General features: G+C 46.9%; 1 pseudogene; it reads left to right on the forward strand.

Annotated features, from left to right (window-relative positions):
* Positions 1-21,518: 21,518 nt before the first annotated feature.
* Positions 21,519-59,147, forward strand: LOC144103327 (neprilysin-1-like; annotated as a pseudogene).
* The last annotated feature ends 12,942 nt before the right edge of the window (positions 59,148-72,089 follow it).

Genomic DNA, 72,089 nt, shown 5'->3' on the forward strand with positions numbered 1-72,089 from the left:
GAGGAATTCTGTGCGCCGGTCCTAAATCTGGGGGGAGCTTCACTGCAGACAAAAGATGTACCTGACTATAGGTCCTTAGCCGCTATAGCTAAGTTAGATAGTATAACTATGGCTATGGCTAGATAGTAGATGGGGTTGTTTAATGGGGACACAAAGCAAATCTGTTTCATTGCTATCTTTGAATATCGAATAATGAACGCAGACGCATTAATTCAAGATGTCATTTACGCTTTCGCATGCTGGAACGTGTAAACACTACGGAAGAACAGTCCAGTAATCATTCTTAACATTAAAGGACATGATTAGAATCCGGAATAGCGCACGTGTTAAACAATATTTCTTCACGAGAAAACAGTAGCTGTCTTGTAATAATCCCAAAAGGCTCTTATTAAGTGATGAGAATGTGTTTTCTCAATAACAGGAAATGCAATCATATCAGAGGCAAAAAGTTCAGAAATCTAGCGCGAAGTGATCTAAAACTATGCCTTGAAAAAAGTAGCAAATAACGTAAAACCACGGTGACAGCTGACTGTATGAAGGTGCCATGTTGCTGCGTCAATGTCGGTGAATCTCGCTGAATGTTGCCCACGAACAAAACAATTGACGCTTTTGGATGCGTTCCCGGGTATTCAATTTATGTCGAACATTCTTTTCATTGCGAATATTCGAAATGCAGGAAAATTTGAGCTTTCGAATCGAACACGAATAATAAGTGTATCGTCGTCCTCAGTTATGGGTATCACTTAATTACGCCGCGAACCAGTGGTTCCTCACAGCATTACAATACACTCACTAACTCATGCTGTATATTTATGTGGTTTACAAGTTCATTTTCTGATCGCCAGAAATGCTACGAAAGATTCTAACCATCGCGAACCCTAAAGATCAGCTGTTCCCGTCTTCCATTAGCCCGGTACGAGTCTTTTATTCCCGGCTTGTGGGCCACGTGACAGAGATTGATAATGTAACGTGAAGATGTGCACACCAAAAGGGAAAAATATATTTACAAGGAAACAGCTTACAGCCACGCAGCCGAACAACCTGGCACGCGAAGCCCAGCCGCAGAAACGCACTTCGGCCTCTTCGCGTTCCAAGCGCGAGCGCACCAAGCACGAGCGTTCCAAGCACAAGCACAACCGTAGCATAACTCCCGGCGGCAAAAGCACCGTCCCGGTGCTAAGTGGATGATGTAGCAGGCGTGTGGTACGGTTTGAGACGGACTACATGAACGACGTCAGTCAAAGGGCTAGTGGACGACGTCGGAGCATGAAGAGGTGTAATCTCGTAGGTCACGTCGGTCACCTGACGGAGAACTCAATAAGGGCCACTGTACTGACGTAGAAGTTTCTCAGAGAGACCTACACGGCGAGAAGGAGACCAAAGGAGGACGAGTGAGCCCGGCGGATAGTGTACTGGGCGATGCCGGCGGTCGTAAACTGACTTCTGGTAGGTCTGAGATGCGGTGAGCCGGTCTCGGGCGATTTCACGGGCCATAATTGCTCGGGAGATGGCGTCACGTGCATACTCTGAGGTCGAGGCAGTAGAACTCGGTAGTAATGTATCCAATGGCAGCGCAGGATGCCGACCAAACAGAAGGTAGAAAGGAGAATAGCCGGTGGTATCATGCCGCGACGAATTATAAGCAAATGTTACATAAGGCAAGGCAACGTCCCAATCGCGGTGGTCGGGCGAGACATACATGGATAGCATATCGGTCAGAGTCCTGTTGAGGCGCTCGGTAAGCCCGTTCGTCTGGGGATGGTAAGCTGTAGTGAGCTTATGCTGCGTGCCACAGGACCGGAGGATATCGTCAACTACTCGGGACAAAAAGTAGCGGCCGCGGTCCGTCAGCAATTGGTGTGGAGCGCCGTGGTGAAGGATTACGTTCTGCAATAGGAAGTCGGCGACATCGGTTGCGCAACTTGTTGGTAACGCACGCGTGATAGCGTACCGGGTCGCATAGTCGGTCGCGACAGCAATCCAACGGTTGCCGGAGCAGGACGTCGGAAAAGGTCCGAGAAGGTCGAGTCCAACACGGTAGAATGGTTCGAGAGGTACGTCAATAGGCTGTAGAAGGCCAGCAGGCAACGTTGATGGTCTCTTCCTGCGTTGACAGAGGTCGCAGGAGGCAACGTAACGCCGAACAGAGCGGTACAGACCAGGCCAAAAGAAGCGGCGTCGGACCCGATCGTATGTGCGGGAGACGCCGAGGTGGCCTGCGGTCGGTAGGTCGTGTAGTTCCGCTAGGACTGATGAACGGAGACAGTGGGGAACGACTAGCAGGAGCGGAGGTCCGTCAGGACGAAGGTTGCGGCGGTATAGGACGCCATCCTGAATGACGAACAGTTGCAATGAAGGATCTCGGCTGGCACAGTTGAGGCGATCAATGAGAATACGCAAGGAAGAGTCTTGTCGCTGCTCGTCCGCGATGTTAACCAGATCGGAGATAGCGAAGAGGCACGGGCCGAGGTCGTTGTCTCCAGGATCAGGCGGCTCTACAGGGTGCCGAGACAGGCAGTCGGCGTCTTGATGGAGACGCCCTGACTTGTAATGAACAGTGTAAGAATACTCTTGGAGGCGCAACGTCCAACGTCCGAGCCGGCCTGTGGGGTCTTTCAGTGAAGACAGCCAACAAAGGGCGTGGTGATCGGTCGCTACGGAGAATGGACGGCCAAACAGGTACGGTCGGAACTTAGCTACAGCCCAAACAAGAGCTAGACACTCGCGCTCTGTAATTGAGTAATTTCGCTCAGCTGTAGAAAGGAGGCGGCTGGCATATGCAATAACGCAATCTTGCCTTTGGTGATGTTGGGCTAGCACGGCGCCAATCTCATAACCGCAGGCGTCTGTGCGAACTTCAGTCGGAGCCGACGGATCAAAATGGGCCAGAATAGGTGGGGAGGTGAGTAAGTCGACTAGCGAAGAAAAGGCCTCCTCTTGGGCAGGGCCCCAGGTAAAAGGGGTGTCTTTCTTTAGAAGGTCGGTCAGAGGGCGAGCGGTGCCGGCAAAATTTTTGATGAAACGGCGGAAGTACGAGCAGAGGCCGACGAAGCTGCGCACATCCGTAGACGACTGGGGAATAGGGAAGTCCTTGACGGCTTTAACTTTAAGAGGATCCGGGCGGACACCAGAAGCGTCGACTAGATGTCCGAGAATGGTGAGTTGGCGGCGACCGAATTGACATTTCGACGAATTGAGCTGTAGCCCGGCTCTACGGAAGACAGAAAGAATGCTCGCCAGTCTTTCGAGGTGCGTGGTAAACGTGGGCGAAAAAACCACAACATCGTCGAGGTAACATAGACATGTGGACCATTTAAAGCCGCGAAGCAAGGAGTCCATCATTCTTTCGAAGGTAGCTGGCGCATTACAGAGACCGAATGGCATAACGTTAAACTGATATAAGCCGTCCGGTGTGACGAATGCCGTCTTTTCGCGGTCATTGTCATCAACAGAGATTTGCCAATACCCGGACCGAAGGTCAATTGAAGAGAAAAATTTGGCTCCGTGAAGGCAGTCCAAAGCATCGTCTATTCTTGGGAGTGGATAGACGGCTTTTTTTGTTATGTTGTTTAGGTGCCGGTAATCAACACAAAAGCGCCAGCTGCCGTCCTTCTTTTTAACCAGCACAACTGGTGAGGCCCAAGGGCTCGACGAGGGCTCTATGATGTCTTTACTGAGCATCTTGTCCACCTCTTGCTGTATGATGGTGCGTTCTGTACTGGACACTCTGTAGGGTCGTCTGTGAATAGGAGCTGCGTCACCGGTGTTGATGCGATGCGTGACCACAGATGTTCGAGCCAAAGGGCGGTCATCGAAGTCAAAGATGTCGCGAAAAGACGACAGAAGATACCGAAGGTCGTGAGCTTGCCCTGGTAAGAGGTCAGCAGCAATCATTTTTGCATATTCATCAGGCGGTGGGACGTCAGAGTCGCGGCAGTTCGACGAGGGTGGGACGCTTCTCACCGCCGATACGACGCATTCGGCAGCAGGGCACAGCGTGGCGAGCGACATACCTTGTGGGAGCGGCTGAACGTAAGAGGCAAAGTTGAGAACCGGAAGGGACGCTTGATTTGCCGACATGGTGACAACTGTATGCGCAAGGGCAACACTGCGTGTAAAGGGCACATCAGGAACCGGAGTTGTGATGTAGTCACCATCGGGAACTGGCGGGACAGAGGAGAAACGGACATAAGTGGCGGCATCGGGGTCCAGGCGGACAAAGTCGGCGGTGCACAGTCGGTGAACAATTGGATCCGGTGGCTCTGAAGGAACAGGTAGAGCGAGTTGAACGATGCTTGTGGCGCAATCTATAAGGGCGGAATGGTCGGTGAGAAAGTCAAGGCCGAGAATGATGTCATGAGGGCAGTGTTCGAGGACAGTGAAGAGCACAGAAGTATGGCGGCCGGCTATTGAAACACGAGCAGTACACATTCCGACGACAATAGACATACCGCCATCTGCAACACGGACCACAGTTGAGGGGGCAGGAGTGAGCACTTTCCTTAGGCGACGGCGAAGACGAGCATTCATGACTGAGACGTGCGCTCCAGTGTCGATCAGAGCGGTAACAGGGACCCCGTCCACGTCGACGTTAAGGATGTTCCGATGAGCATGAAGAGTTAAAGGAGGGTTTTCTGGTCGGGTCGTCAGAGCAGCATCACCCCCAGACGCTGCAGCCATCAGTTTTCCGACCGGGAGCGGGCATATGGGGCCGGCGACGAAGGGCGGCGAGGTCGGGGCGATGGAGATCGACGGCGCTGAGGTGACGACGAACGGTTGGTAAGCGGGGTCTGAGCGTGGTGGCCAGAAGAGGTCGTTTCCGAGGGCGACGGAGAGCGGCGGGAATATGCAGAACCCGGCGGGTAGCGGCTGTAGGTCGAGGACGGACGGCTTCGGCAGTGTCGAGATATGTGGCCAACTCGGGAGCAGTTAAAGCAGATGGGCCTGTCATCAGGTGTTCTCCATTCATCTGGATTGCGGCTGCGTCGAGGGTAGTATGCACGTTCAGAACCGAGCTCCGGGGACATGCGGCGAGCATATGGGGCACTAACTGAGCAAACAGGTTGAATCCCAAGATTGGCAAATTCTTTGCGAACGACAGCCTGTATAAGGGATACTGCTGGAGTACTGTCTGTTGCGGGTGGATGAAACGCAACGGGGGACATTGCCTCTACTTCTTGGCGCACAAGTCGTGTCAGGCTCTCAGATGTCGGCAGACGGCTCGGTGGAGTCGAGTCTACACAGGACGACGTCGCAGTCGTATTCGGCAACCGCGTGAACTGCGGAGAAATTCGGCGGCTCTTCGCTTGTTCGAACCAGCGGCATTCCTTGATGATTGCGTCAACCGTTCCGCAGTCCTTGTATACAAGAAGGTTAAAGGCGTCATCTGCGATGCCTTTGAGCACGTGACCTACTTTGTCGCACTCTGACATAGTGTCGTCGACTTTCATGCAGAGAGCTAATATGTCCTGAATGTATGATACATAGGACTCTGTGGACGTTTGTGCACGGCATGCGAGTTCCTTCTTCGCAGCGAGCTGACGCCCGAATGGCTTACCAAACAGGTCACAAAGCTTGCGCTTGCAGAGATCCCAGCTGGTGAGTTCATCCTCGGGGGTCTCGAAACATACCCTGGCAGTGCCCGTCAGGTAGAAGATGACGTTGGCCAACTTTAGGGTCGGGTCCCACCTGTTGTGTGTGCTCACGCGCTCGTACATTGCGAGCCAGTCCTCCACGTCGACGCCGTCCGTTCCGTTGAAGGTCCCAGGATCTCTCGGATGGGCAATGATGAACGCCGGGTTGGCGGACGCTGACGGAGCGGCCCCTTCGCTGGTCATGGTTGAAGAGCCGGCGAGCTGACGACCGCTGCGGAGTTCCGTGCTTGCTGTGGCTGTACCCCGCACCTCACACCAATAATGTAACGTGAAGATGTGCACACCAAAAGGGAAAAATATATTTACAGGGAAACACTTACAGCCACGCAGCCGAACAACCGGGCACGCGAAGCCCAGCCGCAGAAACGCACTTCGTCCTCTTCGCGTTCCAAGCGCGAGCGCACCAAGCACGAGCGTTCCAAGCACAAGCACAACCGTAGCAATATTGTACTGTTTAGGATAGGGAGTCTTCTCTGAACACAAGAACTACTTTTTGGGATGTGTGATTCGCGACACCAACGCCACTAAAAGATTGTTTCATAATCCTACCAATGCTTTTGCGACCCGCACACAACGGCACCTTCAAACCTCAAAGTCAACGTAAACATTATTTTCAGCAACCAACGTCCTCTGGACAGGAGGGACGTTGAGGGGGGGAGGGAGGGGGGCAAGAAAAATGCCTTAAAAAAGTCTTGACAAGGCCCGCACCCCGTGCAGATGAGAGCGACGCAGTGCTGGCATAAAAAGGTCTATGCTAATTAAAAGAGAAAAAAATGAAAATGAAACAAAATACACAAGTCTGCAAAAATTACTCATGGCGAGTACAATTTCACTTCATGCACGAAAAAGAAACGATATATGAAGACAAGGGTTCACACTACAAAAACTTTGGACAACTTCGTCCTCGTTTTTAGCACACTGGCCTTAAAAAATGCTTGACGAGGCCCGCACCCCGTGTAAAGCGTAGGCTTTACCTGCCACCTTAACCAAGTTGCCGAAACGATCAATAGAGCGACGCTAGGCAATAACTGTACTTCGAAAGCCTCTAATGTGCGCAAACAGCCCGGTATGTACCAAACTAAAAGGACAACGTATTACACAGTTCGTTACCGATATTTATAGTTAGTGGGACATTGGTCAGCTCTAGTTACAGGGCCTCTCAATGGTAGTAAACTGTAAAGATTATTTTGGCTCTTTTACCATCCCTACAGTTGCGACTTGTGACGTCAAGACTGAAAGCTAAACAACCAACCTCACTGGACAGTTCCGGTATTGGAGGCGGATCTAGCCAATGGCGAAGAATTAAGCGAACGAATGAATAGCGAAAAAGGCCTTCTGCCGAATACAGTGCCAGCAATTATATAGTTCGCTGCAGGTTTCCGCTAAAGCTGTTACTGTTTGATGTTCGCGCCCGTGCAGAACAAGAAATTCGAGCGACTTTTTTTAATTAATATTTTAAGCAGGAAACGCTTTCAGGTCCTGTTGGCGGCATAATCAAGTGGCCATAGTCTGCAGACTATGCCGAACTTGAAACCAGTCAGGCAGTCCATCAGCGCTGCCTCTATCGAAGAACACAAGCAAGCAAATAACTGCCAAAGTATCTAACCAATTTAGATGAGTGCGGCAACGGCCATCTATGAGCTCCTTCTTCAATGCGCTACACCTTTTATTTCCTCCTTACATCTCTCTGCGACAAGACCGGCTAGAGCAAGCGAGAAGTAACTATGCATTAGACGCCAGAAACCGGCATGGTCTGCTATGATGATCAGAAATGTGAATACAGAAATATTAAAAAGACACTGAAGACAATTTGATCGAATTTTCGTTGTTAGTAAAAATCTATTCTGTACGTCTTTCTGACAACGTTGATGTTTGCCTGGCAGCGAAACAGGCGTTTTTTCCCAGAAAATTGCATTTATAATTTTCTCGCCATTTGATTCATATTTGTAACGTTTACGCCGCAAAATGCTCCGTGATCGCCGTATTGACAAGGACGTCGGTACAGGCTAGCCTCTGCGATCCGACATTTTCTTTCGTGGCAGCGAAGTTAAGCAGCGAAATCGGTCGGGGATAGCGACACCCGTCCTAAACTTTTTGTCGCCTCTTCAAGGTTATTAAGCCTTCGTTTTCAGTTAAAATAAAGTATTAATCGTTAGATTCCGGCAATCAGCCAACACAGGCAAAGATCAGTTTACCATTAGTGGCCATTTTAATTCTCATTACATTGTCACGTATCGGAAACTTTATTATATGTACCATGTATTCCAGCAATAACTGGTTTGGTTTACGGGATTTAACCCCCCGGAGTTATACCACGGGTTACAAGGAAAGCCATAGTGGAGGGCTCGAACGTATTTCGGGCGTATGGGGTTCGTTGGCGTGCTACACTGACATCCCACTGCACACGGGCGTATTTACATTTCGTCTCCGCCGAAATATGGCCCCCGCGGCTTGGATTCTATCCGCCGACCTTGGACGCAGCAGCAGTGTACCAAAAGCACTGAGCCACCGCGGCTGATATCACGGAGAACTTTTAGTCGTGCTTAAAAATATAGCATGTGAGATAAAAGGGCATGTTTCTTCTGAATAGTAATGACATTGGAAGAGAAAGCTGAGCGATTTGAAGTTCCCGAATTGAATGTTTTGTTATTGGAGTTTCTGAGAGACAAACGACACATGATAAGTGCATAGGGCAAGTGCTATTGTAACTACTGGCGTCCGCCTAGCAAAAAGTGTTCGATTATTATCGTTACATCCACATGCGGTGGACAGCCTCAGACAGAGACAAATCGACGTACCGCCGGCATACCATATCTGAGATATATCTCTTTTATTGTTCCAAAGATTCTCTGTTTACGTATTGATCAGCCCTTTCTCGATAGAGAACGCTTCTCGAATGTCTTTGAAATTGCGTGCGCGGCTTTAAAAGAGCTGTCGTGTTTTCTGGGGGCTGGAAAAGAACCACAGCATTTGGAGCAATTAACCAAATGGCCTAGGGTTGATAAACTGTAATTGCAGTCGTTCGGGTACCGCGTAACATACAAACTGAGCCTCTTGATGAAGGTAGAGGATCCTTGAGTCTCTTCATCTCGCCATGTCGAGGTCGCCGCGTCAGGATCCTCTCTTCGAATGATGCGAATTCGTTTGGTTTCACAGACGTACAACTCCGGATCTTGACGAAGTCGCCGTAGAATCTTGTGTTCGCTGCCATGTTCACTGCGATGTTCACTGCGGTGTTCTCGAAGTACTTTTAAGCTTCTACCCTAAAGGAACAGCACGAAATGAACGAGGAGACAATAAATACGACCAACACTGCGTCATTTTTGTCCTTCTTGCTTTACCACTGTTTCGCCATGGGTAGTAACCGGTACCAACTCACGCACTGATCAGCCCTACCGCTTCCGAGTACTGCATCGTGTAGCCCATCTTTTCTATCATTCATGATAATGAGCAACTGAGTGGCAGATGGTATACGCCCTGACGCGGTGGGATCAGAGTAGATCCAACGTCGAACGTCGCGAAAGCGGCCCACCTTCTCTACAGTCGAATGCAACTCATGACCAGAAAGGTAGCTTCACCTCAAAGATTGCCCTCCAGTGAAAGGCGTCGATCGATTATCATAACATTGTGATTACTATGTTATCCCGTGGTTGATGACCTGGCAACATCCAGCTTCTGCGATCTCTTGCTCGCAGGTTCAAGGCGATTAACAGCGACATCATGAGAACCGGTCGATGTTATCGGCTGGAGGGTCTCCTTTAAAAGGCATACCTCACTTCGTTCTTGAGTTGTATCTGACTATAGTATAGCCAGCGAGTTGGAAAGCAAAATTGAACGCAACTTTACTGAACAGTATCACACAGATTAGATGGAAGCACAAGGAAATAAAACTAGAAAGAATGCACATCATCAGTCCCGCTCATACCTAGCAATTCTGGACAAAAGCATTTTTGGCAGGAAGCTGTTTATGAACGCAATATTTTGTATAATGGAAGATTTCGCTATAACAATTAATATATTCGCATATCACCCAATGGAAGTCTTGTATTTTCTCTTTTATTAATGTTTTCCGGCCGTCAAAAGCGTTCCTCTTTGGTTTTCTATAGCATCCTTAACTGTTCAATGCGACCTACGGAAACAACTTAAAAGAAATATTTCACAACATGTCTAAAGAATGGGAAACTACTTTCAATTTTACACAACAGTGTCTTACAATTTTCCAATTTACAAAGTTTTTGTCCGAAAATTTCGGACATGGTTCTTCACCCGTTGCTCCATTTAACGCACTCCCACCACAGATAGTTCACTTATAACTAATGGAAACATCGTAACTACAGCACGAGGTTCTGTATGAAATATAATTCGAAGAGATTCCTGGGTAGCTCATTCGTGAGGGCTTTTTTTCATCATGTTGTGGTCGCCCGCCCGGACACTGATGTGCGAGAAAGGTAGCTTGTTCGTATTAATGCGATGGCGTTAAGACTAGTGTTATGCAGAAAATATGATGTCATCGTCGTTGTGAGCGAAAAATCCCCGAAGCCACCTAGGTCACGTGACCTTATGGCCTCATCGCAACCTGTCCACTAGATTGTCAGCAAACTGACCTCCTTGCCGGGTGACAGTTAAATTATAATGATTGTTCGCGAGAAATTGCTCGGGAAGTGCAACCTTGGTCGCACAAGCCCCACTGGTGGCAGCACCTGCCATCGCAGGTCAGTGGCGCATCGCTTCACCGCTGCACCACTGCGCCATAAGTGGAATGAGGACTATCAGAAATGTATGAATGTACAGTCTAGAATGATCATTTCTACATATATTAACCAATTAACGCAACTGCGTCATACCTTTCAGGTGGATCTTTTGTGTCCCCTACATTTTATTAAAGCGAAAGTTTTACTATTCCCGTCCGTATCTGGTTCGGCTTGGGTTTTATATGGCCTTGAACCGAGGAGAACCACGTGATGTTGCCGAGTCGCAGCTGTGCCGAAACCACTAGAGAATGGGAGCTTCGAAAGCAAAGGAAAGGCGCATAACTTGCCCCCTGGGACAGTGGACACCTGTCACACTTTAAATGGGCTTTTAAACACCTCCCGAGGAGAGCGCATCAACTCGCTCAATTACTGCACTGGGTTGTGATGAGCAATTTAGCCATATAAAAATTAGCTGTGGTTCAACTGCTGCTGAACCTGGTTAGAGAGCGAAAGGTCTCATGTATCGGGCAAGAAGACGCGACTTGGTGTCTGTAACATTGAGTGCGTTCCGCACACATCTATGCAACGCGCTCACCTTGTCACCCTGGCTGGCGGTGGTTAAATGGTTGATCGCGTGAGGTTAGCCTCCCAATTAACGATGCGGCCTATTGCTGCAGTGCCGCGTCTCTGCCACAATACTGTCAGTGTTAATGCACTAAGCCCACATCTCTCTCTCTCACCACCGCCACGTACTTAAAGCGCGATTGAGGCGTCAGCTGACCAAGGAAGCAAGTTTTGCGGCCTTCCTTTCTTCAAAATCATCAGAGTCTAGAACGCTGTAACGTATAAATACATTGCCCGCCGCGGTGGATCAATAGTTAGGGCGCTCGGCTACTGATCCGGAGCCCCCGGATTCGTACCCGACACTGGCAGCCGCGTTTCGATGGAGGCAAAACGCAAAAGGCGCCCGTGTGCTCTGCGATGTCAGTGCGCCTTAAAGATCACCAGGTGGTCGAAATTATCTTGCTCGGCTGTCATGACATATAGGCCCAACAAGCCTTAGTCGGCCGCGCCCGAGCGGCGGCCCCCGCCACTGGGTTCCCGAAATAAGGACCTCCACCTTGTGCTTGTAAGTATCGGTCCTTCCTTTATCCCTTGTCTTACGGCGTGCTTCAGGTGTCGGCCGATATGTGAGACAGACACTGCGCCATTTCCTTCACCCAAAAAACCATTTTTTTTCCTCCATAAAAACGCGGCGGCTGCGTTTTTATGGTGGCAGAACGCTAAGGCGTCCGTGTGCTGCGCGATGTCAGTGCACGTTAAAGATCCCCAGGTGGTCGAAATTATTCCGGAGCCCTCCACTACGGCACATCTTTCTTCGATTCTTCTTTCACTCCCTCCTTTATCCCTTCTCTTACGGCGCGGTTCAGGTGTCCAACGATATATGAGACAAATACAGCGCTATTTCCTTTCCCCCAAAACCAATATGCCGAGCCATGTACGCTCGCTGCCGCGTGCCGAAAGGAGGAGAGTTAAAGGAATGGAGAGGAAAGATAGAAAGAAAAGGCGCCGCGCGCTAATAGGCCCCGACCAGTCGAGCGGCTGGCGGTTTCCATAGATAGCCGTACTGACACACGCAGTAGTCGACAGTTTTTATTTCTTAAATCTATTGCTTTTTTCGAAACGAAATTAAAGGTTTCATTAAAGACAGTACATATTTAATATAGCTTCGCTGATACATACAACTGTTATATTGATCGTTGTATGCGAAGATATAGAATGAAATCCGGTTCTAAACGACGCGAAAACCCTGGAGATAATTTGGTAGGTGGTGGTAGTGGTTTTATTAAAAATAATAGTAAAAAGGAAGGAACAGATTTTTGCTAGCCCCGGCATCTGGGCATCTGCCATCGATACTGAAGCACCTGAGCTGGGGCAGCAGCGGAAATAAAGGGCAGCAGGCAGAATGGAGAAATGAAATGAAAGAGGTGAGGGGACGGGAATAGAGGACAGGGGGAGAAGTAATATGTACAAACTATTTACACAATAAGAAATGTGTCCAGGTTGTGCGCGTGATTAGTTCATTTTAGAAAAATAAAATCACACACGCGCACAGCACTGTGTTGGTTACAACTGGAGTGGGGCGTCCAGTTACTAATCGTTCAAGGTAGAACTCGCAGAGCGTTCGGTCACTGCGTGTAACTACCTGACGGAGAACAGACGGGACGTCAAGCCCGTGTGTTCGAGGAATGCACAGAGGCTCACCAAAGTTCGCTCACGAGTGCGCGCACTGCCCTGCGGCCACAATAGCGTCTTTAAGCGTATTTTAAGGCACCGATAGAGTAATGTGGCGCTAGCCATTTTCCGAAAATCAACCGATTCATGCGGTGGTTAAACGTACATACAAATATGAAATTTACAGCTTTCTTCAACCCGCCGCGGTGGCTCAGTGGTTAGGGTGCTCGACTACTGATCCGGAGTTCCCGGGTTCGAACCCGACCGCGGTGGCTGCGTTTTTATGGAGGAAAAACGGTAAGGCGCCCATGTGCTGTGCGATATCAGTGCACGCTAAAGATCCCCAGGTGGTCGAAATTATTCTGGAGCCCTCCACTACGGCACCTCATTCTTCCTTTCTTCTGTCACTCCCTCCTTTATCCCTTCCCTTACGGCGTGGTTTAGGTTTCCAACGATATATGAGACAGATACTGCGCCATTTCCTTTCCCCAAAAACCAATTATTATTATTATTAGCTTTCTTCAGAGCATATTCCTGGCAGAATGTAGCTGAAGCACCCCTGTAAGAGAAAAGATCTCCCGGCGTTCGCTACTGATCCACATCTCTACACTAGGCTCCCCTTCCCAATCTTGCAATACATCCGTCATACACCGGCCTCTAGAATTTCGCCTCCATCGAAATTTGACTTATCCCTGCCGCGGAGGTCGAAATTCGATGGAGGCGAAATTCTGGAGGCCCGTGTATTCTGCGATGTAGAGAGCGCACGCGAGAGAGAGAAAGACAAAAGAAAAGGCAGGGAGGTTAACTAGGCAGCGCCCGGTATGCTACCCTACACGTGGGAAGGGGAACGGAGAGAGAGATAGAAAAGGGAGAGAACAAAGGGATATGATCACTTTTCCACGTGTCCGTTGGCCGTTACTTGCAGGGTACATAGGGCACACACTGATTGTTCACAATCTTGCACTCAGTCTTGAGTCCTCCAAGAACTTCAAAAATGCATTCAAAGCTGTCCTCTGCGATGAAGGCTTACTCCAAGCACCCAGAATCTGCTTCAGTAAGGGGCTGAAGAGCTAAACGGCCGAGTGTTGCAGCCAGGAGTGCACGCCACGCTGAAACCGCGGGCAGTTACAAATAAGGTGTTCTATAGTTTCGCCGCAATCACACATCTCACATGTAAGTACACGTTAAAGAACCCAAGGTGGTCTTAATTTCTGGAGCCCTTCACTGCGGCGTCTCTCATAACCTGAGTCGCTTTGGACGTTAACACCCCCTCCCCTAAAACCTTCTCTAACAGCGCTGTTGAAGTATTCAACGAGAGTTTTCATTACCCGCGGTTGCGTGTTTCAGCACAAATGATTCTTTACATTGGAGGATAGGACATTAAACCCACAAACAATTCAGCTGGGCAGGTGCACCTTTTAATGCGAGAGTGGCTAAAACACAACATAATAAACATGCACCGATGATGTTCAAGATTAAAAATTTGAAAGAAACGCTCCAGAAAACAAACAGAGCAATCACACATTCACATTAGGAAGAAACGCTCGCACACACACGGTAGAACGCTGCACTCACGCCTGGTTCACTGCGTTCCTTATAAAAATGGTCTATAGACAGTGCATGGACTTCTTATAGACGCGTTGCTTTCCTAAAGACATTTCGTTTTGTCTATGCGTTGTCTATAGACTGTCTATAGACGCATGCCTACTAAAAGTGTGTGGCCATAAATCGATAGATTGTGTATGACTGTATATGAAAATTAAAACTGGATTTTGGAGGAAGGAATTGGCGCAGTATCTGTCTCACATATCGGCGGACACCTGAACCGCGCCGTAAGGGAAGGGATAAAGGAGGGAGTGAAAGAAGAAAGGAAGAAAGAGGCGCCACAGTAGTGGGCTCCGGAATAATATCGACCACCTGGGGATCTTTAACGTGCACTGACATAGCAAAGCACACGGGCACCTTAGCGTTTCGCCTTCTTCGAAAAGCGGCCGCCGCGGTAGGGTTCGAGCCAGGGAGATCAGGATCAGTAGCCAAGCGTCCTGACCACCTAGCCACTGCGGCGGGTTGATATAGACTGTCTACAGTATTTCTAAGGCCTATAGACAGTTCTGTGGGATTTGTCTATAGAGATTCTATATAATTTGTGGACAGAATTCTATAGCCAGTCTATAGTTTGCCTAAATGTTTTTGTAATGGCAACAGGACATGCTGCAGATAAACACTTCGTCGTGAATGCGCGCAGACAATACACTAATGAAGACACGTGCCAAAGGCGAACCTAGAGCTGGCATGCAGACTAAGATGTTGTGGTAAAGAAAAGGTCGAATTCCGTTCTGTACAACAAAATAAAGCTAGGCTTACACAATTATTGCAGCAGTTATTATGGAGAAATGACGGCGTAAGCGATGCTTCCATTTTCTTCTACACACTGGCATTCGACCTTTGCCACAAGTTGTCTCTCTTCTGGTGCATGTCGGCTCTAGGTTTGCCTTTGGCACGTGTCTTTCTCAGTGCATTCTGTGCGCGCATTCACGACGCAGGGTTTACATGAAGCCTGTCTTGTTGCAGTAAACCAGCCCTGAGTGCAGCGCTCATCCGTGCGCGTGAGTGTGTCTTCCTAAATTGGAATGTGCTTCATGAGTTGCTGTTAAGGGTGACTGCTTTGTTTAAAGAGTGTTCATTTCACGACTTTATGCTTGAACGTAGTCAGTGTTTAGATACTGTATTGCCTTTTTGCCACTCCCGCATTAAAAGTTGTCTGCCCGGCTGTATTATTTTTAGGGGTTAAACGCCGCAAATTAGCTCCAGGGCAATTAGGGACGCCATAGTGGCGAGGTTGCCGTATCAGTCCCGCAAGTCTGGGTATTTTTTAATCTAAGGAGCGGGCTCGGTAGGCTGGTGCATTTTGACGGAAGCCCACTGAACAGCGCTCATAGACAGAACGAAAGAGATGAACACAGGCACAAGCACATAATTGTGTTCCCTTCCGCCCTGTCCGCGGTGCTGTACAATGTTTCTTAAATCTGCAATGAAAGCGCACTGCATACGATGCGCGTGCGTGCGTGTGTACGTGCGTGCGCGTGCATGCGTGCGTGCGTGCATGTGTGTGTGTGTGCGTGTGTGTGCGTGTGTGTGCGTGTGTGTGCGTGTGTGTGTGTGTGTGTGTGCGTGCGTGCGTGCGTGCGTGCGTGCGTGTGTGTGTGTGTGTGTGCGTGCGTGCGTGCGTGCGCGCGCGCGCGCACGCTCGCGGCGTTGTTCCAGAGACTGCATATATATATTTGTGTTTTAAATTTGTTCTAAATTCGGTTGTTTCTTAAAATATTCCCCATATATTTAGCTCTAATCACGAAAAGCCGTGATCAAAAAACTATAGAAAGCAGCATTCCTCTTTGCCTTTCATGGCCTCAAAGACTTCCAGTTTCTTTCGCAACGAATCTTAACGAGCCTCTCAGTTCGCTTATTCGTTCTGCTCATTGTACAGCGAGGGACTCGGTTGTGGTGGTCTTGATGTCAAAGGCAGCATACCAGGGTTCTCGTGCACTTATCTGTACCTGCCCTCGATCAAGTTCCACGTGACACTTGCAATAATAAGAACGCCCCATGTTCGCCACTCTGGTCGTGTACGCTGTTGACGAACGCCTTGAAGATTAACTTACAGTTTAACGGTAACTAGGGGGCGCTCTTCGAACATTTTGAGTTTACACTGGCACCAAATTCCCTAGGACTCGTCTCACTACCACCCCAAATCATTTCAGAACAGCATAAACAGCAAACCGAAGCCGAAACGCAGTTGGCGGCCAGTGACGAAGCTTCGCATCACGCAGCAATCTGGTTACGAACGTTACTAGGAAAACACCGAATTTATATCCCATTCTGTATTTCTACCTAGTTCATATTACCGTCTACTCCTATGCTTTCTTACTATTGCTCAATTCCTTCTTTCCCTCTCCCTGTCCTTTTATTTCCGCTAGCCGCAGCTCAGGTGCTTCTGGTTTAGATTGCAGATGCCGCGGCTAGCAACATCTCTTCCTTCCATTGTTAATTTATTAATGGTGTCTTCGACTGGTCGCTCCCGCGATCCGGTTAGGATCTGGCAGAGTGGGAGCCGCTCTCGCTCCGAGCGCATAGCGAGACTAATCAAGCCGAATGGTCAGCGAGTTTTTAGAGCGGAAACGCAGGAGGCAGAAGGGGGACGTAACTTCCGGAACCACTACGCGGCACCGCTGCTGATGTCAACAGTAGGCGCACGTAAGGTCCCTTGATTACCTTTAGCCGCACGCGGCCGCATAGCCTGTATCGATCGCTACCCCGGCTTTCCGTCCCACAGGACGCTCATTTTTCGAACATCGCCTTGTGGAGAGCACTGTCGTCGTCGTCTGAGCTGCTGATGGAATCGCTGTTGTCATGCGACAGCAACACAGACCGCGTTCCTAGCGTAGTTATCCGGCCTCTCTTGGACATTTTGTCTGACACAGCGCGGCACCCGCAAAACACAACACAGCAAGGACGCTACAAATGCGTGAAAAGCCTACACTTGCTTCTGTCTACGCGCAGGGGACGCCGAGGACTCGCGCCGCTTTCGCGAAATGGCGGAAGTGGCTCTGTCACGTGGACTCATCTCGGAGCCGCTCCGACTTTTTTCTCGGAGCGCGTCAGAGCGCTCTGAGCTGGAGGCGAGCGCTCGGAAAGAACCAGCCGAATGTAGTCAGAGCGGCCGGTTTCGACCAGCCGAATGTGCGGTCGCCTCTCAGAGCGCTCTAGAGCGATCTAAAGCGACCAGTCGAAGACACCATAAGAAATAGCCACTAAGAACAACATCTATTAAAACCTCAAAATTTTGCCAGTGAGGCGGAAAGCGGGGTTATTGTGCGGATTACGGGCATTGTTCCCCTCAAATAATCTGAATTGAAGCCAGGAAGACGTCAATTTTTAAATTTGCTTGCGCTAGAATGAAATGTTACATGCCTGCTAAAAATGACGGATTCAATGAAGAATGAGAGAAAAACCTTAGTAAAGGTGTCATTATAATATATTTAACTCCAGCAACCTCCGGAGCTGCCATTTTTCAACGCGCTCCCGCGCTATCTTTCCACCCGCGCTATCTTTCCACCCTTCTCTTCCACGTATTCCTTTGTGCTCAGCTCGAGTATCTCTTTATCAAAGCTTTACAGGGCAACAGGTTAAACCCCTTCAGCGGCCATCCCGCCGTTTTTAACAAATCACATCCTCCTCTCCCAACGGGGAGGGGGTCGTGACATATATAACAGAAGCTGTCTGAGCTGCTTATTGGACCGGAATGAAATGGTCACAACTTGTGCGATTATTTTTTTGTCATCCAACGGTCTCTGACAGCAGACCGTCCTTTATCAGAGCAAGCAATCACTTTCTCAGCCTGATTAGGGACGGTCCATCGTCTGTCCTCGCCTCAGATTGTGTTGGCAACCACCCAGCGTCCGTATGCGACTTGTCGTTCCCCACTCCCTTGTCGCTGTTCGCTCTCACCCATGCGGCGTTTCCTTAGCTTCGTTGACGTGAAAAACTAAGTTCTGCCGTTCCGTAGGCACGAATTCCTTGGTCTTCGATCGATGAGCTCTAGGTGTCACCTTTCTCCTCACAGCGTCATGGAAGTCACTGTCAAGGGACCGCAGATGTACGCGGTTGTCGACACGGCTTCAGTTGTTTGCATGACTCGTGAAAAGCTATGCCGCTCACTGCGCGCAGTAACAGCGTCATTTCCGGTCTGTCGCTCCGCACTGCCAGTCAAGAGCGAACTGTGCCTCTGACTGAAGTCGCAGCGTGGGCCGTCATTTGACGATATTGTATACACAGTTCAGTTCTCGGTCGGGTCGTGCTCTCGTGGTGTACTTCTGCGGTAGAAATTCTCGTCGCAACGTAATCCGCGATTGATTGCACCTGCGCTGAGGTGGAATTTGCACTGCTTGGCGAACTTGCCGCTTAAAACCCATTCTGCCTAGATGCAGGAGCTAACCGTCGCTGAGCAAGCCTAAGTTGCGCTGGAATCTTGAACGCTTGTTTCTTCCTCGTGTCTTGCCACGTCTGCAGGCACCGTTTTATTTACGTCGTCTGCTTCTTTAGTGCTCCGCAAGAACGTACCGTTGTCGCATGCTATCCTACGAAGTGGCTGATTTACAGCCCGTCCTCATTTCCACTGACCCTTCGGCGTGGTGGATCACTGGACTCTATTCAAGATGCCTACTTGCTCTCCCACCTCCAAGTTCGCGAGGCTGCCTACAGTCCCACAGTGAACCCTCTGCATTCGGATACCGTGCCTGATACGTTGTCTGATGACAACGTTCTATCGACCCACTGTGATCAGCTGCCCCGATGCTTTTAGGCCACACGTCAGCTGTCCCTTGTCTCAATGAGGCCGCTTTTCATAACCCTTTTCGACAGCGGCCATATTTTGTCGCTGCGACCGAGTGTCACGTGATCAGGGAGCAAGTTGAGAACGTTATGAACCGTGACATCGCACGTCCGCCGCAGAGCACTTGGTATTCTCCGTTGACACCGGAAAGAAGAAAGGTGGTTTTATCAGATTATAGGTCCATTAGCGCCGCCTCAACAACGTGACCCATAGGGACAATCACCCTCTTCCCCAAATCGACGAACTTTTGATTGTGTCCAATGCACAGAGTACTTTGTGTTCGCTGAGTTCCTGGCTGCGGGCATGTGCCGATTGTTGATGGTTCGTGGTTTATGGCTGTTAAACGTACCAAAGTGACTCCGACTATGAGGAAAGCCGTAGTGAGGGGCTCCGGAGATTCCGGCCACCTGGTGTTCTTTAACGTGCACAGTACACGTGCCTCTAGAATGTCGCCTCCATCGAAATTCGATCGCCACGTCCAGAATCAAACCCGCGTCTTTAGGGCCAGCAGCCGAGCGCAATAGCCACTGAGTCATGTACCGCGTCGGCGCATGTGTCGACTGGTACTTCTGACCGATAGAAGACATTCGTTACATCCGAAGATCTTTGCAGGTTTACTGTAATGTCATTCGGCCTGTGCGAAGCGTTAGACACTTTCCAATGAATGCTGGAAAACATATTTTGCAAGCCCAAGTGGCGCACGTTCTTCTGCTACCTAGATGGCATCGTTGTCGGCTTTTCCAACGACTTCCCCACCCAACTTGCTCGGCTACAGGTATTTTCGGCTTTCCTGACCGACGCCCGCCTGTAGCTCAATCCGAAAAGTGCCACTTCGGAGCCAGGCAGTTGACAATCTTGGGCCACATCGTCTCTAAGCAAGGCTATTCTCATGGACCTGCCAAGCTCCGTGCTGTTGCGCAGTTTCCAAAACAGACTACGGTCGAGCTACATCGAAACTTATCAACTTAGTATTCACAATTTAAGTCTTCTTCCGCAATTCTGCGTGTATCACTGCGCCCGTGACGAAGGTGCCTGGCAGAACCACGTGACCTGTCCGCCGAATGCGAGGAAGCGTTGGATGAGTGCACCAACTTTTGACTTCGCTGCCAGTACTCCGGCGCTACGACCTAGCAGCGCCTAGGGCGTGGTATAAACGGACGTCAATGGCGTCGGCATCGAAGTTGCATTTGCTCAGCTTAAACGTGGTTCTGAAGAATACGTCGTTCCATACGCCTGTCGTGCGCTAACCAAAGCTTAATGTAACGACTCCTCTGCGGTGGAGTGTTTAGCTGTCGTTTGGACACTAATGATAATTCGGCCATATATGACGTCGTCACGGGCCATAACGGGCTTTGCTGGCTGTCGTCTCTTAAAGAGCCGTCCGGTCGCCACGCCCGACGGGCTCTCTGCATTAAAGAGTTGGACATCCGTGTGATCTACCAACCTGGTCGCAAGCACACGAGCATCGGTACTCTGTCTCGCGCTATGCTTCCCAGCGACGCTGCAAGATCCTCGGCCGCAAATTTCGTTCTCTAACCTCTTACCGTCACTGGTACGCCTATGCAGCAGCGGAAATACCGATGCCTTGCGTCCGTCATCAATTTTGTGTCCCCATCACAAGCAGTTGAACAGTCTCGCGCACTTCGCCGTCAAGCTCCGAAATTTCGCCCACCAGGACAGTCATCTCTAAGGTCAACCTGCATTCCCGATGCACGACGGTGGCTCCTAGAGATTGCTTGCCATTTACAGTTTGACATTCGTGCTTCATTCCATGCCGATCCTCAGTCTGCACATGCTACAGTTCTGAAAACAAACAAAAGGATATCTCAGCTTTACTGCTGACGCGCTATGTACGAGTATTCTCACAAATACGTCCCATCCTGTCTCGCCTGTCAACTCTAACTCTCCCGCGCGACGTCTGACCGACCCCTTGTAGCCACTCCCGTGCTCTGCATGCCCCTTCGGTCTTTTTGGCGCTAACCTCTACAAGCCACACACCTGCATGGTCTCCAGGAGCCGCTCGATGATCGCTGGCATCGACCATCTGAGGCGGTGTGCCGAAACAGGCGCCCTTTTCTGTTGGTACTTCCCGCGAAGTTGCGAACTTCCTGCTGCATCGTTTTGTGCATCGACACGGCGCGCCCACTGAGTCGCTTACTGACAGTGAACGTGTCTTTCTTTCCCACATCGTAGAAGCACTCCTCGTCGGATGTCGCATTGTTCATCGTACCAAGGTAAGGTACCATCGTAGGTTACCTGTCGCGACGTTCGCGTAGGCCACTGTCCCGCAGTCAAACGATAGATTTTACTCTTTCTTAATACTGTATAGCAATAAGCCACCCTGCAATACGGACACTATCTAACCAGAAGTGGTAAAGCAAGCTAAAAATGTCGTAAGCTGTCCCATTCTTTTACCTCCGAATCCCGAGGCCACCCAAAGCATCCATACTACCAACCTGACGCTAAAGTGGTCCTCTACTTAATGACTACCCTGGCTCTGAATCCCATCCTAAACGGCGGGATTGCCGTCGAAATTCCGCACAGATTATCATGGTCCTTATCCCACCATCCAGCAGGCGCCCCCTCAAGGTTTACTATGACCCGCTTTATTTGCCGTCGCCAGATGTCGCCGAGGTGGCTCCTCTTCATTTCCTAGCCATTGTATACCGAACAATGATGGACGCGCCTAATGTTGTTCTTGTTGATGTTGTCCTCAAGAAGGCAATGGCGCGTAACCGCATCGGGGGTCAGCCCAAGATACAGTCAGTGACTTTCAAATGGTCGAAAATGTTTTTCAGATAAAATAAAAGGTGTGAAAATCCGGTTACTTAAGAAAAGAGCAAATCGGTGGCTGTGAGATTGGTGACTGAAAATGGGAACGTGGCTATACTTGCACTGTTTAGGATGTCTTGATTTCAGTATAATTTTGAACATGAGTAGCCAGAACATGAAATTCCGAAGAATTTTATGGTGGTAGAAGTTTTGTGCCTAAAAGAAAACTTCGAATGGCGGAGAGCATATCCCTGTTGCTGTGCCTAAGAGTAGAAGCACCAATAGAGAGAACAACCCCAGCCAAACAAACTTAGACCGAGCTGTTGTAACAGGTGTTTTGGCAGGCGCCTCCGTAAAGAAAAGAAGCGGCAAGACAACAAAAATGATCGATCATTTCGGGTTCAACGCAGAGCAGGCACAGAATAGAGACCGCAACACCAGATGTATGGAGGCGGAACTTTGTGTTGCCACTGAAAATGAAGATAAGAAAAATGAAGTGCCGCCATTATGCCATGTTCGGTCTTACATTACTATCTGCTTCCTCTCACTTGTCTTTGAGTGTATTACATCTGCATCTAACCCTTGTGTACGAATATCCTTTCAAAATATAGGCATATATACAAATAGCCATTTCAGTAGCCCGCGAATTCCGAAAAGGCGTCGTTAATCTTTTATAAATGGCAACCTCTGTGCATCTCTCACTTTGATGCAAAAGGAAAACTGCACTCCGAGTGAATCTAGTTATTGAGTGGCATCACTTTCAAGCCGTTTACAGCATTTGTTTTTTAGAAAAAAGAAGTACACAGTAGTTCCAATGGTCTCCTATCAAACTTTTTTGGACGTATAAGGCGATTTTCATTAGAACTGAGAATTACTTCAAGAAGTATTATGAGGCAGTTTACTGGTGAAAAAAGCACAAAAGCTCAACAATTTCTCGAAAAGTTCTTTTTTTTCTGCCAAGATGCACCTTTCTTAATAGAAACATGCACCTTTCTTTAATAACACCTAGGGGGCCTATTAGCGAAAGATAAAAACGCATTGAATGGCTTTTTTATAAGTCTGTTGTGTTTAGCGTACAAAGATAGGGTAAATAGGGCGCGTAGGTGCACCGCTCTCCATTTTTTGGCATTTGAGTTAAGTGGGACACATGTGTCCCGCTGCCCTACAAATGGTTACCTCATGGAAGCACAACAGTGCTGTGACACTCTAACCAGTAAAATGACGACCTACGTGTAGCCGCACTTCTGCAGTTCCTCTCCGCCTTCCAGTTATTCTTTCGTTTATTTTTCGTCCATATTATTCTTAGAAGTTATGCCGGCCACAAATCTCGCTATAATAGCGTTCCTATCAACTTGGGCAACCTTGGCAACTTCGGCGCCAACGAAGATCAAGGAAACAAAAGGCAAGCTACTGTATATATTTTTTTCACTTCACCAAATTTTCAGACCAAGTTATGCTGATGATGACTTTTCTCCTTGCCTATGCTGTGGCTGGAAGATCAGCATCGCAGTTGCATGCTTCCCTTGAGAAAGACGATTCCTATTGCACACCTACCTCAATGCGTTTAAGCAAAGCTGAGATAGCGACAGTTTTCAGCAGCTTACATTATCAGATTTCATCAACATATGTGCTCTAGCAACTGAACATGTAGAGCTATATCTGACGTCAACTCCAGCTGTGAGTGTTTTAGTAAGAGGCCGAAATCTTGTGCTGTGCAACTTGTATGGGAACCTTTCTCTTGGGTTTATGGCACCCGTTGACTACGTCATCAGTTCTTCGTCGTCCGTTTCAGCTCCATTTGACAGCTCTTGCTTTATCGCAATGGATCATATGGAGTCACGTGGGGCTAGGAATGAGTGCATTATAGATGCAAAGGAGGCGTTGGGGGGGAGGGGGGTGAATTGCAGGCCGGCACGGCTGTTGCTATTTTTCTTTGTGGAGAAGACAGTGAACTTTTTGGGACCTTTATACAAAGACAAGCGTGTATACTAGCACCAGACGCTCCCCGCAAGCCACGAAACTGCTGCCGAGGAGAGAAGGATGGCGGCTCCCGTTTTTGCGGATGCCCGCAGACGCCGCACCGAACGATGTGTGCCTCAAAATCATTGTGACAGAATGCTGTTTGGGGAAAGCCAAGCCAGACCTATTGGGTACCGGTCTTGTATAGAGGAAAATATGCAGAAGTGGCATAGGTATGCCTGAGGCACAGTTAGCGATGTTCTACCGTGACATAGTCTGCTTTAGGAAAGCACACTTTTTCATCACCGGTGCTCGAACTCATCCCCGGGCTTTCTAACGGCGAAGAACGTAATTTGGGACTCAGTGGCATAGGTCAGGGTACTAACGCAGTGGCGGCTCATCGTGCGTATAGGCTTATATTTTGTTGAACGCATTGCAAAAGCGCAGCTTCCTTTTCACCGATATCGATTTTTGTGAAAATTCGGGTGCATGAAATGACTGACAGTAATGGATCAGGTGACACTATTATCACTTTAGGGAGCGGGAAAAAGTTGCAAGGCTGCATTTAAAAAAATCGTCGGGCCGCCCTTGCACTTGGACGCAAATATTGATATTCTTATAGAGCCCTCACCCCACCCCTATTTATTATTAAAGTGAAATATTTACGGGCCTTATTTTTAAAAGCGTTGGTAAAGACTGACAGTTCCATCTAATTTATTATATCTGATCGGAAGTTTTCTTTCTTACACCTTTTTCTAGGAGACTACAAAGTATGCAACACTGAGGTTTGCAAGCAGCGAGGTAAAGTATTCGGGGCTATTTTTTATTTCACGCTTTACTACTTTATTTAAATGTTCATTGCACTTAATAAGGCAGTGAATAACACTCGATTCAATATTTTTTTCGTAGTAAAAGGTGTCTCTACATAAGCCTATTTCTGCTCATGTTGACGTTTACCGCAAAATTAGCCTTTACCGCTGAAAAAAAAAATTCGTTTGATTTCAAATTGTGTTCCTCGCTCGAAACAAACTCGCGGCGTCGAGATCCAAACGGGCCCCGTAATCACCGTTTCAAAATGAATGGGCGGGTAACCAAGCCTCACGGATCAGCGAACTAAAAAAAAACTGTTCTGCGGCACCGCAATTCGCTTGAGAAAACTATAGATGGTGGTTACACCCGTGTTATACTTTGTCACCTTTTCTAGATTGTAAACATTCCGTTTTGATTCAAATGAACCCTTTTTCTTGGAACATGCTAATCTACCGATGCCAGGCGCGAGTTCAGTTTGCCTTCAGTGCCTCTTTAAGCTCTGGCTTTGTAGCTCATAGTTAACATTCTGCGATTATTACTCAGAACTGCGCTCATTGATATCTGTTGATGATGATGGATTGTCGAACACCGCACTTCCCGCACGCGAAGCCGATGCTCAAACTACTAGGCCACCACTTGGGTATTGATACCTGTGAAAACCGCTCCAAATGCTTAGAATTCATGGGCGTGTTAAAATTGCATGGACACAGTACGCATGACACGAGAGGGAACTCTTGTTAACTCTTTTTCATTTATTATTTTCGAATTATTCGGGCTATAATGACCTGGTGCTGTCAAAATTAAATGCATTAAGAAGGCTCCGTTTAATTCGAACACCGCCTAATCCTTTTCGCAGCCCTTAGAGTTACAATGAGCTGTCAGTCTTGCTCCTACCTCACCTTAGCGCAGAATGAAGAAACTCAGTCCCCACAATTTCTTCACATGCTATTCTAGCGCTATTCTCGAAAATATAACCGGGGAAAAGAGAGCTGCAGAAAGTGAGGGATCAGGAGATGGAACCCAAGACGGCATAGTGTTACGTCCATTCACCTGATGCGTACTCCCTTCTCACGCTTGGTCATGCATCCACCAGCCCCACCCACTACCTTGTTGAAAGGCAGCTCTTCGGTTTCCCTTGGCTGAGTTCTGCTCGGAAACCTCAATCGAGCCAGCCGAATGACAACTTATATTCACGAGAAAAGTGCTAAATATGGGCTGTGTAAATGCACGGCTGCGTTTTTATGGAAGCAAAACGCTAAGGCGCCCGTGGGGTGTAGGATGTCAGTGCACGTTAAAGATCCCCAGGAGGTCGAAATTATTCCGGAGCCCTCCACTACGGCACCTCTCTCTTCCTGTCTTCTTTCACTCCCTCCTTTATCCCTTCCCTTAGGGCACGGTTCATGTGTCCAACATAATATGAGACAGATACTGCGCCATTTCCTTTCCCCAAAAACTAAATATTAATTATTATTATTAACATCTTACAGCACACTGCCGCCTTAGCGTTTTCCCTCCATAAAAACGCCGCCGCCGCGGTCGGGTTCGAAGCCGGGTACTCCGGAAAAGTAGTTAAAGCTCCCCAGGTCGTCGAAATTATTCTGGAACCCTCCACTGCGGCACCTCTTTCTTCCTTTCTTCTTTCACTCCCTCTTTATCGCTTGTCTTAAGGCGCTGTTCAGGTGTCCAAAGATATGTGAGACAGATACTGCGCCATTTCCTTTCCCCCAAGGTGAATTATTAGTGTGACTATTATTATTATTTCTTGATTGCAGCCCTCCGATGCATATCCATTTGATCTCTGCGACCAATACCTTCAATTAGGTGAAACATTGTCTCACAGAAAGACTGTCCTAAATCCGAATGCAGGACCAAGAGCATGGACCTTTAATGCTCGGCACGAGCGGGACACCACAAGGCGCGGTGCTGTCCCCTCTGCTATTCAACATACCCATGATGTGTCTACTGCCCTGCTGGGTGCAGTCGAAGGGGTCCAGCACGCGCTGTACGCTGATGACATCACCCTCTGGACTAAGTGAGGACGCCTAGGGGACATGAAGACCAGCCTGAAAACGGCCGCCAGCATAGTGGACCGCTATGCCCGAGACTGTAGTCTGCAATGCTCCCTGCAGAAATCGGAATTCATGCATCTGCACCCCTCGCGCACATGCTCGACACAAATACTTCTCTCCTTGCAAAGCGGTCCCATTCACAAAACCAAGGAAATCAGAGTCCTCTGAGTCTTCATACACAAACAGCGACGCTGCGGCACAACACTCGCCAAGCTCCGGTAGGTGGAGGACCAGGTGGGCCGCATGGGCCGTCGGGTTTCCAACAAGCGCGTTGGGTTACAATGCAAAGACGCCTTGCGCCTGGCGAACGCAATCGTGTCCAGTAGAATCATGTATTTGGCTCCCTACCTGCACCTGCGGAAACAGCAAGAGGATGCCCTTGAGATCACCCTCCGCAAAATTATGAAACGAGAGCTGGATCTCCTGGTATCTACCTCGACCAGCCACGTCTTGGCCCTAGGGATGGTAAACACTTTCAGGGAGCTTCAGGAGGCGGACCTCAACAACCAATACACTCGTCTCACAAAAACAGTGCCGGGTCGCCGCCTTCTAGCCTGTCTTCACATACAGCACACCAAATTCACAGAGGAGAGATGTCGCCTTCCCGTACACTGGAGATGCGTCCTCCACGTGCAGCCTCAGCCTCAGGACAATAATGGCTGGCGCCTGGTGCGGGCGGCAGCCTTGCACCGTCATTTTGGGTTCAAACCAGGAGTCTTCTACGTGCATGCCTCCGGCCTGTACCCCAGGTGATGGTACACGGCCGCGGTCGTCCACGAGGGCAAAACAGTAGACAGCCTTACTTTCAAGGCCCAGTCAGCCATTCAAGCAGAAAAGGTTACCATATCCGTGGCAGCCTCCGGCTCTTCCTCCAAATACATAATCACCGACTCGCGCCGGGCTTCTCGAATCGTCGAGAAAGGGTGGGCTACTCCCTTGGCTTATCGCATCTACGAAAGTTGTGGCCGAGACTCGGATCCTGTGCACCGATCTCTCGTTTGGGCCCCTGGTCACCAAGGCCTCCGCGGAAACGAGGCAGCCGATGCCGCCGCCCGCGTGCGCTCTCTCTCCTGGCTTTTCTCTACGGGACCCGACGCTGACCAGGACTCCGATTTAAATCCGTTTTACACTTTTAAGAAAATATGTGATTATTTCAGATCTACACAGCAAACTATGCCCACCCCGTGCAAAGGGCTGGGGAAGGCCAACGAGCGGGTACCCCTGCGCATGCTCACTAACACGAAGCATTTAGATCCTCTATTCGACGGGCGGTGCTAACACTGTGGGTAGGTGTCTGAAATCTACCACGTGGTGTGGGCCTGTACAGCAGCACCCATCCCTTCCCCCTATCCCAAACACGAACCCGAGAGGACTGGGAGGCGGCCCTGTCCGGCTGCTGCACCCTCGAGGCCCAAAGGGCCTTAACGTCGCGCGCCCGGGCTGCGGCAACTGCCAATGGAGTGCCTGATAGGCATCCCATCTAGTGGTTTTAAGGGCGCGACCCTTCAGGTCAAGACCCCAACACCTCTCTCTATGATGTTTTCACCATCACCACCACCAGCAAACAGATTGATGTGAGTAGACCGCAAATGCATTCCAACTGCACAAAATCTTACATACATGAACCTATATTTTGGGCACATCTCATAATGCGTACACCATTTACACATAATACGCACATACACCCAATGCATCTACATGAGCTATTCCGACACTACCACACGGTTCATAAATAAGGGTGAAATCGAATCTGACACTCTTGCATTGGGGTTGCACTGAACAAACCGTGACAACTGTATATATTCTGTTTATAGGCCTGAAACGAAACCAGAGCGAAGAGAAATATGTTTAGGAATGTGAAACAGACGCTTTAGATTTATTTATTTATTGGTTCGTTGATAGATTGACTTCTTCCTTAATCCAGCCGAACTGATCAACGAGTCCATAGAAGAAAGCATCAACCCGTGCGAGGATTTCTACTCTTACGCGTGCGGCGGGTGGAGAAAAAGGCACAACATATCAGAGAGCAAGTTCTCGACGGGCACTTTCGATCTCCTGACTGACCAACTGCAGGACACGCTTAAAAGTAAGGCATGTTTTATCCGTCCGCTTTGTTTTTCAAGAAAAACTAAAGATTGGTACACCTGCGACGATATTCTTAGGAAAATACGAAACAATATAGCGTTCTGAGGCTTTATTTACTCTTCTCGTTGCCCTCTTGCTGAAAACATGATAATCAGCGGTCCATATTCTCTACAAATGCGCACTTGTGCCTTGTGCGCTATAAAACTATACTGAACTATCCAGTGACCTAGTACAAACTGCACTGGGCACACGATCTCCACTGCTTTTCAGCACCAGCAAGAGCAGGGTCAATCTGCAGATGCACAGAGGTTTTGAAATTTGTCTCCACCCTGGGTGCCTCCCCTAAACATTTGATCTGCACTGTTCCCACTTCGAATTATTGGTCAGTTCGCTCTCGCCCTATTATAAGCTTGCAGTCTCGGTAAGCTCAGTTGGTAGAGCGACTGCTCCAGTGCTGTGGTCCCGGTTTGAACCCCGGGCCAGGATGAATTTTCTTTTCACTACGAAGTTTCTATGTAAACCGCATAGCTGTCCTTTGTGTCCGTGCTTGGCTAGATGCCAATGAGTAATTACTCCCCCATTAATTTCTCGTATGTGCTATTTGATCCATTATAATGGTGTCCTGTTCTCTGCGCGCTCAGTTGAGTTGTAGTGAGCGATTTCACTTGACTGAGCGCTTTTCGACGCCGTTAGGCTGCAACGATCAGAATCCAGGACTCTATTGATTCTTTAGAAATAAAACAGGACTTAATTAATTAAAGAGAAGCTCGTCGCGACCTTCCGCTCGTGACTGTTTTCTGAAACAAGTCCGGCTTTCTTGAGCACCAATTTTACTTGTGAAGAAACCGTGGAACATTGTAAGATATTGTTATGAACATATTTATCGGAATTGTCGAATCTTTCTGTGCGTAGACGCAGAATGCTACTTAAGTTTTTCTTGCGCTCGCACCGAATAGTGAAGATAGCCTTAAAAACCAATGGCAGTAAGTAACAGGAAAGTACAAGCGTCCCGCGGGGTGATCTACAGCTCATTTCACGGTTGTTACGCAATCTTACGATATTCGAAAAAACTGCGTTTGTAAACAGCTTCTCGTTGCAAATGAACCTCCTTGTTTTTAATATCTGGGTACGACGGAATATCTGGGTTTGGAATATCTGGGTGCGGAATACCTTGGTGTGAGATGCGGTGTCATCACCTTGCCCTATTTGCCCATGCTTATGTATGGGGTGTCATTGGAAGCTTCCTCAGCCTAAGCATGGGAACTTTATCACTTGTTCATTCGTCTGATAACGTCATCACTATTTGTTTTCCGCCACCCGCTTAGGTATACTGGAAAACATGAGCCTTATTTACGAGTGCCAGAACGTCACAGACAAAGCTGCTGTTGCTTACCACGCCTGCATGGGTATGTGAGCTTTCCGTCGTATCAAACACAAGCTAGCAAGACAATGTTTTCTACAAGTGTGCTGTTAAGCTAATTGGTCCATTACTTCCGGAAAAAAAGGAGAATGCCACTAAAAATGACGACATAAAAAATAGGCGGATGAACTGGACGGGCACTTTGTCCTATAGTCTCCTTATTGACCCTCTCGCTCTTCTCTTTTTCGAGTAATTTCCTGCTTTAAATTTCATTTTAACAGTTAGTTATGTACCCGCGGCGACTTTTCCCGTCAGCAAAAAAAAAAAGAATCGAATTGACATTGTTACGCAAAAGAGTTTTTAGTGGCCTTTGCCCTGCAGTAGACGTAGTCAGGCTGACGATGATGATGTGGATGATGATGGTGGTGTTGGTGATAGTGACAGTGGTGGTGACGGTGGTTGCGGGGGAATACTGCCGCGACATAGCAGCTATTGCAAAGAGGGTCCAGACACGTAATCATCGGCCGAGTCCATTATAAGGCTAAAGACTTTCACAACGATCTTCAGTTACTCATGTGCATCTCCTACAGTGGCCACGTTATTTAATTTCCTTATGGCCTCCCTCCATTCATTTTTCGACCGTTATCGGTTACGTTTTTAAATCTGTAATATGCAAATCTATAGAGTTCCCAGAATTACTGAAGGCAAGATTAAAAGACCAGTTGTTTTTCAGTCACAACACTGGCGCATCCACGAGATCACAAACTCAAGTATTCTTTATTTATTTAAATTATTTATTTTTGTTATTACGAAGAAGAGCATTAGCTCCAGCGGCACTCATTACCAGCAGTTCGGGACAAGCGTTTCTAGTTTCCTTGGCTTCCACCACGTGGCGCAAGGCTGCGAACATTCAAAAATACCGCACTCGCATCATCTGTGATTTGAGCGCGCTATTTGTAACGTTAGAATGTTTGAGTCACCTTCAGTTGAAGCCCTATAAGCCATTAGCCTTTGCAGCTCACAGATGGGGGCTGTCCCGAAATTCTGTTAAAGGCTATCGCCGTGCTTGTCTGTGCTGGCCACTTATTTTTTATTTATTTAATACCTAGACAAACACCGGCACGAAAGTCGAGCTTATTTCTTTCGACCAGACCACGTGGTGGAGGTGGGGGAGGGAGGCGGGAGAACTTTTTAACAGCCGAAGTAGGAGATGTGTACATTATGCGAGCTTATTCATTATTCGAGTAAATACGGTATACAACTAGACGCAACAAGGGAGCGCCCATAGGCTCAACCAATCCCCGCTATGCTCATTCAAGCGAGCTTTTCATCATTTGTGTGCCGCTAAACGGCGCCACCAGTACTTTCAGGTCATCGCTTGGTTGTTGCAAGTTAACTTGTCTGCCACTCTATGTGCATTGCGTACAACTAATAATGTACCTGTGTGCACGTGTGTGCATGCATGTTTTTTTTTTCTTTTTCAGCTGTTCCTGAGTTAGGAGACCAGCCCGATGTGATGAGGGAAATAATGAACTTGTCTGGCCTCGCCCACTGGCCAATAACCGACGACACCGAGGCGATGTTCGAAAATTGCACTGAAGTGCTGAACAACACTAGAATCTTCACTCTCCTTTCCGTTCGTGTTGACAGAGATATCAGGAATCTCAATTCTAACGTCATTGGGGTAAGCAGGTTACCGCAAAAATTGAGGGCAACGACCTATAACAGCTCTTTTTATTTATATGTTTTTTTCTGAAACAAACTGTCTATAAAAACGACAGGTTGTCGTCAAATGTTTGCGGGTCGAACTTAAAAAACGACAACTTATGAAAGGTCCCAGTTTTTCCAAATTTTATGTTACTAGAAGCCATCACTGACATGCGTCGAAGCTCTTACGGGGAGCCTAGCTGTCCTCATGTCTCATTATTGCCAGTTTAATCCGCAGTTAAAAGTACTTCGGAATCAATTCCACTTTCACTTATAGAATATCCGAGTTTTCCTGATGCAACATTGATATCTGCCGACAGCAAAGCCGTCTACCTAGCTGTGCATTAAGCTGCGCTTAATCTCCAGCTTTTGCCTCATAGTTCCAAAAGTTGTAACCCCGACAGTTCACGAAACAAAAAGTGTGCTGGGACACCAGATTACAGTCATCATCATCCTCATCATGACTACGCCCACTGCAGGGCAAAGGCCTTTCCCATGTCTCTCCAATTAACTCGGTCCTTTGCCAGCTGCGCCCACCGTATGTCCGCATACTTCTTAATCTCATCCGCCCACCTAACTTTCTGCCGCCCCCTGCTATGCTTACTTTCTCTTGGAATCCACTCCGTTACCCTTAAGGAGCAGCGGTTACCTTGCCTTTGCATTACATGCCCTGCCGAAGCCCATTTTTTCCTTTTTGTTTCGACTGGGATGTCATTAACACGCGGTTTTTCCCTCACCCCCGCTTCCGGTCTCTTAACGTTACAGCCATCATTTTTCTTTCCATTTTTTTTCCATTGCCCTTAACTTAAGCTGAACCATTTTCGTTAGCCTTCAATTTCTGCCCCATAGGTGAGTACAAGCAATATACAGCTCTTGTGCACTTTTATCTAGGGGAATATTAGTAAACTGCAATTCATGATCTGAGAGAACCCAATTAGATTAGGTGCTTGCAATGTGATCGCATTAGAAGTTGTTGATGCCTTTACATTCAGATTGGTGTCGTTCTTTCATGACTACGTCTGCGGTCCCCTATGCGTCTACCTGCCCACAACCAGACATCACTTCGGGTCATCTAGCTTGTTGTTAAATGTTTCCTCGAAAGTGTCTAGAGGTGGCCACACGGACGAAATGAAGATACATCGAAACGTATAGCTATCATTTCCGGTCTGGTGCAATCGCTGTCGTTGCTGTGACGTCACTTTCGGTCTGAGAACTATGCGACCAACGTCTCATTTTTTCCCCGATCAGGTTTCTAACGTTTTTGTATTGAAAAAAAGAAATCATTTTTTACTAACGTACGATTTCTCTCTTTTCAGATCGATCAGTTAGATTTCGATGCAGTGGGAAGAAACGAGCTCATACATCCAGATGAAGAATACAGCAAGTCAATAATCGATGCCTATAAGAAACTCATCGAAAGCGCACTGACTTTTATGAGACCCAACCTCACTGAAGAGGAACTAAAGAACATTTCTGACACGCTTGTGAACTTCGAAGGGCAGTTGGCCAATGTGAGAACCGAACGCCCCCACCCCCTCCCTATTTTTTTTGTTCACAATAACACGAGCACAGCTTCGTCCTGAAACGATTCCACGACTTTCCGATATAGCTGAGAGGTTGCGACTCAAAGCTAGTTAGACCAAATCCTTACATTTATACACTCCCGCGTCGGCTTTTGTTCTGATGAACGTCTTTGAAGCAAACGCTTTGGAACTCTGAAATTGCAGGCTCCAGAGGATGCGGGGATCTTTTTAGTGCCCGCCTTTATTTCCGCATCTCTATGATCAAGACAAGAACCACAGCCAACAGGTACGAGAAGTCAAAAATACCCATTCCATGAGTCCGAAACGAATGGGTGTGGCAAAACACACGGCAGGAATATCCGACGCTGGTAAAGTAATGCTAACATATGTGAACGCGTAAACGGTCACGTGACAATATGCGTATGCTCCTTTGTCAGCGCTAAAGCTATATGTTGCGCTGTGCGCATGTGCCCCAGCCTAGGGTAATTTAATTTTGTACGCACCAGATATGTTACAATACCTAAGAATTCTCTTGGGTAATAGTGTAGCCTCCTATAGCCACCGAGCAGACATGATTTCCTTACCTGATTTCACATCTATTGGTTCCAGCTGACGGCGCCTCCCGAAGAAAGACGAGACCTCATGAAAATTTACAACAGAACCACCATCGGGGAGCTGCAGAAGAATTTCACTCACGTGAGCAATTATGTGACACCTCAGTTGATGGATCATATATTTTTAGTGGAATACCTGAAGGTGGAGTATATTTGTAATCCGGGAGTAATTACTCACTCGCATCCACCCAAGCGCCGAAACACGGCTACAAAGGAAAGCTATACAGCTTTCTCAGAAAGTTCGTAGTTAAGGGAAAATTCGTTCTGGTCCGGGGCTAAAACCCGGGACCACCGCTTCACCGGAGCAGTCGCTTTACCAACTGAGCTAACCGGGTCGGCAAGTTTATGGTAGGGATCAATAACTCGAAGTGGGAACAGCGTTGGCCAAATGTTTAGGGGAATCCCCTAAGTTGGAGCACATTTGTAATAAGGGAGTAATTGCTCATTGGCATCCACTCAAGCGCAGCCATACGGCTACAAAGGAAAGCTGAGCTTCAAAGGAAAGCTCTTATCTGTAGCCATACGGCTGCGCTTGGGCGGATGCCAATGAGCAATTACTCCCTTATTACAGTTGATGGATATACTGAAACGTGCGAATGGCTGATCGGTGTTAGAGGTCGGTTTCTGCACTCTAAACAGGAATAAGTAAACATTGGAGTAAAAAAGGAGTGAGCAGTTTCACTAACGCGCTCTCTTTTCTAAGCAGGGCATGCTGCCCAAGTTCCGGAGTAGATTTGGATCATTAAACGTACGGAATGCTTACCCTCGGAAAAAGAAGAATGTTCCCACTGCAAAGCATAGTTGCTTGATGCAGTTCGCAATGGGAGGGGGAGGAGGCTTTTAAACGCGGCACCTTAGGCCTTGAGGTTAGCAAATAGAGGAGATTGAAACCTCTGTTCAAATCTTCGTAACTTCTAAAACTCTGATTGTCTAGCCAATTGTAAGTATTCCGTATTGTAGTCATGGAAATCTCTCCCGTGACGTGGGCAGCATATCATGCCCCTTGAAAGCAAGTGGGCTAGAGGACAGATTATTCCATTTTTACTCCTTTTATGTTTGGAGTGTACTGCGCCACCGAGCAAGCGAGTCGCAAGTCAGAGCATGTTTGGTAAGAAGGCTACACCTTTACTGCTGGCATACGTACGGCAGCGTAAGAGCGCACTGTCATGGTTTATTTTTTATATTTATACGCTTTCTTGAAATTGCGGACAACAGAAACCACGTAGGAGATACGTTGCTGGGAAAAACTGGATGAGTTGTTTTTTTAACCCCCCACCTTTCCTAAAACTTACCGAAACTCCCTTGACCCTAAAGTGAATATGAAACATTCTTTATAAATGATATCAGCTAATTGACTAATTAACCGGAATTATTAAAACAATTTGAGCAGTGCCTGGCGGTGGAAAACAATGTCATTGGCTTCACTCAGTTTGGTTCAAGTTACGTGCAACACCCTGAATGTTTGTTCGAGCGGCGGGGTGTTGCTAGGAATTTCACTGAATGAACGCACGCCAGCAAGCACCCAGCAACGTGCACAGTGCCACGATGAGCGTTCGTTCTGTAATCTTTTGTGCGTGTAAACTTGTGACCACAAAAGAGCGCGGTGGCTATGAATTGGACTCATACTTGGCTGTCATCGGCGATCCAAATTTCCGTCGCTATCAGCCGTTCTTCATCTGATAATGACTGAGGACATTCTATTGGTATATGCAGCATGCGTCTACTTGTTCAGCCCCCAAAGTCGTAGAACTGCGCGTTCAAGGTCACGACCTTTCCCGAGTAAGCAATTCATGCCTAGCAAGCCAGAGGAGTAACAATGACTGAGTCGTAAGGTTTATGGTTTATGGGGGTTTAACGTCCCAAAGCGACTCAGGTTATGAGGGACGCCGTAGTGAAGGGCTCCGGAAATTTCGACCAACTGGGGTTCTTTAACGTGCACTGAGATCTTACAGTACACGAGACTCTAGAATTTCGCCACGATCGAAATTTGACCACCACAGCCGGGATCGAACCCGCGTTTTTCGGGTCAGCAGCCGAGCGCCATATGCACTGGGCCACCGCGGCGGCCTGACTGAGTCGTAAAACCGACCAACTGACACATCTCTTGAGAACTGGGGATTCAGATTTCGCGCGCTCGTCATGTTTGTCCTAAGCTATGTAAGAAGTTTCGTGTTCACCTCATGTCATGGAAAGTGTAGCCTCCACTGCACTCTGTGCACTTAAATGCTGCAACCTACCTCGTATGTGCGCCTGTAACGAAAAATTATGCAGCATGCGAAGGCGCCTGTCGCGTCACGAGTGCAGTGCCAATGGCGGCTAAAACGTTACGAATTCTCTCCTTTTTTTTAAATATTATTTTGACAGGTGCCGCTTTTCAGTTTACTCAGGGAAGAATTTTTGGAAGCAAATATCACTCTGTATGAGAACGAGACAGTTGAATTGTACGCCTTGAAATACTATGACGAACTAAATCGTTTTCTTGAATCTGCCGACTCGTAAGTACAAAATAAAATTGCTTTTTTTCTTGGCGATAATAAGGATGGCGACGAGGGTGGTATTTTTCGTCCGCACATTGACTACAATTGGAATCTGCCCCTGATACAAAGTCCCAAGATTACAAAGTTGAAAATCTGTATAAATATTTTCTTATAACATTGAGAGACTATTCGAAACAATTTTTAAAACTGGAAAAGAAATAATGGTCAGAAAAACCTAATCCGCCTAATCCACCTCAATTTTACTCGCGCCCTGTCTCGAATTCAAAAGATATATTAGTGGCTACGACTCGCCGTGCAGGTAACATATTACATGGGGGCCTGCCGAGATAGTCAGCAACAAAAACCCCAGTTACCTACTCTGCACAATAACTGGGCCACATTGCACCAATGCCTTTTTATCAGATCGGTGTGGGCCTACTCGACCTGTCCCGATTGTTTACTTCTGCAAAAAAAAGGACAGTAGTGGCGACCGACAGCCTGCCTGGCCCATCACGCAGAAGCACAATCTTTGACGGACGGTACTGCAGCCAAAGTTCCAAAATGTTTCGTTGAACACGTCCGACTGCGCCGAGGACGGACAGGGTACAGAGTTTACGGCTGGATTGACCCACGACATTTTGCACTGCTGTCACATATACCGTCGAAGAACGACTGAGTACCATCCGCAGACCAGCAACCAAACGCAAAACTTAACACGACCGTAAGAAAGAAGACGTAAAAATCAAAGATTAAAAATATTGTACCAAATCGTGCATAGTAAAAATAACACTATTTAAGAAAGATATTCTGCAGCCTCGAAGTAGATTGAGCTCCCGTTTTAATCATCACAAAGCGATTAGGCCAAAGCATTAGAACCCTTTCTAACCTGAGTTAACGTCTATCGCCGCTCATTATTTCCAGGTGCTATTGAGCACTGGAATAAACTGCCCGCTGATTTTGACGAGTCTGACGGTGTAGCGGCATCCGCGAATGCACTTGGTGACTCTGTCTAGGAATGGGATTCCTGTGGATCTGCGCGTAAATCCCTGCCTAATATTTCTTGTCGCAGAGCAGGTGGCTGTACAGCGGTGTAAATTCTGTTGTGTTTTTACGCTCTCTTGTAATGTATGTGCTCAAAGAGGCTTGTGCACTCTCTTTTATATATGCGTTGTTCTTTTTCTTCATTTCTCCTTCATGAAATGACCCTCAAGCGAGGGTTTGCAGTATTCATAATTGAATTAATAAATGCAATATAATAAATAAAATTCCTGACATGCTTACCGTCTGCGTCGACGCTGACCATAAGACCTGGAACGTGGGTGCCGAAAATTTCGCCGCCCTTTTAAAAACGCATTATTGGTCGTGCTGAATAGCCACTCTCATGATGCAGAAGAGGGCAACCCAGTGTTGTACATATAAAGCTCGTTTTTTTAAAAAACCTCTGATATCACTCACAGGTCGTAAAATCTTCGCTCTTTATCTGGAGGCAAAGTTCATTGTTCGGTGAGTCATGTAGTCGCGCGCTGTTTTTTTTTTTTTGAAGAATTGGCCGTCCGTGGCATCTCAAGCCGTCGGCAAGCATTGCCGCTGCCTGGTACACAACTATAGTCGACAACAACGAAATCATAAAATGGTTGGTTGTCTGAACTGTCCTCTAGACTTCTAGCTCCATCTCAGTAACTCTCTTCCTAAGGAAAGAGAGTGAAAAACCAAATTTTCTCTCAAAACGCGACGTGCACTTGCTTTCGTCATCTGGCCTAAAAACTCCGTCCCAGCCAAATACTCTCCCACTCTCCCTTTTTTCCCCACAGCTCTAGCATTTACGAACATAAAACTACAATCTTAGCAGAGAGGCGTAAAAAGAGAGTAAACTCCCCTTTTAGCGAACATAATTTAATGAAAGGGAGTGCGCCAGAAGGCAGCTACTCCCTTTTTACTCCCATCTGTGAGTAGACACACACACTAACAAACGCACGCAATAGGTTTTTCTCGTAATGGGACTAGTAACGCGTTTGCATTAAAATAAAATTACCAATAAATCTCATAAAGTATTATGCCCCGACGCTTAAACACTACCGTAAATATAAAGCTTGAAAGGATTGAGCGCTACAAGGACGCTTCAAATATTCTCCGCCGTAAACACAGCGGCCCTTTTTAAATTGTCTTTCCAGAAAGACGCTGTACAACTACGCCAGCCTGAGAGTCATGATGACATGGGCAGCGCAAACATCTGAGCAATTTCGAAATGCTTCCTTCGAGCTTAAGAAGGTTATTGCGGGGGTCGTCACCGACAGTCCAAGGTGGGAAAAGTGCGTTGCATCGTGAACGACGCTATGCCCGAGATTGTCGGTCGTCTCTATGTACAGCACAAATTCAGCAGAGAAGCCAAACAAGAGGTAACTGGAAATACTCTTGAACGATAGTTCATCGCGCAATTCGTTGGTAAAACATTCAACTCAAAAGAGTCATAAAGAGCAGGGGGTCATTCAAGTATTTTCAGCTTCTAAAAGAGAGATAGGGAGGGGGAGGGATGTGTGTGTGTGGGGGGGGGGGGGGGGGGGTAATTGAGCCTACAAATGAGAATGCACATTGAGTATGGGAGCCTCAAATCCTCAAATTTTTATGTTGCATGTGCAAATGTACGGTCTTTGCCTAAACTAACAAAGCATAGGGGAGTCGTGTCTGTCATAGAGTGGAGCCCTTAAGACACGTTTAAAGACAGAAACGTCTAGGAAGGTCAGGATACCAGTCCTTCATACCTTACACACATTTTGAGCGTAAAGAATGCACAAGGGCTCCGCTACACGCCGAGGAAACAAATTTTTTAGCCGGCTTAATTTGCGCAAAGACGGTACATGCAAAATAAAATTTGAAGTGTGTATATATGCTTGCAAACAGCAACTTATATATTTGTATTACTTAGGCACAGAAAACTCTTATACAACGCCCATGACGAATAGCAGTCGTTTTTCCAGGTAACTGCTCAGTACGCCGTGTACTGCCATGCGAGCCACTTATACTTTCCCATTTCAGGTCGAAGACCTTGTCAGGCGCCTCACAGAAGTCTTTAACGAGACGCTGCAAACGGCTAACTGGATGGACAATCAAACGAGAAATGCAGCTGAGGATAAGGTGCTGTGCCAGTCTGTTTGCCAGATTCAGATAAAGCTATTTGTTCTGTTTTCCCTGGCCTATATCAATTACTGTACACAAAAATTTCTTCACACTGTCCACAGACTTTTGTCAATGAAGTCTGTAAAGGTTCTTAGACAAGCTCCATAGACTTGCCTATAGAAAATAAAAATTATATACACGGTCTGTAGACTGCCTGCAGATTTACGGCCTTACTCTTATAGTAGACTTGTCTATGGACAGTTTATAAACAAGGAAAAGACAAAATGAAAAATCTATATGAAGGCAATAGAGTCTGTAAGAAGTGTATAGAAAGTCATAAGACTATTTGCGTAATTGCAAAGTCAACAGAAGCCATATTTTATTGCGCTAAAACCACGACACATGTTACCGCTAAGGAACCTCTGAGCAAAATTTTACTAATATTTTACCTAAAATCTGGCTAGGGAAAAGCTCCATACTACAGCTTATATACTGCTTTAACGGCACGTTCTGCAACGAATTATAACAAACATGCAGCTGGTACTTTGGAGCTCATAATTGCATTGCCTTTTTCATTTTGCAGCTGATGAAAATGGGAACAAAAATTGGATACCCAGAATGGCTGTACAACAACAGTTATCTGGAGCATCTTTACCACTACGTGAGTATGCGGTCTATACACCCCATATCGCCGACTCTGACAGCATTTGGTAGCGTTTCAAGTCCGATACGTAGTTTTACAGCAGTTCGTTTTCATTTTAACGAATACCGGTCGCCATCTTTCCATCGCCTCGATCGTTCCTTGAGCCATTGCTTAACGGCCGCAGCTGGACCAGTAGGCTTTGTTCAAGCTTGTGACTTAAATCAAGCGCGATAAGCGATGGCTTAACCACAAAACTATTTGAAAGTTATGGTCGCACGAATACATAAATAAAAGCATGACGGCTAGAATGTTATTTAGGAGACTACAGAAGCAACCAAAGGCTGAAAAAAAATGAGTTTTAAAGCTGTTAAACCGAGTATGACGTGCCAAAGCACTAGTACTTCTAATTGGCTCTACTCTTTCCTAGCAATTGCCTTATATTGTCCTCCATGCAATTTATCTTTAACTTTCGTACAACGTGATCTTCCCCTGGTCACATCGCATCCAAGTAATTTCATCTGAAGGGTCAAGGACAAAGGATCAAAGATCAACGGTCGAGAATTCAGATGGCCATCGATTTTTCCAGCACTGCTTAGTGGAGTAACGTTTTCGCACTAAAAGAAATCCCAGCGTTTCGGGAGCAACCCAGATCTTGCATCAGGGATGAGTGAACTTGGAGATTTCTTTTGTTCTAAATCTCTGGTTGGTGCTAGTGTCCGTCTTCATTACAAACAAAACCAGAAAGTCTCATCCATGGAAGCCTTTTACGTTCAGGGTATAGCGGATTAGCTTCAGCCCGGAGATGTGAGACTCTGCGGTAGCAGAGTTATTACAATAGTCTTGCGAAAATTTCGCTTTGCGTTCAGCTCTGATTTTATAGATAAGGCTGCCGTCCCATGAAATACATTTGGAAACAGCGGCGACAGCCAGAGCTTGTTGCGACGTAGTAATGCAACTATGGGCTATTGGGATTGCTCACAGGGTTGCGGACCAGCATGCGATCACGAAGGCCTACCCTCGTATTCAAAAACCGACCTTTACCTTCCCTTTCGAGGTTCTTACCTTTAAGGCTCCTTTCAGGGTTTCAGAAACCACCCTCACCCTTAAACTGCACCTTTAGATGCCCTTTCGGCCTTGGAAAGGGCGCGTTAGCAAAGGTAGCCTCTGGCCTACCCTTAGCAGCTCCTTTCGTCAATTCAATATGGCAACCGAGTACGATCTACGACCACTTTTCCGATTTTTCTTGTTCACGGAGTTAATGGAAGAAATCAATCAGGTGCCCCATCGTGCGAAGCCGGCATGGCGAATGCTGAGGGATCGCCAGTGCCCGATGGAGCTTTTCGACGATGAGCTTCACGCGATGTACCGCTTTTCGAAGCCTGCCGTGCTGAACTCTTGTCTGGGCTGCCGCTGCACCGCTGCCCTAACGGAGAGGTTGCCCCGTGCCGCTGCTGCTGCGACTGCTTACCGCCCTTCGCTTTTACGGTGCGGGAACCTTCCAAGTTGTCGCCGGCTACCCTGTCGATGTATCCTTGACGGTGGTATCGGCTGTATCCGCCGTAATCGTAGCAACATTGTTTCCGGCACATGTCAAGTTTCCCTAAACCGAAGATATGCAAGAACTAAAGAAGGAGATAGATGTTTGAAAACTTTCAGTGCGCCGCGCTAGTCGCCGCTTGCGAACTGCCGCCCCACTGCAAGCAGGGAAACTCCAATCGGCAGCCATCGATGCGCGGCTCGGCTCAAGCGCTGGCCACGGCCGATGTCACGCTTTGAAGTTCGCACCAGAAAAGGCAAAACAGCTATGTTATCAAAAACACTGCCTACTATCATCGAGCAGTGACAAAGCATGCCTGAGCAAGTAGCGAGCTTTCGGCTACACCACCACCCGCGGGCACGCCGCGCTACGAACTGCGCCCGGCTGGCCTGGTCGTCGTTAGGCCTATAGCATATTTCGCATCGATGCAGCAGCGCAAAGCGCTTCGGAAACTGCCTGCGCTGTAATAATGGCGCACTATTGATATTACTGTGCTGCCAGCAGCATCATTTCAAAATAAACCAAAAATATGGTTGATTTGCTCTACGCCTTCGGCACCCGAGCTGGCAGACGGCAAGTGAGCCGGACCGCAACGGCGGGCCAGCGGAGGCTTCGAGGCAGTTTTTGCAAGAAATTTGCTCGTATCACAGTTGTCACTTTTACCGGCAACTCAGTATTGGCTAGTACTTCCCAAAAATGATATATTGTTGACATTTTTCTCTCCCATGTTTTATTACGTCAAGAACAACCTTCAGCTCAATTTTTGACGCCGGCGCACGGGATTCAGCTAACCAGCCGGCCAGCCGGCTGGGTGCACTTCTCGTTCGCACCAGAAAAACAAAACCGCCATGCTATCGGAAAATCTCTCTGGAATATTCGAGTAATGACAGCATGCCTGCAGAAGAGCCCATCTTCCAGCAGTGACGCCGCCTACGGGCGCGCCGGGCGACGGACTACACTGGTTCCTAGCTGCCCTGCTCGTCGCTAAGCCTAGCTAGTTTCGCATTGATGCCGCAGCTGAGGGCGCTTCGGAACACGCCAGCGCTATATTAACATCACTACTCTCGTAACCCCTTCACTGTAAACCCGTGCCATAATAAAATAAAGATATGCCGGATTTCCGCGACGCCTTCAGCAGTGGATCTTACAGAAGCCTAGAGCGAGGCGCACACGGGAGCAGCAGCAGCAGCAGCAGCAGCAGCAGCAGCAGCAGCAGCAGCAGCAGCAAAGCGGTTACGGGATAAAATTTCCTTCTATCGAAGCTTTCACTTCCACCTGCATCTCCCTATTGGCCTACAACCCTCTGAAAAGGCCATTTCTCACGCTCAGCGCAAAAAAAAAAAAACGCGAACAAGCACAGCACACCTCGATCGAGGCGCACGAAAATAAACAAAAACTGACGGCGACTCAACAAAATATTCTTGTAGTGACGGCTGCTTAACATTGTTGCTAGACAAAGAGGAAACATGCGTAAAAATTTGAGTCAGGCTAGTTAATTTCGTCTACTGAATGATTATGAAAGCTACAGTACATGTTTAACTGCTCTCTATAGTACACAAAACAAGTTATCAGTACATCCACTGATGCGGCAAGAAATAATACTGCTTTAGCCTCGTTACCATACCTCTTACTTTTGTGGGTAAGGGCGCTTTCTTAAGGCTGCCGAAAGGTGGATTTCTGAAACACAGCGTGGCCTTTCCCTTACCTTTCACTTTCAGTAACCTTTCTGAAAGTTGCCCTTCGAGATAAAGTAAGGTAAAAGTAAGGCCAGTTTGTGAATACGGGGGTTAGACAGTGTCAGAGGGGAAGAAAGAATATTAAAATAAAGAATAAATACGTTACGGTTTGAACGTTGTTAAACAGAGTAGACATGGGAAAGCGCGTGTTTAGCCTGACTGGCTCACGGTTTTCTTTGCTGGGTCGTCGGCATATCTGGCGATGACATTAGACCCAGGTTAAGCTGAGCTGATCTGTTCGCGCCGCAGATGGGAGCTGATGAAGACGACGATGTGCAATGCACAGCGCGGTAGAGTGTTTCAGCTTAACACCAGGTGTGGTCGGCTGCGGCCATGGCGTAGTGCTCTCGTGCAAAGAGGGGCCAGCGAAGCCGGTCTGTTCGCGCCACCGCGGGTTCGAATTCTAGTAGCGGTAATATCTATTTATTTATTCGAAATCAAGGTCAAAGGCTTCAGCGATGGCCCGGTTTTTGCAGCTTTGGTCGTGAATTGGAGCTTTCGCTATAAAAGTGATTACTGTTAGGCTACCGGCTAATTACTGAGGCGTGTAGCCCACCCTAAGTAATATCGACACCAGTTTTTAGAATTCCGAGAACGCGGTTACCATCGCAGCTGTGTACGAACAAAATTTAGCTACATCTATTTATTTTATTTATTTATACACAGTACCTACAGCGCCCTCATTGGGGCATTATTGTAGGGGGGAAACATCATAAATAAGAACAAACATCTAGTACATAATAAATTAGGCAAATGATGCGGTCTACACAGAAAATACAATAAACCCAAGCACACGGAAGCAAAAAGAAACAAACAAAATAAAAGCCATTGTAGAAAGGCAAAAATACCCTAAACACACACATACACACACAAAAAAAGATACATTTTAAAATACAGCACTGCTTAAAACATAATACACTCGGACAAGAATTATTGCACTTATATTGACAGGTGGCTTTGCAAATCGGTCAGAAACGATGTAGGAGGAGCGGTAGCGACCCGCGAAGGGAGACAGTTCCAATCATGCACTGTTCGTGGGAAAAAACTATATTTGAATACGTTTATACGGCAATTGTACTCGCGCACCTTAAGTGGGTGGTCAGTGCGGGCGGAAATGTAGCTGGGTTCACTAATGTATTTCTCTTTTGGAATTCCAGTTTTATTATTAAGCACATTATAAAAGAAAGAGAGTCTCAAATATTTGCGCCTGTTTTCAAGTAATGGCCATCCCAACTTCTCGCGCAAACCAGAAGAACTTTTTTGGAAATTGTAATCGGCGGACACAAACCTAGCAGCCCGTTTCTGGACGCGCTCCAGCTCCTCAATATTCAGTTTTGTATGCGGGTCCCAAACCGCGGAAGCATACTCAAGTATCGGACGTACAGTAGACATGTATAATGTCTCCTTCAGCGTAAGGGGAGCGTCCTTAAAGTTACGTCTGAGAAAGTTTAATGTGCGACTGGCTTTAGCAGATATGTAATTTACGTGTTTATTCCATGATAGGTCAGTAGAAAAAAAGACTCCCAAGTACTTATAAGTTGAAACTGCGGATAATTCAGTGCTAGCAAGGAAATAGTCTGTTTGGAGGAATTGTTTCTTTTTTGTAAACCGGACCAGATTACATTTGGAGATGTTTAGCGCCATATTCCAGTTGTTGCACCAAGAGAATACAGAGTTGAGGTCATGCTGTAGTGAAATTGCATCTGCTTCAGAAGAAATATTGCGGTAGATACAACAGTTATCAGCATAAAGTCTGATTATACTTGAAATGTTACTAGTGAGGTCATTTATAGAAATGAGAAATAGAACAGGGCCCAAAACCGACCCCTGCGGAACATCTGAAGTTACACCCACACTTTCCGAGCTGGCACCGTCGATAACCACGCACTGTCTCCTTTCCGCAAGATACGCCTCAATCCAGGATAAGAGTGAGGTAGGAATATTTAATTTTGAAAGCTTCTGTAACAATAGGTTGTGAGCAACTAAATCGAACGCTTTTCGAAAATCTAAAAATATACAATCTACCTGACCGGCGGAGTTTAAGGAAACAGAAATGTCATGTGTGAATTCCACGAGCTGTGTTTCACATGAGAAGCCAGACCTAAATCCATGTTGTGTCGAACAGAAAAAACTATTGTTTTGTAGATGGCTAATTAACTGAGTATAAATGACATGTTCCAGTGTTTTGCACGACACGCTCGTCAGAAATATGGGCCTATAGTTACATGTTTTAGTTTTATCACCACTTTTATGAATCGGAACGACATTGGCACTTCTCCAGTCAAGGGGCAAAGAATTCTCTAACGATTTCTGAAATAATGCAACGAGATACGGGGCAACTGAAGCTGCACAATTTTTCAAAACGTAATTGGAAATGTTGTCAGGCCCTGGTGCTGATGTAACTTTAATTTTCTGTAATAAAAGCATGATCCCCCGTTCAGAAATTTCTACGTCATTCATTCTGGTCAGGGTGCTGGAAGATTGAAAGTCAGTATGTGTATTAATGGGATCGGAAAACACCGATTGGAAATAAAGATTGAAACTTCTCGCTTTACCTTTTGAATTCCTTCCAAAATCAGTTGCGTCTAGTATATCAGGCGCAGAGACCCTGCTGTTTCTCTTATTTTTAACATATTTACAGACTGCCTTTGGGTTTGTATTTAGTTGTTGGCCTAGTGTGCTGAAGTATGCCCTTTTCGCTTTACGGATTTCTTTCGATAAGTTCTTAGTTTGCTTTTTCATCTCGGAGTACAAAGTTAGTGCGGGCGTATCACAATATCTGCGAAAGAGCCGTTTCTGCCGGTTGATCATTGCCCGCAACTGTCTATTCATCCAATGCATATCGTCACGACGCTTGGCTGAAATCAAGCGGGATGGGATGAAAGTCTGCGTCAGTGACAAAATTTTAGTTTTAAACAAGTTCCAGAAGGAATCAATATTCAGGGATGGCTGATGTGAAAGAAACTCAGGAAAAAATGCGTCGAGTTTCTGTGATAGCGAAGCATAATCCCCTTTTTCATAAAAAGACACTTTGCGTGGTTGGGTGTGGTGGGTCTTCATAGCATTACAGGATACTTTTGCTAAAACTACATCATGGTCGCTTATGCCTGGCAGCGTTATGACAGACGAGACTAGGCTAGGGTCATTGCAGAAAAACAAGTCTAGCACATTAGCACTGGTAAGGCCGAGTCTGGTAGGGGTTTGAACAAACTGAAATAATGAGTGAGCACCAATTACTTCACGGAAAGCGGTATACAAGAGGGATGCAGTGCGAATTACTGGGTTAAAACAAGACCATTCTACGCTGGGCATATTAAAATCACCGGCAAGGATAATATGTGTTGCGTCTAAGGCTAATAATGTGTTGCTAAGTTAAAAAAAATGGCTGTGCGCAGGTTGAACCGGGCGTCCTATAAAAAGAGCCAATTGCCAAAGAAGTACCATCGCCCAGCCGTACCCTGCACCAGACAGCTTCAGAGGAATCGTTGTCTAAGTTAACAGACACGCTTCTCAAACTGCTATGAACGAGGATGAACACACCACCACCGCGTACATTGCGATCCTTCCTATAAGTGGTATAGGATGGAGGAAATATTTCACCATCACTTATGTTGCTGTCCAGCCATGACTCGGTTCCAATTACCACATGTGCGCTCGTCATTTGTAAGAGTGAGAGGAATTGGTCAGTTTTGTTTTTTAGACTGCGGCAATTAACAACAATACAGACAAGTTCATTTTTAATAGCAGTTTGTGGGCTAGCTAAAAGCCTCGGTGATGGCTATTGGTTTACACAAGTGATATCGTCTGTTTCAACGTTGTACATATAGGTTTTGTTGTCCAGGTTTAGCTTATTAAACCGGAGTTTCAACTTTCCGCCGCGTGCCTTACCAAACTGCATGAGCTTTTTTCTTTGTTGCCGTACTTTGGCCGAATAGTCCTCGCTTATCGCCCAGTCAGTATCTTTTAGTTTGGCAGCATTTGAAAGAACACGATTCTTTTCTTTAAAGGACAAAAACGATCAGGGGTCTGTGCTTGTCGGGCGCATATCTTCCTAGTCTGTGCGCTCTTTCAATGGCAGCGGCGTCAACGGAAAGTTTTAACTTTTCAGCGCAAAAAGAGATAATTTTAGTCTCAGACTGTTCCCACGATTCGGTTTCTTTGTCATGGATGCCGTAGAATATTAAGTTGCGATGACTCGAGGGCCGTGCACGCGTCAGCAAGTTTCTGGGAATTTTGAGATAATCTTTCTACTTCAGGCTTTAGCGGGAGCACCAGTGACACATTATCTTCAACGCTCTTGACTTTTTCTGCGAGTTTTGTTAGTTTTTCTTCGAGATTCTTTTGCTCAAGCCGAATGGAACGTAGTTCGTCCAATATTTCGGTCTGTTGCTGTTGTATCACAGGTATTGTCATGATAGTATCGAACATCTGCTTTTCCTGCTCAGCAGACAGGCCCAGGGTTTTGCTCTACGTCTCCCGCAAGCAAAAGCTTTCTTTGAAACAAACCTATGTATCCTGAACAGCTCGCGCACACGTCGTACAGAAGGCGTAAAAACATGCACACAGCAAAGTTGGGGTCTGGCGTCGACTTCCTAAACGGTTTGCCATTAACAGAAAGGTAAGAGTAACAAACCTGAAGAAGAACAAGATGTAAGCGTCTGGCTGCCATGTCGGCGCCAGATCCCGGAGTGGCTGGGTACAACAGCTGCTTATGTAGGTCATGCTTGTGCGGAAGGTTCCAGGGTTGCCAGTCGATGAAGCGTTCGAGCGCCGGTAGCGCTGTGAAGTCCAACGGCGAAGCGTCACCCAAAAAAAGCCAGGTCAGCAGAACAGACTTGCTCGGTAGAAGCGGCTCCGTTCATTGGCAGGCACGTCGACATCGCGGCAGCATCGAAAATCGCCATCATTTGCAGCACGTGAAGAAGAACAAGATGTAAGCGTCTGGCTGCCATGTCGGCGCCAGATCCCGGAGTGGCTGGGTACAACAGCTGCTTATGTAGGTCATGCTTGTGCGGAAGGTTCCAGGGTTGCCAGTCGATGAAGCGTTCGAGCGCCGGTAGCGCTGTGAAGTCCAACGGCGAAGCGTCACCCAAAAAAGCCAGGTCAGCAGAACAGACTTGCTCGGTAGAAGCGGCTCCGTTCATTGGCAGGCACGTCGACATCGCGGCAGCATCGAAAATCGCCATCATTTGCAGCACGTGAAGAAGAACAAGATGTAAGCGTCTGGCTGCCATGTCGGCGCCAGATCCCGGAGTGGCTGGGTACAACAGCTGCTTATGTAGGTCATGCTTGTGCGGAAGGTTCCAGGGTTGCCAGTCGATGAAGCGTTCGAGCGCCGGTAGCGCTGTGAAGTCCAACGGCGAAGCGTCACCCAAAAAAGCCAGGTCAGCAGAACAGACTTGCTCGGTAGAAGCGGCTCCGTTCATTGGCAGGCACGTCGACATCGCGGCAGCATCGAAAATCGCCATCATTTGCAGCACGTGAAGAAGAACAAGATGTAAGCGTCTGGCTGCCATGTCGGCGCCAGATCCCGGAGTCGAAATGCATGCGCTTTTAAGAAGCTTGCAGGAAACGAAACCTCTCTAGTGCACGTAACTCTTCGAAATAGCCGAAATTTATTGGGCCACAGCGCCGAGGGTGACCGCGTTTTTGAAATCTTGATAACTGATGTGGATATTACGTATGGTGGGCTATATGCCTCTCAATAAAAAGAGAGGCTACCAATAATAGTTATAAAATTAACTATTCAGTATTATTTACCAGCCTGCTAGTCCGCCCATCTTTGCTGTATTCTGACGCGCTACACAGCTGACAATGCTATGCCAAAAAAAAGCGCTCTTCCAACTCAAAAAGCCAATTTTTAAAAATTGTGTAATGTCTTAATTAGGCGAAACATCCCGTATAGAACGATTACGTAATGGCCTAGGTGTTCAAGACCTATACACTTCTTTTTTCTGCAGGTACCACAGCTATGTCAAAACTGTTCCTTCGCGCAAATATTGCTTTGGCTACAGAATAACCAATGGACGCGGGAAATGCTCAAGCTGCGACAGCCGTACGACAAAGCCGCGTAAGTGGTTGCTCTCCTGGCGCAAGATTTCTTGGGCTGCCCACAGCGAAAACACTACCGGTTCACTCAAAAACAGCGAATCAAAAGAATAATCAAGCCTTTGTGCTTAATGTGACGCCTTTTCTATAAAAATGACTACATATCTAATCATTAATCGGCGCAGAGTAGAATGAAAGACGGGTTAACGGGCAGGTAATAAGGATAGCCCTAACTCAAATACTGTCGGAGAGAGAAGTATCCGGAACACGCAAGAGACAAGTAAACAGCATCCGGGCTCCGCATGGTGGCCCGGTATTCTGCGATAACAATTTTGTATAGCATTTCCATTTCGTGCGCCTGCACGTCTGGCAGCCTCTTTTCTGATTTCCTTGCCCCTGGAGCACAATGCGACCCACAGGACGAGTAGACCCATACAAAAAATGTCCTATGGCCGGATATAGAATTTTGGCCCAAATAGCTATAGACCTTTCCTATTTCTGTCTATATCTGTCTATACAGGCTGATATATTTTTCTATAGAGAGCTTAAGACAATTGAATGGTTCCAAAGCTATAGCTTTAGTGGCATAGATTTTTCAATAGCTGGCAATAAGCACCTCTATGGGTGCTTATAGACGTTCATAAAAGGCCATAGACGGACATAGCTTTTTCCATAGACGCCCATAGGATTTTTTGTATGGGGAAAAACTATTGTCTCTCAAGAAGTGAGCCGCTATTTTATAAAACGTCGCCGAGAACTTCTAATCAGACAAGGAACAGTTCTTCCTTTGAATTTCGCTACTGTAAACAGTTTTTTTCAGCGAAACAAAGAGGTGCCATTCGTAAGCTATCACGCATTGATAATCTGAGCGATGGCAATGCGGCTTCAGCGTGTGTCCGAGGTCGATAGCGATAACAGCGCCACAAGCGGAGATCATGACAACGAGCAGCGTACCGCCGTGAGCTGCCGAAGTATTGCTTCGCGTAAAGAATTCGGAGACGCACAGAGAAGCACGCCACGTGCAGCTTTGATAACAGAGTACAGAGCCACCAGATGACGCTGAGGAACACATCAATAGACACAGCACAGTGAATGACTAGATAGGATAGGATAGGAAAAACTTTATTGCTGCAGTTTCTATACACTTAAGTGTTCAGAGGTCGTCTTTATCTTGCGATATCTTCGCTCTCTTCAGCAGGTGGAGCCCCTATGCCAGGGCCCCATTGGATCTGGCGGCTTTAACATCTAGAATAAAAATGGGGCGGAGCGCATATAGCAGGTGCTCTCAGATCATGAGTGGCAGTTTGCCAATATCCCCCAATAGAAAAGTATACAACAGCAATATCTAACCAACACTCACCTACGGGGCAGAAACGTACGTGGATGCTAACGAAAAGGGTTCAGCTTAAGCTAAGGACAACGCAGCATGCCATAGAAGGAAAACTGATAAGTGAACGTTAAGAGATCGGAAGCGGACAGAGTGGGTGAGGGAACAAACGTGTGTTAATAACATCCTACTCAAATTCGAGAGGAAGAAATGGGCTTGGGCAGGGCATGTAATGCGAAGCCAAGATAACCGCTGGTCCTTTAGGGTAACGGAGTGGATTCCAAGTGAAGCAAGCGTAGCATGGGGCGGCAGAAAATTATGTGGATGGGTCCGATTAAGAAGTTTGCAGAAGTAAGGTGGGTGCAGCTGGCAAATGACAGGGTTAATTGGGAAGACATGGAAGAGGCCTTTGCCCAGCAGTGGGTGTAATCAGGCTGGTGGTGATAAATAACACTTGGAAAGTTACGCCTAACGGCTCCACTTTTTTTTACAATGCATCCCAGAAAGCTTTACTTTTTTTCTCATTGCAGTTGGCTTGTCGGTCCTGCTGTCGTGAACGCCTTTTACAACCCAGCCAACAACGAAATGGGTAAACACGTAACGTTTTGCAGCAATACCTGCTAGATAGCTGTTAGCGCTTCGATGAATTGCGATTAGGAATGCCCCCTTTGAAACGGGGGGGTGGGGGGTGGGGGGGGGGGCTACTGGTGCCACCATGCTCGGTATTTCTTTTTCTTTATATTTTTGTCACCAACCTGTCAGGTTTAACGGCATTACCTATAAAGTCGCCATTTTTCGTTACATGCAAATTTTATTATCTTCACGTTTGACCTGTTTTTAATACTGAACATGCATCCCTACTTCACCTGCCTGCTTTTGGGACAACAATCTTCCAATCGCTTTTATGCGAACGTCTGCTACAGATTCCGTCAGATTACATACATTGACTCTAAGGCCTAGGGTCTCAAGGAGGGTGACTGTGCCTGTATCGATGTCTGGATGGATATTGCCACATTCTAGTAAAATGCATATGTTCAATTGTTTCTAAGAATGTACCGCTCCCAGCATATGTGTCTTCTTGGTTAAATTTATTTTTCTAGCTTCATGTTCTAAGACACCCTCATCTCGCTTGAAAAGGTAGGGCGCTGCCTACTGAGTTGTCATTGAACGATCCCCTCCTAATTTGCCTTTTCCGTTTTCTATGAGGGTTTAGTGCCTGCTTTTTTTCCATTGGGTTCATCCATTTCTGAACATCTGCGTTTTATCCCTGTCGTTTAAAGCTCTCTATATCTCCATCCTGGTTCTCTTCATACTTTCTGCTGAGTTTCTTAGTTCTTTTCCGCCACTCTGAATGAACGCTTTTTCTACGCAAGTATTTAAATACCTCAGGTGCCCACCTGTTATCGTCTAATTTCTTAAGGTATTCCTCACAGAATACTTCACTCTGAGCTTCCCGTGCTTCGAGCGATGTCCAGCCCATATTCCCCTGTAATTCCTCGTTTGTGGTTTTTGCCGAAACCACCTGATCTTAATCTGTCAGCAGCTCGCTAATTTATTTCCAGTCCCGACTGAACTGGTCCCCATAAGCATTAAAGCGCATTCCCAAAAGTAAGCTCCGGCACCATTATTCCTTTCCAAATGCCTCTCAGTACTTCGTACCTGTTTTACCACCTTCGCCGAGGCGCCGAGTGTAGGGGGCCAGTTTTCAGTGGCTGACGGGCACGAAAGAGCTTTTACTGATCTCGATCGAGAATGTATAAAATAGATGACCTAAACACATAGTAAGGATGCTAGACGAACTAAATAGCCGCTATACAGGTACACATATTCGTACATAAAATGAGTGTATAGACAAGCCACTAATTAGAAATCGAAACTTACACACCGAGTACATCGGGCATTGAATTCTAGTTGTCGGTAGCCATAATAGAGAGCACCGTGATAGAGAGTACTAGAATTGTCGCACATTAAATACGACAAATGCACTAATTAAAAACCACACGGCAAACGCGGTTGCCAAACACGGCAACAGTACCGATCACAATATGTTGCCGTTTTGGCTGTACAGCTGTCCGACTTCTGTTTATCTGTTCAATATTCGACAGCATGGGTAGGTGAAATGCGCTAGCGTGTAGATGTCTGACGTGTGAGCTGATTATGTCGACGCCGCCAGATGCGAGAGAGAGGCGAAGCACGATAGGGCTATCCAGAAAATTACTGATTGGCTCGCCGGCAGTCGCGTTATCAATGACGTCACCAAGCAGAACGGAGAAACGAAGTAGGGAGAATGTTAACAAACCACTCTGTATTTCCATCTCGTTTTCAGTTTATTTTATGCGCTGAATGTCTTGTGCTCTGGAATGCAAGCAAGAAGGGCGCAGACTCTTTGTCAGTCATCCATTAGCCTTTTGGTCTACGCCCTAGGCGAATGTACCATGCGTTGTCTGAATAAATACTTTGACATTTACTTTGAATTCCCATTGACTGGAGGGACGTTACGTCACCTGCTAGGAAGTAATCTCGCCAGATCGGAGAATGGCTGCTAGCTGGAGGGAAGTGACGGCATTTAACTGGAAGTGACGTCACCAGACCAGGCTTGTCTGCGCGTAGACTCCACCTTCCAAACGCCGCAGGTGGCATGTGGTGTACGTTAAGACCTCGGCAAGAGCAACCTTGGCCTCTTAACTGCCCCACTAATCACTCGCGTCAAAGTCACCAACAGCTTCGAATACCGTCGCAGTGCCAACACATAATAGAACTAATGTGTCCCTGTGTTTTTTAGTCTTCATATAAGAGCCGAAACTAGCTGCTAGTAACTGTGGAAGGCAAGGCCGACACGCGGCGCACAATTAACTGGAGAAATAAGACATTCGCATCGTGCACCTTGCAGTGTACCCGGCAGGAATCCTTCAAGACGTCTTCTACCAGCACGGACTGCCGCGGTAAGCCACGGGATTCTTTCAAGTCTCAATAACCTTTAGATTCAGCTTTCGCTCTATAACAAAAAGAAGCGTTGTCCTACAGAAATCTAGAGACTTAGTTGATCCCCCTCAACAGCACAGTGACTGCGGCAACGACAAAATTTTCTCATTTGGAGTTGGCAATCGTACATTTCAGCGCAGTAGTTCGCTGGGAAAGTGCAAAACTGCAAGAAGAAAAACAGTTTTTCTCCAGAGACTTTAGCTAGCGCTCGTATTAAATGCTTTGAGGGTCCTCCCGCATTTCTTCACGTTTGTGGCATCGCGCACCGAGCACAGACACTGCGGTAGAACATCGCGCACTCTAAGCACAAGAGAGGGAAAGAGAGTTAAAAGGGAGTGAAAAAAGAGTACGCTGTCCTCAAACCCTACTCCTCTTTATAAAAGGATGTGCGCTAGGGAGAGCTTCCACCTTATATACTCATTTTTGTTTAGAGTGCAGTGACGTGTTTTAAGATTTTTGGTACTACTGCTGCTGTTCAGCGCCGACGTTGGTTTCCGATAAGCCATGTAGTGCTTTCTCAATAAAACACTTTTAAAATCATGGACTGCGCGTCCAGAGGATAGACGTCAGTAAATAGTAACGCTTATGTGAGCACTGCCTTTATTTCGCCCACAGCTCACTCAACTTTGGAGCCATTGGAATGGTGGTTGGCCACGAAATGACACATGGCTTCGACGACTCGGGTGAGTGGTATGAAAAGTCCAATGAGAGATTTCTTAGGTGCTTCTCTTATTTGATGAAAATCCACCGCCGAGTACGTCACACCAATCGCTTGTCCACTGGAACTCGAAGATAAAAAAAAAACTGCTCTAGGGAATCCATTATCAATAGGGTATGTTAAGTGCAGTTACCCCTTTGCTCTAATTTCATCATCAAGGCGTATTATGACGTTTATTATGAAAACCTGAGAAACATTTTTACAATTAGTTTTGCTGCAACCATGCCATGGTGTGCCTACGCGGATTCAGTGCTGTTAATAGACACCTTTAGCATACCGCGTAGCGTGTTACCCTTACCGGTACCGGAGCCTCGTGCACGCGTAAATTGCCTTGACGGCGCCAGATGGCGCCAGGAACCCGGCAGCTGGAAGGCTCCTCTCGCGCGCTTGCAGAATCGGAACCAATCAGCGCGTGCTCTGCAGCGGCTGGCGGGCTGTCGGCAATTCGGTAACGGTAACATGGTACACGGTAGGCTAAAGGTGTTTAACGAAGGGTTCGACCAAAACATGGCATGTGATTATAAGCAAAACACACATCAAACCGTCCCTGTGAAGCGGTGGCCCTGGGTTCGAACGCCGGACCAGGACAATTTTTGTTTAACTGCGAAGGATCTGAGAAAGCTGTATAGTTTTCCTTTCTAGCCAAATGGCTGAGCTTGGGTGGGTGCCAATGAATAATTACTCTCTTGTTACAAATACACTCTATCTTTGGAGGTTACCCTAACCATTTGACGAACAGAGCAAAGTTATCCCTTATGTATTCGAGTAAAATCAGTTATGATCATTTGAGCTTCGTTAACGTCACTTATCTGACACCCGCCCTTGCAGGGAGCCAGTTCGACGCTGAGGGTGCACTTCAAGAGTGGTGGACAAACTCTACCCGCACTCATTTTGAGAAGAAGGCTAAATGTTTCGAATACCAGTACGGAAACATCACCGATCAAGCAACCAACATGACGGTGAGGGTTCGCAACGTTTGCTGTCCCTACACGTTCATGACCTATACACTGCACGTGCATTCGGTGGAAACTGCTTCCGTGTGAATGGATGGGCCTGTTCCTCATGCTTTGTTTTCGCTATGCAGAAGCCTTAGGTAAAGAAAAAATGCATTCTAGAAATACTACATAGAACACCTCAACCGTTCTTGTGGTGTCTGGAAATTTAGTGATGTGTATAGACGAGTAAACATGGCACGCGTGCGTCTTCTCTAAGGCTTAGTTATGTTTGTCTTTTCGCATTGACCCAATCATATAACTATATAAATTGTTTTTACGTAAACACGTTGAGTCCTACAATATCTTGTAGTTCAAGATTAGACAGGATATATAAACTGCATTTTCTGGCCTAGGTGGAATTATTACAGGAGGCAGATTCTATAGACTTTCTTATATGCTGTGCACCGAACAACGTAGGAACAACTTCTAAGTAGGACGCTAGGGAGCAGGGGCTTCTGCCGCAGTTCTCTTTGCGCACCTAGGTTAATTCTTCCAGTCAATGCCCACCCGAAGTAAACGATGCATTTTCTCTCACTTCATGCAGCTTAATGGCAAAAACACATTGGGCGAAAATATTGCCGACAACGGCGGTCTTCGAATGGCCTTCAAGGTAAGTTTCACTGAGTCCACCCGCGTCGTATTGCGTAAATTTATTTAGAAAAAAACAAACAATATACGATGCTGACACTCGTTTTTACTTTCTGTTCATTATGCCATAACTCTTCTTCCTTTAACCTTAGTGATGGTTGAAGCACAAATAATCGCAATAATTTGTATATTTCTGTCAATGGTCTGGAAAGACTGAGGGTAGAAGTCGTTTGCACACTATAGAGAACAGTACGAGAAGAGGTCGAGGGTCAGGATCCCACCAACAGCATAAGGTCGTTTTCTTCTTCTTTGGAATCTATTATCTTTCAGTCATTAAATAATTGCGCAATTATTTGGCCATATATTAACGCCGCAAATTGAAAGAAGAGAAGCATTTCCTTATGTTTTCTTTCATTTCGGGGACTGCTGGCTTCATATCTCCAGAACTAATGTTTTAATTTCAAACCTACAACCCGCATCGCATCGCAGAGATATCGTGTGTGCTTTCTGTGTGTGTGTGTGTGGGGGGGGGGGGGGGGGGGGGGGAGTGTCGGCGTGCGAGTGTGCGTTCACTAGCCAGTGAGTGAAGTCAGCTGGACATGTACAAGGCGATGGAATATATAAACAATTGCCTAATTTTTCAGGCGTACAACAGACTGCTAAAAGACGAATGTGGAAACATTGACACTCGCTTACCTGGTCTGGAACACCTGTCGGGAAAAAAGCTGTTCTTCCTCTCAAACGGAATGGTACATGCATTCCCGGGCTGTCGCCTTTAAGATCAGTGCCCTTTCGCATGATTGAATCCTCTCTCTCTGACGTATAGAGGATGCATATGGACGATGGGCGTCGCTATCCGCGCAGGTATGGTGCAGTAACATCCGGCCAGGGTATCTCAGACAGCTGATCCAGTACGACGAACACAGCCCTGCCCAGTACAGGTAAGAACTGACTGCGCCACTTCAAAGTATTATTGCGCATGAGAAACGAAAGTTTTTTAATTTCCATATCAATCAGCATACCCACTACTGCCACCTTTGTCGTGCGACAGAACACACGACACGAGGCTCTGTCGCACTACGCAACGCACGACAAGATCTCTTCTCCCACGACACAGTGGTGTGTCACGCGACAGAAAAACGGCAGAAAATGCTGTCATACGTTTTGTTGGTTAGAGTAGCAGCTCACACCGGGTTATTACATGTCCGTCAGTATCGTCATCAATTGTTTTTATTTCCATCGAAAATGGGTTGGGGGCAGCAGATGGAAAATCTGCGACGAGCTTTACTCCCGTCTGGGCGTTGTGAAATAACTCTTAAGATGTTTTACAGTGTGAGATATATGTCATATCCTGGAGCTGACTTAGTGAGGATAGAAACTATTTGTTCGGGGAGGGGGGGTTTGAAAGTTAACCGTTACTCTGCCTACATGCACAGTTATTCTGGCTATATGCGGAGTAACGGCACCTATCTCGTGAGTACTCCACACTTGCGTGCATATTTCTGTATGCAAGCGAGGATCCCCGTTAAACGTAGTCGCAAACGTCTTCTTTCCCTTCGCCGCAGCCGGTGAGCAAACGTGCGAATATCGCTGCTTGGAACTTTTGCAGCTTCTAATAGGAGGGGGGAAAGGAATTGCTAACACTGGCCGCGTACAATCACCCAGACGATTTTCAACGTTCGACGTTGTCAAAACTCTTATTGTTATGTGTAAGGCATACCAACATATTAACAGTTGCGCGAATTTTTCAAATTTGTGAAAAGTCATCACTGTTTTTTTTTCGTGCCTCGCATGTTTCCTAATAAGTCTGTGACATACCAAATCTTTACATATGTCGGAGGTTCAGGCTGCTGCTCGTTATGCATGGCAATTACATGGCAGAACCAATGGGCTTTCATCAGCCATTTTTACTTGTGTTGGTGCAAGGTAACAATCACGTAAACGAATGGCATTCTAGTTAGACGCGCAGTGCTGCAGTTTCCCGCGAAGCGGTGGTTGTGAGGCGGTGGTTGTGTGTTAATCAACATGGACTGTTCATCCTACATCAGAATTAGCCTCATTACAACCGTGTAACCATTCGCGACTTGAGCATCGCAATCGCTGATAAGCACACAAACACGAGTTACTACAGCCAGTCGGATCCTTTCTACTGTAGCTGTGACGTACATGGGGCACAATCACGTCGAAACACTCGCCAAGAATTCCTGAGCACTAAAAAAAATAAAAATACAACGAGCGGACAACTACGCCCTGAATAGCATAACTGTGTGATTACACATGCAAGAATACTTTTTAGAGTAGAGCCCACTCTCAAATATCATCCTCGTTCAACGGTAACCACGGGTAGCAACAACGCACCGATAACTTAATTGTTTGCTCACACGATACCCTCCTCTTTCTATCGCAAGCACCCTCTGAGTGGTTACTTACGCTGACTACTACTGCTACTGCTGCTGCTGCTACTACTACTACTAATACTAATACTAGTACTACTACTACTACTACTACTACTACTAATACTACTACTACTACTACTACTACTTCTTCTACTACTGCTACTGCTGCTGCTGCTGCTGCTCATGCTAATATTCCTGCTACTACTACTACTACTACTACTACTACTACTACTAATACTACTACGACTAATACTACTGCTACTGCCACTACTTCTACTAAGGAAATAGCACAGTATCTCACATATATTGGTGGGCACCGGAACAGCGTCCTAAGGGAAGGGAGGAAGGTGAGAGTGAAAGAAGAATGTTCCCAGAAATTAGAAATAGGCAAACAGAAAAGGATTGATAAAGAAAAGCTAGACAGTAGTTAAGACAGAGCGGGAAGAAAGCGGTAGCCATTATCAATAAGCCATGTCAAGAGACACTTTCTCAGCCACAAAGCAACGGTCACCAACATAGTAAATAGGCTAAACACTAAGTATCCATATATCCCAGTGCTCGTGATGGTATCTGGCCGCTCTGGCCGCTCTGAAAGGAATGTATTTTTTATTTACTCTAGAGTCAACGTGCCAATGTCTAACATGCAAGCTTTCAGCACCGTATTCAACTGCTCGGCCAATTCCAAGATGAACCGGGCACGAAGGTGTACTCTTTGGTGAGGCTGACTTACAGGAGAAACAAGAAAGAACGACAGCGATGTTGGAGACGCGAGATATATCTTCGACCGTTGTTACCTGTTTCTGCAAGAATACTTGCCTGCACGGTTTTCCTGCTCAGAGTTTTTGTTTGTTTGTTTTTCTGTCTGGCTCTTTACAAAACACCGTAAAAAATTATCAGGCACACATTAAGACGAAGAGAAGCAGGAGTTTCTCAGAAACAAAATTACGCTTGGAGCTCAAATTTATCCTGTGAATAGATACATACGTAATGCCAAGTTTTAATATTTATGCAAATTCGTGCCTTAAAACATTTCAGATTCTGCAAGAAAACCAAATTCATAAATGTGTAAACTGTGATAGGATGGCGTGTCTAAAGTGGAGGACACCCCAACGTCAGACAACTTTATGAATTTTTTCAAAGGGTACGAGAATTTTGCGATGTTATTGCGCGTGAAATAATGCCTTATATATGAGTGAGTTTATTCAGAAAAAAAGGTTTTAGGCCAGCGGCTGCCAGGCGCGGAAAACATGACTGAAAGTGTAAGTTTCTTCTATGTCGAATACATGGCATGTGGATTTCAAAATAATTTTGTAATTTGCATTCGTTGCAAGGCTATGGATTTATAAAAATATTTTCACAATTTTAAAGCAATTATTTGGGAATTTTCGTAGAAAGTGTTGCGGTCCAAATTAACCAAAAGCCACTGTACTCAGATACAACTGGAGAACGTAGCCGCCAATTGCACTCGAAAGAGGCACTCCGAGCGATGCCGTGGACCTATTTTCATGCAATCGTGGTCGAACACCTTCAAGTCTACATCATTTTATATATATATATATATATATATATAGCATCATCTAACCTTGTGATTGGCGCATGATAGCCATAGTTGCTTATGCGCCATAAAACCCCATACAACAACAACATATCTTGTTATGATGTAGACGTGAATATATATATATATATATATATATATATATATATATATATATATATATATATATATATATAAAAGGAAATGAGGGGCCCGTTTGACAAATTTATGAAGGGAGCCAACAGTCACCGAAACCAAGGTGCATAGGGGAACGTTAATTTTTTTTTTTTTTTATTTTTTTTTTTTAATGTGGTATGCTTATGAGTGGGATAATAATACTTCGATTAATAAATTGCTTAAAGAAAATTACTTATAAAGCAGCAGAAAAAACAACCATGCCGCCGGTGGGATCCGAACCCACGACCTCCGAATATCGCGTCCGGTGCTCTTACCAACTGAGCTACGGCGACGGCTGTCCAATCTGCTGCTCTCGGGGGTATTTATGTTTACTAGGTGTAATTGAGCCTTGAGAGTGTTCACCAGCGCCACCCTCGACCATAGCGGCGGACGTAGCACGTCCTGTAATACCGCGAGCGTGACGTAGGACGTCAACTAACGGTGAGGGCGGAAACTGTGCGAGAGCCCTCTTATGCTACCTATGGCATCAAGACTGCCAGAACCGAGACCCTCGTTAAGCTATTAGCAGACATGTTAAAGGAAATGAGGGGCCCGTTTGACAAATTTATGAAGGGAGCCAACAGTCACCGAAACCAAGGTGCATAGGGGAACGTTAATTTTTTTTTTTTTTTTTTTTAATGTGGTATGCTTATGAGTGGGATAATAATACTTCGATTAATAAATTGCTTAAAGAAAATTACTTATAAAGCAGCAGAAAAAACAACCATGCCGCCGGTGGGATCCGAACCCACGACCTCCGAATATCGCGTCCGGTGCTCTTACCAACTGAGCTACGGCGACGGCTGTCCAATCTGCTGCTCTCGGGGGTATTTATGTTTACTAGGTGTAATTGAGCCTTGAGAGTGTTCACCAGCGCCACCCTCGACCATAGCGGCGGACGTAGCACGTCCTGTAATACCGCGAGCGTGACGTAGGACGTCAACTAACGGTGAGGGCGGAAACTGTGCGAGAGCCCTCTTATGCTACCTATGGCATCAAGACTGCCAGAACCGAGACCCTCGTTAAGCTATTAGCAGACATGTTAAAGGAAATGAGGGGCCCGTTTGACAAATTTATGAAGGGAGCCAACAGTCACCGAAACCAAGGTGCATAGGGGAACGTTAATTTTTTTTTTTTTTTTAATGTGGTATGCTTATGAGTGGGATAATAATACTTCGATTAATAAATTGCTTAAAGAAAATTACTTATAAAGCAGCAGAAAAAACAACCATGCCGCCGGTGGGATCCGAACCCACGACCTCCGAATATCGCGTCCGGTGCTCTTACCAACTGAGCTACGGCGACGGCTGTCCAATCTGCTGCTCTCGGGGGTATTTATGTTTACTAGGTGTAATTGAGCCTTGAGAGTGTTCACCAGCGCCACCCTCGACCATAGCGGCGGACGTAGCACGTCCTGTAATACCGCGAGCGTGACGTAGGACGTCAACTAACGGTGAGGGCGGAAACTGTGCGAGAGCCCTCTTATGCTACCTATGGCATCAAGACTGCCAGAACCGAGACCCTCGTTAAGCTATTAGCAGACATGTTAAAGGAAATGAGGGGCCCGTTTGACAAATTTATGAAGGGAGCCAACAGTCACCGAAACCAAGGTGCATAGGGGAACGTTAATTTTTTTTTTTTTTTTAATGTGGTATGCTTATGAGTGGGATAATAATACTTCGATTAATAAATTGCTTAAAGAAAATTACTTATAAAGCAGCAGAAAAAACAACCATGCCGCCGGTGGGATCCGAACCCACGACCTCCGAATATCGCGTCCGGTGCTCTTACCAACTGAGCTACGGCGACGGCTGTCCAATCTGCTGCTCTCGGGGGTATTTATGTTTACTAGGTGTAATTGAGCCTTGAGAGTGTTCACCAGCGCCACCCTCGACCATAGCGGCGGACGTAGCACGTCCTGTAATACCGCGAGCGTGACGTAGGACGTCAACTAACGGTGAGGGCGGAAACTGTGCGAGAGCCCTCTTATGCTACCTATGGCATCAAGACTGCCAGAACCGAGACCCTCGTTAAGCTATTAGCAGACATGTTAAAGGAAATGAGGGGCCCGTTTGACAAATTTATGAAGGGAGCCAACAGTCACCGAAACCAAGGTGCATAGGGGAACGTTAATTTTTTTTTTTTTTTTAATGTGGTATGCTTATGAGTGGGATAATAATACTTCGATTAATAAATTGCTTAAAGAAAATTACTTATAAAGCAGCAGAAAAAACAACCATGCCGCCGGTGGGATCCGAACCCACGACCTCCGAATATCGCGTCCGGTGCTCTTACCAACTGAGCTACGGCGACGGCTGTCCAATCTGCTGCTCTCGGGGGTATTTATGTTTACTAGGTGTAATTGAGCCTTGAGAGTGTTCACCAGCGCCACCCTCGACCATAGCGGCGGACGTAGCACGTCCTGTAATACCGCGAGCGTGACGTAGGACGTCAACTAACGGTGAGGGCGGAAACTGTGCGAGAGCCCTCTTATGCTACCTATGGCATCAAGACTGCCAGAACCGAGACCCTCGTTAAGCTATTAGCAGACATGTTAAAGGAAATGAGGGGCCCGTTTGACAAATTTATGAAGGGAGCCAACAGTCACCGAAACCAAGGTGCATAGGGGAACGTTAATTTTTTTTTTTTTTTTTAATGTGGTATGCTTATGAGTGGGATAATAATACTTCGATTAATAAATTGCTTAAAGAAAATTACTTATAAAGCAGCAGAAAAAACAACCATGCCGCCGGTGGGATCCGAACCCACGACCTCCGAATATCGCGTCCGGTGCTCTTACCAACTGAGCTACGGCGACGGCTGTCCAATCTGCTGCTCTCGGGGGTATTTATGTTTACTAGGTGTAATTGAGCCTTGAGAGTGTTCACCAGCGCCACCCTCGACCATAGCGGCGGACGTAGCACGTCCTGTAATACCGCGAGCGTGACGTAGGACGTCAACTAACGGTGAGGGCGGAAACTGTGCGAGAGCCCTCTTATGCTACCTATGGCATCAAGACTGCCAGAACCGAGACCCTCGTTAAGCTATTAGCAGACATGTTAAAGGAAATGAGGGGCCCGTTTGACAAATTTATGAAGGGAGCCAACAGTCACCGAAACCAAGGTGCATAGGGGAACGTTAATTTTTTTTTTTTTTTTTTTTTAATGTGGTATGCTTATGAGTGGGATAATAATACTTCGATTAATAAATTGCTTAAAGAAAATTACTTATAAAGCAGCAGAAAAAACAACCATGCCGCCGGTGGGATCCGAACCCACGACCTCCGAATATCGCGTCCGGTGTTCTTACCAACTGAGCTACGGCGACGGCTGTCCAATCTGCTGCTCTCGGGGGTATTTATGTTTACTAGGTGTAATTGAGCCTTGAGAGTGTTCACCAGCGCCACCCTCGACCATAGCGGCGGACGTAGCACGTCCTGTAATACCGCGAGCGTGACGTAGGACGTCAACTAACGGTGAGGGCGGAAACTGTGCGAGAGCCCTCTTATGCTACCTATGGCATCAAGACTGCCAGAACCGAGACCCTCGTTAAGCTATTAGCAGACATGTTAAAGGAAATGAGGGGCCCGTTTGACAAATTTATGAAGGGAGCCAACAGTCACCGAAACCAAGGTGCATAGGGGAACGTTAATTTTTTTTTTTTTTTTTAATGTGGTATGCTTATGAGTGGGATAATAATACTTCGATTAATAAATTGCTTAAAGAAAATTACTTATAAAGCAGCAGAAAAAACAACCATGCCGCCGGTGGGATCCGAACCCACGACCTCCGAATATCGCGTCCGGTGCTCTTACCAACTGAGCTACGGCGACGGCTGTCCAATCTGCTGCTCTCGGGGGTATTTATGTTTACTAGGTGTAATTGAGCCTTGAGAGTGTTCACCAGCGCCACCCTCGACCATAGCGGCGGACGTAGCACGTCCTGTAATACCGCGAGCGTGACGTAGGACGTCAACTAACGGTGAGGGCGGAAACTGTGCGAGAGCCCTCTTATGCTACCTATGGCATCAAGACTGCCAGAACCGAGACCCTCGTTAAGCTATTAGCAGACATGTTAAAGGAAATGAGGGGCCCGTTTGACAAATTTATGAAGGGAGCCAACAGTCACCGAAACCAAGGTGCATAGGGGAACGTTAATTTTTTTTTTTTTTTTAATGTGGTATGCTTATGAGTGGGATAATAATACTTCGATTAATAAATTGCTTAAAGAAAATTACTTATAAAGCAGCAGAAAAAACAACCATGCCGCCGGTGGGATCCGAACCCACGACCTCCGAATATCGCGTCCGGTGCTCTTACCAACTGAGCTACGGCGACGGCTGTCCAATCTGCTGCTCTCGGGGGTATTTATGTTTACTAGGTGTAATTGAGCCTTGAGAGTGTTCACCAGCGCCACCCTCGACCATAGCGGCGGACGTAGCACGTCCTGTAATACCGCGAGCGTGACGTAGGACGTCAACTAACGGTGAGGGCGGAAACTGTGCGAGAGCCCTCTTATGCTACCTATGGCATCAAGACTGCCAGAACCGAGACCCTCGTTAAGCTATTAGCAGACATGTTAAAGGAAATGAGGGGCCCGTTTGACAAATTTATGAAGGGAGCCAACAGTCACCGAAACCAAGGTGCATAGGGGAACGTTAATTTTTTTTTTTTTTTTTAATGTGGTATGCTTATGAGTGGGATAATAATACTTCGATTAATAAATTGCTTAAAGAAAATTACTTATAAAGCAGCAGAAAAAACAACCATGCCGCCGGTGGGATCCGAACCCACGACCTCCGAATATCGCGTCCGGTGCTCTTACCAACTGAGCTACGGCGACGGCTGTCCAATCTGCTGCTCTCGGGGGTATTTATGTTTACTAGGTGTAATTGAGCCTTGAGAGTGTTCACCAGCGCCACCCTCGACCATAGCGGCGGACGTAGCACGTCCTGTAATACCGCGAGCGTGACGTAGGACGTCAACTAACGGTGAGGGCGGAAACTGTGCGAGAGCCCTCTTATGCTACCTATGGCATCAAGACTGCCAGAACCGAGACCCTCGTTAAGCTATTAGCAGACATGTTAAAGGAAATGAGGGGCCCGTTTGACAAATTTATGAAGGGAGCCAACAGTCACCGAAACCAAGGTGCATAGGGGAACGTTAATTTTTTTTTTTTTTTTTTTTTTTTTTTTAATGTGGTATGCTTATGAGTGGGATAATAATACTTCGATTAATAAATTGCTTAAAGAAAATTACTTATAAAGCAGCAGAAAAAACAACCATGCCGCCGGTGGGATCCGAACCCACGACCTCCGAATATCGCGTCCGGTGCTCTTACCAACTGAGCTACGGCGACGGCTGTCCAATCTGCTGCTCTCGGGGGTATTTATGTTTACTAGGTGTAATTGAGCCTTGAGAGTGTTCACCAGCGCCACCCTCGACCATAGCGGCGGACGTAGCACGTCCTGTAATACCGCGAGCGTGACGTAGGACGTCAACTAACGGTGAGGGCGGAAACTGTGCGAGAGCCCTCTTATGCTACCTATGGCATCAAGACTGCCAGAACCGAGACCCTCGTTAAGCTATTAGCAGACATGTTAAAGGAAATGAGGGGCCCGTTTGACAAATTTATGAAGGGAGCCAACAGTCACCGAAACCAAGGTGCATAGGGGAACGTTAATTTTTTTTTTTTTTTTAATGTGGTATGCTTATGAGTGGGATAATAATACTTCGATTAATAAATTGCTTAAAGAAAATTACTTATAAAGCAGCAGAAAAAACAACCATGCCGCCGGTGGGATCCGAACCCACGACCTCCGAATATCGCGTCCGGTGCTCTTACCAACTGAGCTACGGCGACGGCTGTCCAATCTGCTGCTCTCGGGGGTATTTATGTTTACTAGGTGTAATTGAGCCTTGAGAGTGTTCACCAGCGCCACCCTCGACCATAGCGGCGGACGTAGCACGTCCTGTAATACCGCGAGCGTGACGTAGGACGTCAACTAACGGTGAGGGCGGAAACTGTGCGAGAGCCCTCTTATGCTACCTATGGCATCAAGACTGCCAGAACCGAGACCCTCGTTAAGCTATTAGCAGACATGTTAAAGGAAATGAGGGGCCCGTTTGACAAATTTATGAAGGGAGCCAACAGTCACCGAAACCAAGGTGCATAGGGGAACGTTAATTTTTTTTTTTTTTTTTTAATGTGGTATGCTTATGAGTGGGATAATAATACTTCGATTAATAAATTGCTTAAAGAAAATTACTTATAAAGCAGCAGAAAAAACAACCATGCCGCCGGTGGGATCCGAACCCACGACCTCCGAATATCGCGTCCGGTGCTCTTACCAACTGAGCTACGGCGACGGCTGTCCAATCTGCTGCTCTCGGGGGTATTTATGTTTACTAGGTGTAATTGAGCCTTGAGAGTGTTCACCAGCGCCACCCTCGACCATAGCGGCGGACGTAGCACGTCCTGTAATACCGCGAGCGTGACGTAGGACGTCAACTAACGGTGAGGGCGGAAACTGTGCGAGAGCCCTCTTATGCTACCTATGGCATCAAGACTGCCAGAACCGAGACCCTCGTTAAGCTATTAGCAGACATGTTAAAGGAAATGAGGGGCCCGTTTGACAAATTTATGAAGGGAGCCAACAGTCACCGAAACCAAGGTGCATAGGGGAACGTTAATTTTTTTTTTTTTTTTTTAATGTGGTATGCTTATGAGTGCGATAATAATACTTCGATTAATAAATTGCTTAAAGAAAATTACTTATAAAGCAGCAGAAAAAACAACCATGCCGCCGGTGGGATCCGAACCCACGACCTCCGAATATCGCGTCCGGTGCTCTTACCAACTGAGCTACGGCGACGGCTGTCCAATCTGCTGCTCTCGGGGGTATTTATGTTTACTAGGTGTAATTGAGCCTTGAGAGTGTTCACCAGCGCCACCCTCGCTGGTGAACACTCTCAAGGCTCAATTACACCTAGTAAACATAAATACCCCCGAGAGCAGCAGATTGGACAGCCGTCGCCGTAGCTCAGTTGGTAAGAGCACCGGACGCGATATTCGGAGGTCGTGGGTTCGGATCCCACCGGCGGCATGGTTGTTTTTTCTGCTGCTTTATAAGTAATTTTCTTTAAGCAATTTATTAATCGAAGTATTATTATCCCACTCATAAGCATACCACATTAAAAAAAAAAAAAAAAAATTAACGTTCCCCTATGCACCTTGGTTTCGGTGACTGTTGGCTCCCTTCATAAATTTGTCAAACGGGCCCCTCATTTCCTTTAACATGTCTGCTAATAGCTTAACGAGGGTCTCGGTTCTGGCAGTCTTGATGCCATAGGTAGCATAAGAGGGCTCTCGCACAGTTTCCGCCCTCACCGTTAGTTGACGTCCTACGTCACGCTCGCGGTATTACAGGACGTGCTACGTCCGCCGCTATGGTCGAGGGTGGCGCTGGTGAACACTCTCAAGGCTCAATTACACCTAGTAAACATAAATACCCCCGAGAGCAGCAGATTGGACAGCCGTCGCCGTAGCTCAGTTGGTAAGAGCACCGGACGCGATATTCGGAGGTCGTGGGTTCGGATCCCACCGGCGGCATGGTTGTTTTTTCTGCTGCTTTATAAGTAATTTTCTTTAAGCAATTTATTAATCGAAGTATTATTATCCCACTCATAAGCATACCACATTAAAAAAAAAAAAAAAAAAAATTAACGTTCCCCTATGCACCTTGGTTTCGGTGACTGTTGGCTCCCTTCATAAATTTGTCAAACGGGCCCCTCATTTCCTTTAACATGTCTGCTAATAGCTTAACGAGGGTCTCGGTTCTGGCAGTCTTGATGCCATAGGTAGCATAAGAGGGCTCTCGCACAGTTTCCGCCCTCACCGTTAGTTGACGTCCTACGTCACGCTCGCGGTATTACAGGACGTGCTACGTCCGCCGCTATGGTCGAGGGTGGCGCTGGTGAACACTCTCAAGGCTCAATTACACCTAGTAAACATAAATACCCCCGAGAGCAGCAGATTGGACAGCCGTCGCCGTAGCTCAGTTGGTAAGAGCACCGGACGCGATATTCGGAGGTCGTGGGTTCGGATCCCACCGGCGGCATGGTTGTTTTTTCTGCTGCTTTATAAGTAATTTTCTTTAAGCAATTTATTAATCGAAGTATTATTATCCCACTCATAAGCATACCACATTAAAAAAAAAAAAAAAATTAACGTTCCCCTATGCACCTTGGTTTCGGTGACTGTTGGCTCCCTTCATAAATTTGTCAAACGGGCCCCTCATTTCCTTTAACATGTCTGCTAATAGCTTAACGAGGGTCTCGGTTCTGGCAGTCTTGATGCCATAGGTAGCATAAGAGGGCTCTCGCACAGTTTCCGCCCTCACCGTTAGTTGACGTCCTACGTCACGCTCGCGGTATTACAGGACGTGCTACGTCCGCCGCTATGGTCGAGGGTGGCGCTGGTGAACACTCTCAAGGCTCAATTACACCTAGTAAACATAAATACCCCCGAGAGCAGCAGATTGGACAGCCGTCGCCGTAGCTCAGTTGGTAAGAGCACCGGACGCGATATTCGGAGGTCGTGGGTTCGGATCCCACCGGCGGCATGGTTGTTTTTTCTGCTGCTTTATAAGTAATTTTCTTTAAGCAATTTATTAATCGAAGTATTATTATCCCACTCATAAGCATACCACATTAAAAAAAAAAAAAAAATTAACGTTCCCCTATGCACCTTGGTTTCGGTGACTGTTGGCTCCCTTCATAAATTTGTCAAACGGGCCCCTCATTTCCTTTAACATGTCTGCTAATAGCTTAACGAGGGTCTCGGTTCTGGCAGTCTTGATGCCATAGGTAGCATAAGAGGGCTCTCGCACAGTTTCCGCCCTCACCGTTAGTTGACGTCCTACGTCACGCTCGCGGTATTACAGGACGTGCTACGTCCGCCGCTATGGTCGAGGGTGACGCTGGTGAACACTCTCAAGGCTCAATTACACCTAGTAAACATAAATACCCCCGAGAGCAGCAGATTGGACAGCCGTCGCCGTAGCTCAGTTGGTAAGAGCACCGGACGCGATATTCGGAGGTCGTGGGTTCGGATCCCACCGGCGGCATGGTTGTTTTTTCTGCTGCTTTATAAGTAATTTTCTTTAAGCAATTTATTAATCGAAGTATTATTATCCCACTCATAAGCATACCACATTAAAAAAAAAAAAAAAAATTAACGTTCCCCTATGCACCTTGGTTTCGGTGACTGTTGGCTCCCTTCATAAATTTGTCAAACGGGCCCCTCATTTCCTTTAACATGTCTGCTAATAGCTTAACGAGGGTCTCGGTTCTGGCAGTCTTGATGCCATAGGTAGCATAAGAGGGCTCTCGCACAGTTTCCGCCCTCACCGTTAGTTGACGTCCTACGTCACGCTCGCGGTATTACAGGACGTGCTACGTCCGCCGCTATGGTCGAGGGTGGCGCTGGTGAACACTCTCAAGGCTCAATTACACCTAGTAAACATAAATACCCCCGAGAGCAGCAGATTGGACAGCCGTCGCCGTAGCTCAGTTGGTAAGAGCACCGGACGCGATATTCGGAGGTCGTGGGTTCGGATCCCACCGGCGGCATGGTTGTTTTTTCTGCTGCTTTATAAGTAATTTTCTTTAAGCAATTTATTAATCGAAGTATTATTATCCCACTCATAAGCATACCACATTAAAAAAAAAAAAAAAAATTAACGTTCCCCTATGCACCTTGGTTTCGGTGACTGTTGGCTCCCTTCATAAATTTGTCAAACGGGCCCCTCATTTCCTTTAACATGTCTGCTAATAGCTTAACGAGGGTCTCGGTTCTGGCAGTCTTGATGCCATAGGTAGCATAAGAGGGCTCTCGCACAGTTTCCGCCCTCACCGTTAGTTGACGTCCTACGTCACGCTCGCGGTATTACAGGACGTGCTACGTCCGCCGCTATGGTCGAGGGTGGCGCTGGTGAACACTCTCAAGGCTCAATTACACCTAGTAAACATAAATACCCCCGAGAGCAGCAGATTGGACAGCCGTCGCCGTAGCTCAGTTGGTAAGAGCACCGGACGCGATATTCGGAGGTCGTGGGTTCGGATCCCACCGGCGGCATGGTTGTTTTTTCTGCTGCTTTATAAGTAATTTTCTTTAAGCAATTTATTAATCGAAGTATTATTATCCCACTCATAAGCATACCACATTAAAAAAAAAAAAAAAAAAAATTAACGTTCCCCTATGCACCTTGGTTTCGGTGACTGTTGGCTCCCTTCATAAATTTGTCAAACGGGCCCCTCATTTCCTTTAACATGTCTGCTAATAGCTTAACGAGGGTCTCGGTTCTGGCAGTCTTGATGCCATAGGTAGCATAAGAGGGCTCTCGCACAGTTTCCGCCCTCACCGTTAGTTGACGTCCTACGTCACGCTCGCGGTATTACAGGACGTGCTACGTCCGCCGCTATGGTCGAGGGTGGCGCTGGTGAACACTCTCAAGGCTCAATTACACCTAGTAAACATAAATACCCCCGAGAGCAGCAGATTGGACAGCCGTCGCCGTAGCTCAGTTGGTAAGAGCACCGGACGCGATATTCGGAGGTCGTGGGTTCGGATCCCACCGGCGGCATGGTTGTTTTTTCTGCTGCTTTATAAGTAATTTTCTTTAAGCAATTTATTAATCGAAGTATTATTATCCCACTCATAAGCATACCACATTAAAAAAAAAAAAAAAATTAACGTTCCCCTATGCACCTTGGTTTCGGTGACTGTTGGCTCCCTTCATAAATTTGTCAAACGGGCCCCTCATTTCCTTTAACATGTCTGCTAATAGCTTAACGAGGGTCTCGGTTCTGGCAGTCTTGATGCCATAGGTAGCATAAGAGGGCTCTCGCACAGTTTCCGCCCTCACCGTTAGTTGACGTCCTACGTCACGCTCGCGGTATTACAGGACGTGCTACGTCCGCCGCTATGGTCGAGGGTGGCGCTGGTGAACACTCTCAAGGCTCAATTACACCTAGTAAACATAAATACCCCCGAGAGCAGCAGATTGGACAGCCGTCGCCGTAGCTCAGTTGGTAAGAGCACCGGACGCGATATTCGGAGGTCGTGGGTTCGGATCCCACCGGCGGCATGGTTGTTTTTTCTGCTGCTTTATAAGTAATTTTCTTTAAGCAATTTATTAATCGAAGTATTATTATCCCACTCATAAGCATACCACATTAAAAAAAAAAAAAAAAAAATTAACGTTCCCCTATGCACCTTGGTTTCGGTGACTGTTGGCTCCCTTCATAAATTTGTCAAACGGGCCCCTCATTTCCTTTAACATGTCTGCTAATAGCTTAACGAGGGTCTCGGTTCTGGCAGTCTTGATGCCATAGGTAGCATAAGAGGGCTCTCGCACAGTTTCCGCCCTCACCGTTAGTTGACGTCCTACGTCACGCTCGCGGTATTACAGGACGTGCTACGTCCGCCGCTATGGTCGAGGGTGGCGCTGGTGAACACTCTCAAGGCTCAATTACACCTAGTAAACATAAATACCCCCGAGAGCAGCAGATTGGACAGCCGTCGCCGTAGCTCAGTTGGTAAGAGCACCGGACGCGATATTCGGAGGTCGTGGGTTCGGATCCCACCGGCGGCATGGTTGTTTTTTCTGCTGCTTTATAAGTAATTTTCTTTAAGCAATTTATTAATCGAAGTATTATTATCCCACTCATAAGCATACCACATTAAAAAAAAAAAAAAAAATTAACGTTCCCCTATGCACCTTGGTTTCGGTGACTGTTGGCTCCCTTCATAAATTTGTCAAACGGGCCCCTCATTTCCTTTAACATGTCTGCTAATAGCTTAACGAGGGTCTCGGTTCTGGCAGTCTTGATGCCATAGGTAGCATAAGAGGGCTCTCGCACAGTTTCCGCCCTCACCGTTAGTTGACG

Source organism: Amblyomma americanum, chromosome 9, assembly GCF_052857255.1.
Source record: "Amblyomma americanum isolate KBUSLIRL-KWMA chromosome 9, ASM5285725v1, whole genome shotgun sequence".
In the NCBI taxonomy this organism is placed as follows: domain Eukaryota; kingdom Metazoa; phylum Arthropoda; class Arachnida; order Ixodida; family Ixodidae; genus Amblyomma; species Amblyomma americanum.